Source organism: Lacerta agilis, chromosome 6 (assembly GCF_009819535.1).
Source record: "Lacerta agilis isolate rLacAgi1 chromosome 6, rLacAgi1.pri, whole genome shotgun sequence".
In the NCBI taxonomy this organism is placed as follows: domain Eukaryota; kingdom Metazoa; phylum Chordata; class Lepidosauria; order Squamata; family Lacertidae; genus Lacerta; species Lacerta agilis.
Window position 1 is genome coordinate 55,573,593 of NC_046317.1, and position 71,776 is coordinate 55,645,368.

The 71,776-nt window shown below is 44.3% G+C and overlaps 1 protein-coding gene and 1 long non-coding RNA gene across 4 annotated transcripts; both read left to right on the forward strand.

Annotated features, from left to right (window-relative positions):
* The first annotated feature begins 9,269 nt into the window (after window positions 1-9,269).
* Window positions 9,270-42,162, forward strand: CDK18 (cyclin dependent kinase 18). 3 transcript variants are annotated; one of them, XM_033152827.1, is made up of 15 exons: window positions 9,270-9,452; window positions 21,821-21,918; window positions 24,277-24,402; window positions 26,852-26,908; window positions 27,641-27,755; window positions 28,281-28,375; window positions 29,260-29,322; window positions 30,444-30,567; window positions 31,546-31,666; window positions 32,186-32,283; window positions 33,095-33,200; window positions 33,735-33,777; window positions 36,159-36,249; window positions 36,937-37,014; window positions 41,273-42,162. In XM_033152827.1, exons 1-15 carry the CDS (start codon window positions 9,329-9,331, stop codon window positions 41,305-41,307), a joined length of 1,374 nt encoding a protein of 457 aa, XP_033008718.1. In that variant the 5' UTR covers window positions 9,270-9,328; the 3' UTR covers window positions 41,308-42,162. The 3 variants fall into 3 exon arrangements, with proteins under 3 accessions (XP_033008718.1, XP_033008717.1, XP_033008719.1); XM_033152826.1 differs by having other exon boundaries at window positions 9,273-9,452; window positions 21,821-21,960; XM_033152828.1 differs by lacking the exon at window positions 9,270-9,452 and adding an exon at window positions 21,028-21,154 and having other exon boundaries at window positions 21,821-21,960.
* On the forward strand, window positions 18,370-19,139 carry LOC117048684. Its single transcript, XR_004426866.1, has 2 exons — window positions 18,370-18,912; window positions 19,016-19,139. It is a non-coding gene; the product is annotated as an uncharacterized LOC117048684 (long non-coding RNA).
* Window positions 42,163-71,776: the final 29,614 nt, after the last annotated feature.

Genomic DNA, 71,776 nt, shown 5'->3' on the forward strand with positions numbered 1-71,776 from the left:
GGAAGATATTGAAATAAGAAAAATGAAAGTGGTAAGCTGGGGTTGAAGGAGCTGTGTTTTGTGTGCATGTGTGCACATCTGCATAGCCTGGGAAAGTGTTATGTGGACTGTGAGCACCTGCTTTAAAGGTAAAGGGACCCCTGACCATTAGGTCCAGTCATGTCCGACTCTGGGGTTGTAGCGCTCATCTCACATTACTGGCAGAGGGAGCCGGCGTACAGCTTCCGGGTCATGTGGCCAGCATGACTAAGCCGCTTCTGGTGAACCAGAGCAGCGCATGGAAACACTGTTTACCTTCCCACGGGAGCGGTACCTATTTATCTACTTGCTCTTTGATGTGCCTTCGAACTGCTAGGTGGCAGGAGCAGGGACCGAGCAACGGGAGCTCACCCTGTCGCGGGGATTCGAACCGCCGACCTTCTGATCAGCAAACCCTAGGCTCTGTGCAAAAACTGCTGAGGATTTACTGAACTGTGTGCAAGTTTACCTTGGGAGAAAGGCAGAGAACAGCAGAGAGGGTAGTAAATCATATATATGGCTGAAGGACATGCTAGATATCTAAGCAAAGACTAAAGGTAGCAAAGGGCTTGTGGATTATGATTGAAAATGGATTTGGGAATTGGCTGGGCTATTCTAGGACTGGGATGTTGATGCATGTGGCTGGCATTGGGAGAGTCCTTCAAATAGCCTTAGGACAAGAACTGAAGGGCCAGCTCCAATCTGCCTGACTGCTGTGCCTCAACATATGTGCATGTTAGCTAGCTAGCTATTTGCTAAATCTGACACTGGAGAGCATTGATTTTTCTGCTAGTTTAGGCTGCAGTCAAAACCTCCTCTTCCCAACAGCAACGGCTTTACAGAGAGGTGGGGCACATTCACAGAGAGGACTGGAATGAGGCAGGGGGCAGTAAGATCTCAGTGCCAGCCTGGAGCTGCTACAGGGGTTGGGCCACACCATAATATGAGAGCAGTGAAACTGGCTAGGGATCCAATGGATCTGGCTCATCCCTGTTCTGGTGCCTTCCACTGGCTACCACTGACAGGCACTCAGTGTGTGATGATCCAGCCCACCCACACATTCAGAGGGTGAAAGCAGGAGTACCATTTCCAATGTCCATGGGAAGGAGGGCTGTGCAGGACCTTGGGGGCCCCAGAAACACTCTGGCTTATTCTCTTTCCTTTATTATTTATTTCCTTTTTAACAACATATTATATACAATGTAACACCATGGTCTTGGTGCACTATAAAGTAAGGTTTAAAAGATGCAACGAAGATAGACTTTATTGGTTTCAGCTGTGGAGGGAGTTTGACAGAATTGGGCCCACAGTACTGAGCACATGTCCAAGCCATGGAGAACCACGAACAGTGACTCCCCAGCAAACCTCAGGGATCAGGCAGGGATGTAAGGAATCTGATAGTCCCTTAGGTGTCCTAGAACCAAGTTGTTATGGACCTCGCATGTCAATACAAAGTTAATACAAAAACCTTGAACTTGGCCTTTGCAGCATATGAGCATCCATTGCCCACACACTTTCAAGCTCATCTCCCCAGCCTAAAGGACTCGAGTCATGTTTCTTTCTCCACCCCCAAACCTCCCCTCAAGCATGTAAGCAGCATTGGTCCTGGGTTCTGGATTATGTATATTCTCAACTTTTATATTTTAGTCTAGGTGTAGTTCTTTATTCTAGTATTGCTGTTATTGTTATGTGTGTGTTTGTTTGTTTTTTAAAAAATGTTGTTTTCCCATGCTGCAAGGGCTATGACAGAACCATTTCCACCACAGGTTGCAAGAAGGGAGTATTAAAGAATAATTAAATTGGAAATGGCGGCAGTATAAGGATGAAACTGAAGCAAAGAGATCACTGCAGGAATAAAATTGGATCTAATTTATCCAGGAGACAGAGAAGGAAACAAGTGAAATGTACTCTTAAGAAAAAGCCAAATGAAGTGAATCTTCATACATTTCTGTCAACAGCTCCCTAAGGGTAGGTTCTGTCTAGTTGCATCTACACTGCTGAACAGCTGCAAGAACCAGCAAAGTGAGGGAAGGTAATCACATTGGAAATAAACAGCGTTGCATGCATACCACAGGTGTGTGTGTTTTAGCAGTTGGATTGATAGGGCTAGCCCTTGGGGCTAAAATGGTTTTAGCATTCATACTGTCTTGGAAACAGTCGGGGGACTGTTAACGAACCACATGCTCCAAATCTGTGTGCAGGCACTCTGAAATTTAAAATCTAACAATGCAGTATGAAGCAAGACTAGAAGGAGCCTCTAATAAATGCCAAAGAAGGAAAGAAGATCAGTCATTGCTTCACCCAAGGAGGACTGAGCCTTAGCACACCACAGTATTCTATTTATTTATTTTGCTTGGAAAACCTATCAGAGTAATCTTAGGCAAGTTTCACACATTATGCGCAAAGTCCAGGATTCCGTTTCCCAAAGTGGCTAGAAAGCCTTTAAGTAGGGTGTGGAGACAATAGTTCTCTTGAACCATAGCGTTTATAATTGTACACACTGTTTTCCTGGGTGTTGTTGTTGTTGTTCAGTCGTTCAGTCGTGTCCGACTCTTCGTGACCCCATGGACCAGAGCACGCCAGGCACGCCTATCATTCACTGCCTCCCGCAGTTTGGCCAAACTCATGTTAGTAGCTTCGAGAATACTGTCCAACCATCTCATCCTTTGTCGTCCCCTTCTCCTTGTGCCCTCCATCTTTCCCAACATCAGGGTCTTTTCCAGGGAGTCTTCTCTTCTCATGAGGTGGCCAAAGTACTGGAGCCTCAACTTCAGGATCTGTCCTTCTAGTGAGCACTCAGGGCCGATTTCCTTGAGAATGGATAGGTTTGATCTTCTTGCAGTCCATGGGACTCTCAAGAGTCTCCTCCAGCACCATAATTCAAAAGCATCAACTCTTCGGCGATCAGCCTTCTTGATGGTCCAGCTCTCACTTCCGTACATTACTACTGGGAAAACCATAGCTTTAACTATACGGACCTTTGTTGGCAAGGTGATGTCTTTGCTTTTTAAGATGCTGTCTAGGTTTGTCATTGCTTTTCTCCCAAGAAGCAGGCGTCTTCTAATTTCGTGACTGCTGTCACCATCTGCAGTGATCATGGAACCCAAGAAAGTGAAATCTCTCACTGCCTCCATTTCTTCCCCTTCTATTTGCCAGGAGGTGATGGGACCAGTGGCCATGATCTTAGTTTTTTTGATGTTGAGCTTCAGACCATATTTTGCGCTTTCCTCTTTCACCCTCATTAAAAAGTACTTCAATTCCTCCTCACTTTCTGCCATCAAGGTTGTATCATCAGCATATCTGAGGTTGTTGATATTTTTTCCGGCAATCTTAATTCCGATTTGGGATTCATCCAGCCCAGCCTTTCGCATGATGAATTCTGCATATAAGTTAAATAAGCAGGGAGACAATATACAGCCTTGTCGTACTCCTTTCCCAATTTTGAACCAATCAGTTATTCCATATCCAGTTCTAACTGTAGCTTCTTGTCCCAAATAGAGATTTCTCAGGAGACAGATGAGGTGATCCGGCACTCCCATTTCTTTAAGAACTTTCCATAGTTTGCTGTGGTCGACACAGTCAAATGCTTTTGCGTAGTCAATGAAGCAGAAGTAGATGTTTTTCTGGAACTCTCTAGCTTTCTCCATAATCCAGCGCATGTTTGCAATTTGGTCTCTGGTTCCTCTGCCCCTTCGAAATCCAGCTTGCACTTCTGGGAGTTCTCGGTCCACGTACTGCTTAAGCCTGCCTTGTAGAATTTTAAGCATAACCTTGCTAGAGTGTGAAATGAGTGCAATTGTGTGGTAGTTAGAGCATTCTTTGGCACTGCCCTTCTTTGGGATTGGGATGTAAACTGATCTTCTCCAATCCTCTGGCCACTGCTGAGTTTTCCAAACTTGTTGGCATATTGAGTGTAGCACCTTAACAGCATCATCTTTTAGGATTTTAAATAGTTCAGCTGGAATATCATCACTTCCACTGGCCTTGTTGTTAGCAAGGCTTTCTAAGGCCCATTTGACTTCACTCTCCAGGATGTCTGGCTCAAGGTCAGCAACCACACTACCTGGGGTGCATGAGACCTCTATATCTTTCTGGTATAGTTCCTCTGTGTATTCTTGCCACGTCTTCTTGATGTCTTCTGCTTCTGTTAGGTCCTTTCCACTTTTGTCCTTAATTGTGGTAATCTTTGTACGAAATGTTCCTTTCATATCTCCAATTTTCTTGAACAGATCTCTGGTTTTTCCCATTCTGTTATTTTCCTCTATTTCTTTGCATTGCTCGTTTAGAAAGGCCCTCTTGTCTCTCCTTGCTATTCTTTGGAAATCTGCATTCAATTTGCTGTATCTTTCACTATCTCCCTCGCATTTTGCTTGCCTTCTCTCCCCCGCTATTTTTAAGGCCTCATTGGACAGCCACTTTGCTTTCTTGCATTTCTTTTTCATTGGGATGGTTTTCGTTGCTGCCTCCTGTATAATGTTACGAGCCTCCATCCACAGTTCTTCAGGCACTCTATCCACCAAATCTAAGTCCTTAAACCTGTTTTTCACTTCAACTGTGTATTCATAAGGAATTTGATTTAGATTGTATCTTACTGGCCCAGTGGTTTTTCCTACTTTCTTCAGTTTAAGCTGGAATTTTGCTATTAGAAGCTGATGATCAGAGCCACAGTCAGCTCCAGGTCTTGTTTTTGCTGAGTGTATAGAGCTTCTCCATCTTTGGCTGCAGAGAATATAATCAATCTGATTTCGATGTCGCCCATCTGGTGATGTCCATGTGTAGAGTCGTCTCTTGTGTTGTTGGAAAAGAGTGTTTGTGATGACCAGCTTGTTCTCCTGACAGAACTCTATTAGCCTTTGCCCTGCTTCATTTTGAACTCCAAGGCCAAACTTGCCAGTTGTTCCTTTTATCTCTTGACTCCCTACTTTAGCATTCCAATCTCCTATAATGAGAAGAACATCCTTCTTTGGTGTCATTTCTATAAGGTGTTGTAAGTCTTCATAGAATTGGTCAATTTCAGTTTCTTCAGCACTGGAAGTTGGTGCATAAACTTGGATTACTGTGATGTTAAAAGGACTGCCTTGGATTCGTATCGAGATCAATCTATCATTTTTGAAATTGCATCCCAGTACAGCTTTCGCCACTCTTTTGTTGACTATGAGGGCCACTCCATTTCTTTTACGGGATTCCTGCCCGCAGTAGTAGATATGATAGTCATCTGAACTGAATTCGCCCATTCCCGTCCATTTTAGTTCACTGATGCCTAGGATGTCAATGTTTATTCTTGCCATCTCATTTTTGACCACATCCAGCTTACCAAGGTTCATGGTTCTTACATTCCAGGTTCCTATGCAATACTTTTCTTTACAGCATTGGACTTTCCTTTCGCTTCCAGGCATATCCGCAACTGAGTGTCCTTTCGGCTTTGGCCCAGCCGCTTCATCAGCTTTGGATCTACTTGTACTTGTCCTCCGCTCTTCCCCAGTAGCATGTTGGACGCCTTCCGACCTGAGGGGCTCATCTTCCAGCGTCATATCTTTTATATGCCTGTTGTCTTTGTCCATGGAGTTTTCTTGGCAGGGATACTGGAGTGGGTTGCCAGTTCCTCCTCCAGGTGGATCACGTTTGGTCCAAACTCTCCACTATGACCTGTCCATCTTGGGTGGCCCTGCACGGCATAGCTCATAGCTTCCCTGAGTAATTCAAGCCCCTTCGCCACGACAAGGCAGTGATCCATGAAGGGGGTTTTCCTGGGACATTGCAGCAAAAAGCAGGTAAGAAATATTGTAAATAAATTCCCCCTTTAACTGTAGCCTGTTGCTGTGAAACCTGGAGATTCTACTTAGTTTCTAGTATATGTGAATAGACATTCTCCTTGAATTTGTTTGAAATCTTTCCAAAGCTAGCACGTTCCATAAATCTGTTATGAGCTGTGTGAATAAGTGCTTCCCTTTGCATGTCCTGAATGTACTGCCAACCGGCTTCATTGGGTAAATCCATGTCTGGCTTCCTGCTTTGGATGTATTTATAGAAATGTTTGCTGTTTTGCCCCTGTATTCTTAACGATGGGTTCCTCACATATTGTTCTTCTTGTTATTTTCTTGCTCTATTGTTAAATTGCATTTGTTTTGCCAGAATTTGTTCTTATTTGAGTGACACTTCCACATCTTTAAGGAAGCCTCCTTGCTTTTTATAGCTTCCTTGGTTCTGCTCTTGCTGGCAAGCTGCTCAGCTATCTTTTCTAAAGTATGGTATGCATTTTAGCTCAGCTTCTATTGCTACAGCTTTAAATAATCTCCAAATACCCTGAAGACATTTGGAGTCATAGAATCGTGGAGTTGGAAGGGGTCTCGAGGGTCATCTAGTCAAACACCCTGTAATTGAGGAATCTCAACTAAAGCATCTATGAAGATGGCCATCCAACCTCTGCTTAAAAACCTCCAAGGAAGGAGAGTCATCCACCTTCCAAGGGAGTCCATTCCACTGTCAGTAAACTCTTACCGACAGAAATTTCTTCCCCATGTTATCGTAATCTCCTTTCTTTTAACTTGAAGCCATTGGTATGGGTCCTATGCTCCAGAGCAGGAGAAAACAAGCTTGCTCCATCTTCCATGTGACAGCACTTGAGATGTTTCAAGATGGCTATCATATCTCTTCTCGGTCTCCTCATTTACAGGCTAAGCACACCCAGTTCCTTCAACCGTTCCTCATAAGGCTTGGTTTCCAGACCCATCATCTTGGTCGCCCTATTTTGTACATGTTCCAGCTTGTCAATATCCGTCTCAAATTGTAGTTCCCAGAACTGGACACAGTATTCCAGGTGTGGTCTGACCAATGCAGAATAGAGTGAGACTATTACTTCCCTTGATCTGGACTTCTGTTGATACAGCCTAGACTAGCATTAGCCTTTTTTGCTGCTGCAGCACACTGTTGATTCATTTGAAGCATGTGGTCTACTAAGATCCCCAGGTCCTTTCCACATGTACTACTGGCAAGCCCAATATCCCTCATCTTATCCATCTTTGACCTACTTGGCTTTCCCTTTAACTTATTTGTATATTTTACTTTTTTAGAAGTTTCGTCATTCGAAATTAAATGCATCTGGAAATTGGAAATTTCCCTTTGACATATATACCTAATTTGATAGCCCTGTATTCACAAAGCCCTTGCTTTGCCAACACTTATTTCTTGCACTGGGCACTGCTCAGCATTAAGTCCAGGGTCACTTTCTCTCACACACACTTATTTTATTTATTTATTTATTTATTTATTTATTTATATACTTACAAGCCACACTTTCATAGAAAATACACTGCATCTCCCATCAACCAGATTGGCTGTGCAAGCTGGGGCTGGTGGGAGCTGTAGTCGAAAGCATTTGGAGGGCACCGGGTTGGCAAAGCAAGAACATGTCTAGAAGAGCAGCAATGCTTGGGATGCTAGAAACTGCAGTCTGACTGGCCTTCGTGCCCTGGGTGCATATGTGCTAATTAACAATTGAAATGTTCCTGTGGAAGCAAAGTTAATTAATGGGAGCACAAGATGTACAGTTTCAGTTGCTGTGTTTTGACAATCTCTCTCCTCTGAGAGGCTGCAAATTCCTAACTGCATGTGAGCTGAAATAAAGGAGACCTGAGTCTGCCCCAGCTAAGGCTCTGTTATTCCCTTGGCCCCAGATGCACAGCCCAACCAATGACACATATTTTACATTGAAATCTAAGTCTGAATCTGAGAGGATTCTCTGCTCTGAGAAGAATCCTATTCTTGCCATCTAGCTGCTCCAAACAGCTGATAATCTATAGTGCTTATTAGTTTTGTTGTGGGGTGGGGGTGGGGAACCCCAAGGGGAAAGCAAAGCTAGTTTGAGGCAGCTGCAGGCAGCAACCATCTGCTAATGTTTTTAGAATGAATCATTTCTCAGGTAAAGGCCAATGAAAGGTGGCCTGATCAGAATGCAGGCAGCCTGAGAGGAAGCTGAGTGATGAGCTCATTGTTACTTTTAATAGATTGTGTTTATAATTTGAAGATAATGTCTCTCTAGCTTTCAAGGATGCTTTCACAAAACCACAAAATTGGCCCCAAGTGATCTTGAATCTGAGGCTTCTTGAAGCAGCCATAAACTAGAGACAACGTGACAACTGAGTTTCATTATTGCTGGTCAACTTCAGCTTGAAGTATGTATTTGGAGGCTGATGTTGGGGACATAGATGTATCCAAATTGCATTTGCAATTGCTTCTTTCAGATTAGGAAGCAGCCACTTAGTGTGGTGGCATTTTGTGCGTTTCTAAATCATTATGTAGTAGTTGTTTTCATGGCATTTGTATGCTACCCCATAACAAAGTTCTCTGGGCAGCTTCCAATAAACAAGACTTATTTTCATTTAAATGCAAAATAAGACATAAAACCAAAGCCTTGCATAGATAAAATCACTTCTGGGGTTGTGGCATTCGGGAGCCAAAACGTCCGAGTTCCAGGGCATTTGGGATCCAAGATACGACTGTAGTCCAATCGGGAGATAACTAGAGCATGCACCACTCTGGCGAGACAGTCTGCGGGCAGGTAGGGTCTCAGCCGTCATACCAAATGGAGCTGGTAGACAGATGCCCTGGACAAAGAATTGACCTGTGCAGGGTCAGTATTGGGCTATTATTACCAGGCACCTGCCAAGGCCCACACCTTACTTATCATGGGATCTATTGCTAAGCCACCATGGCCCTGTTCCTCATCCTCCTTGTTGCTGTTGCTCCCTGTTTACCTGTCATCTACCAGCCTGCAAGCCATAGGAAGAACCAGAAGAAGGTGCAGCAGTTTATCCTTGCTCTGTCCTTTTGAGCAGACATAAATCAAAGTCAATGAGCAGTGGTGTGGAGGTGGGTGCTCTGAGAGCATATTTCCCAAGCCCAAGCCCTGCCCACCTAAATCTGGAGCTGGCACTACCAGCCAGGGTCCAATACCAGCTGTTGAAAGCACATACACTTTTCTGTATAATCAGAACTCTGCATTTAAGCACATGGAACTGCTGCTGTTGTGTTACGTTGGACCCTAAAAGTCCATTCCAGGCCTGCTTAAAGTAGATCCATCTCATCAGATGAGAAATAAGCCCTAACCCAAAGTTGGATGAACTGCTCCTGAATGGAACACTGGATATTTTTTTGGAAATATCTGTCATTGCAATGGGGTTTGGATTTCATCCTCTGGTTTGGATTGCAGTGCCCAGGTACACTTCTCTCTAATCTGGCTGAGTTCCTCAATGGACTGTTTTTCCTTCCTTCCCAATCCAGATCCTGTTGTTACCTTGCCACAGAAGATACAATGAACAAGATGAAAACTTTCAAGCGGCGTTTTTCCCTTTCGGTTCCCCGGACAGAAACGATTGAGGAGTCGCTGGCAGAGTTCACCGAGCAGTTTAACCAGCTCAACAACAGAAAGAACGAAGGTAAAAAAAATAACAGGGGTCAGCAGCACTGAATGGCAGCTGAAGTTCGCAGAGGCAATAGGTGTCCATAAAATTGGGGTAATGCATGCTTGGTAGTGATTATAATTCCATTTCATTTAGTTTACATGAATGAATGAATGAATGAATGAATGAATCTCTCTGTTTCTGAGGTACAGAGGTGGGTGTGAATCCTTATATAGGCAATATGGCACTGTCCACACAAAAATAATATTGGCATTAATCCACTATACAGGTAGCAGAGCCTAGGGCTTGCCAATCAGAAGGTCGGTAGTTCGAATCGCTGCGACGGGCGAGCCCTGCTCCTTTCCACCTAGCAGTTCGAAAGCATGTCAAAGTGCAAGTAGATAAATAGGTACCGGTCCGGTGGGAAGGTAAACAGCGTTTCTGTTTCAAAAGCACATCAAAGTGCAAGTAGTTAAATAGGCACCGCCCCGGCAGGAAGGTAAACAGCATTTCTGGTTCGCCAGAAGCGGGTTAGTAATGCTAGCCACATGACCCAGAAGCTGTCTGCGGACAAACGCTGGCTCCCTCGGCCAGTAAAGCGAGATGAGCACTGCAACCCCAGAGTCGTCCGTGACTGGACTTAACGGTCAGGGGTCCCTTTACCTTTCCATCTTCTAGAAACATAAGTTGTACAAAATTGAATGTTGAGAACCATCATGCAGAGGAAGTGAGTTTTCCATTTCATTCCTTTGCATGAATTTATCCAGATTTTTGCAACTGGAAGGAAAGCCACTGCCAGAGTAAAAAAAAAAAATTACTCTACCTTCTAGCAGGTAAATTTTAGAGATTTTACTGTTGTTTACTAAGAGAGGAAGCACAGGTTTTCTAACTTCCTCATAAGGCAATTAGTAATGAGGAAGATCCTCTGTCTCACCCATAGCATTAACAGGGACCCAGACTTTTCCCTCTGTATGCAAATGAGTTTTCAAAATGACAGTACAATAAAACAACAATTTATAGGCCCTCTTACTTGTCTTGTGCCTGGAACCATTAGCAGTAAGAGAGCTCCGGATGATTCGGGGTGTAAAAGTGAAAAACAATGAATACAAACTAAGTCTATACATAGATGGCATTGTGGTGACCTTAACTGATGCGGTCTGTGAAATTAATGGAGCTAGAGGTAGCTGAAAATGGAAAATTAGCTAGTTAAAAATAAAGACAGTGAAACGCAAACAATTGGAATTAATCTGCAGAAGAGACATCTGGTGTCCTCCAGATCACTTGGACTACAACTCCCATGCTGCCTGCAGCTGATGAGAGCCAACATTGCCCTGGTTGGAGCTGATGGGAGTTGTAGTCCAAAACATCTAGAGGGCACCAGGCTGGTGAAAGCAGGGCTAGCCTATCATTTAAACAACAGGCAAAGTAAGGTACTTTGAGACACATTTGAATGGTAGAAAAGAAGAACTATGTACACATAGAAGGAATGTGTTTTGATGTAATATCCCTAACAGGACAATAGCTACAGTTGCATCTGCCATTTTCAATATGGTTTTCTTCTATAAATATGGTTTTATTATCTCAGATTAGCTTATTGTTTCAAGTGCTGCCCACACAGCTGGAGGATAACCACATAAAGAAATAGCAGGAGCTTTCTCTCCAATTTTTATAGGAAAGAATGAGAAACATAAACCAAAGGAAAAAATATCACAATATGCGAAGAAAGGAAAAGGAATGGAAAACTTTGATCTTGAGTTTTGTTATCAGAGCAGTTGTTTACAGACAGTTATGGATTGGATCTTGATGTGTTTATTTATTAGATTGGGTTTTGTTTTGTTTGTTTATTTGTTTCCACATTAGTGCGAAAGGCACCCTACAAAGATAGAAAGATATACAAGACAAAATAATATGTATTTTTAAAAAAGGAGATAAAATCATTCCAAGTACAATAAAAACAGAGTGGCAGATGGTTATGGCCAGTTAAAATCCCCATAAGGCTGAGCACTCATATCATAGGCCAAAAGCCTCCTCTTAAAAAAAGGTCTTTGCCTGACAGCAGAAGGTTAATCAATGCAGGGGCAAGACTAGCTTTCCTGGGAAGGGGATTCCGGGGGGGGGGGGTACTGAAAAGGACCTCTCTTAACCCTCCCAGATGTGCCTCAGGTGTCAATGGGGCTTCCCAGAAGATCTTAAAGCCAGGGTAGACATGTGGAAATCAGTAGTTCTTCAGCTGTCCTGGTCTTAAGCTGTGTGTGTCCTTACAAGTCATAACCAGCACTTTGAATTGTGTCCAAAAACTGACCAGCCGCCAAGAACATAAGAAGAGCATTCTGGTTCAAGCCAGTGGCCCATTTCGTCCTGTTCTTCAAGAGGTGGCCCAAGCCATTTTACTGCCTGAGGCAAAAGACAAGGTGGTGCATTCCCCATTCTGTGCTCAAAATCTCCCTAGAGTGCTAACTGAATCTTACTTCAGCACTGGTCTCAACCCTTGAGGGACTCCACTTTCTATCTCTCTCCATCAGAGAACTGTCCATTTATTCCTGCTCTGCTTTCTGCTATTTATCCAGTTCCTTATCCACATCTGGATCTCTCCACTCATTCCATGACTACTAAGCTTACTCAAGAGTCTTTGGTGAGGTGCCTAGTTGAAAGCTTTTTGAAAGTCCAAGTATGCTATGGCAACCAGATCACTTCTGTTTAAGTCATACAGATACAAGAGACAGGACTTGCCCTTGCAGAAGTCATTCTGGCTCTGCTTCTTCTATATGCTTGGCTACTTGATCTTTAACAATACCCCCCATTTAAGCAGAACAGACATTAAGCTAACCAGCCTGTAATTTCCAATTTAAAAATTGGTGTGTCATTAGCTACTTTTGACATTGTCAAAATTTATGAGCCATATTTGCATAATAGAGAGAAGACAAACTCTAGCTTTGTTCAGAACTGGTCAATTGAATACTATAAAACCAATCACACTCCTCAGTGAATAGAATATATGTTTTTGAATTGTTCTTGTTTGATTATAGTGGAATCTAATTGTTGAGGGGCTAATCTTGCATCTTTTTCAGATTTCTTAAGTTGCATATCTATGCACAGTTACCTGAGAATAAGTCCATTTAACTTAATGGGGCTTACATTTGAGTAGATATGATTGCACTGTTAATATATTGATTTTTAAAATTTTGTATTAAGATGCAGTGCCTATTATTTAAGAACATGGATTGTGTCCTGTTTCCTAGCTAAAACATCCTGCTCAAGTTTATGGTTTAGTCTACAGTAAGCCTGTAATGTGTTCTGGGCATCACTGTTGTTGTTTAGTCGTTTAGTCGTGTCCAACTCTTCGTGACCCCATGGACCAGAGCACACCAGGCACTCCTGTCTTCCACTGCCTCCCGCAGTTTGGTCAGGCTCATGTTGGTAGCTTTGAGAACACTGTCCAACCATCTTGTCCTCTGTTGTCCCCTTCTCCTTGTGCCCTCCATCTTTCCCAACATCAGGTCTTTTCCAGGGAGTCTTCTCTTCTCATGAGGTAGCCAAAGTATTGGAGCCTCAGCTTCAGGATCTGTCCTTCCAGTGAGCACTCAGACCTGATTTCCTTAATAATTGATAGGTTTGATCTTCTTGCAGTCCATGGGACTCTCAGGAGTCTCCTCCAGCACCTTAATTCAAAAGCATCAATTCTTCAATGATCAGCCTTCTTTATGGTCCAGCTCTCACTTCCGTACATTACTACTGGGAAAACCATAGCTTTAACTATACGGACCTTTGTCGGCAAGGTGATGTCTTTGCTTTTTAAGATGCTGTCTAGGTTTGTCATTGCTTTTCTCCCAAGAAGCAGGCGCCTTCTAATTTCGTGACTGCTGTCACCATCTGCAGTGATCATGGAACCCAAGAAAGTAAAATCTCTCACTGCCTCCATTTCTTCCCCTTCTATTTGCCAGGAGGTGATGGGACCAGTGGCCATGATCTTAGTTGTTTTTTTTTATTGTATATAGTCAAAACCCATTGGGTTCAATGGAAAGTGGGATTGCCAACATCATTTCCCACAGAATCCTATCCCTTTTCATATATATATATATATATATATATATATATATATATATATATATATATATATATTTGCCACAACGTAAAACTGAATGTGTACAAGTTAAATGTGGGCTTATTGTATTTGCAAACAACAAGAGAAGAGGGGGGTTTGGCTAAACTTGGACTATATACAGCATTACAAGGTAGTAGCTTTGGACTCTATGCAAGGAGCTTAGTGCCAAATGATTTCACTTCCAGGTACCAGCACCATATTTCTGTTACTTTGGATTTTTTTTAAAAAAAAAAACTTTTATTGTAATTTTGAGCCTTTGTCAGCTGTCTTGGAAACTTATTGAAGGGCAGCATATAAATCCATAAAACAACCTAATAATTTCAGTCATATGATTTCACTGCTGTCACGGACCAAGGACAATGGCCCTTGAATCTTCCCTTTCTCACCAAACCTAGAATCCCCCCCCTCTCTCTCACACACACACACACACACGGAATAATAAAGCTCACATAGGAAAACTTACCGGTAGGTTGACAATCAGAAAAGCAAACAATAACCTAACTGTGCACAAGGAGTTCCAGGCAGTGCCACCTTTGGACTTGGCATAGTCTGATGGTACAAAGCTGGGAAGGATATTTTTCAAAGTCCCCAGCAGCCCAAGAGGCACCTTATGCTCCTCCACCTATACTGACCTCCTGTTGTGCCAGTCCCATTTGGAAAAAAAATGGGGTGTCATTTCCCTACCTCTGACTTACAGCTATTGGAGACCACTGAGGTCCTTCTAAGAACAACAGCAGAGTTGCAATTGGACTAGCATAGGATTACAGTTCATTCTATTTCTCTTCTCTACAAAATCTCAGAGCGAATGTGGAGCAAGTCAGGAAGATTCTCTAGGCTCTATGTCTATACAATGGATACAGTAATTGTTTTCTCTTCCTCTTCCTCCCACTCCACACAAGAGCTGTAAAGGTAAATTCAATAAATTTTGTGCATACAGACAGACTAGCAAATGCTACAGACAGAAGCAGATTGAGGGGGGTGTCTGATTTTTCATTGATAGGCTGATTGGGGTGTAAGAAATAAAAAATTTCGTGGAAAGAATAGGCCATATAAAACAGATTTTTGTGGAGCTTGGCCCTTAGGACTGAGCAGAAATGTTAACGCTTAGCAAAGTAATTAAAAGTTTGCAATTCAAGTAGAGCAAAGAGAGATTCTGGCCTCTTTCCCCAGGAGATCAAAGCTTGTTTTTGGCAGAGGCGATGTTTAAATATATTTATAAAAGGATCGAGACTTGTCAAAGGCAGCGGCAGTGTCTGCAGTTTCTCTTTTAATTTGCTTTGATATTGTATGCACCCTCATTATGCTCTGACTGTCGAATCCTGCTGTAATCCTCATAAAAAAAAAGTGGAACAGAATCAAACAGGTCTCTGCAGTGTTCACACAGAGTCTGCCTACATCTCTAATAAATACCTTGGCCAAGGCAGTTACAGGGCTGCAGCCCACTAGGATTCCTGCTATGGAACTCTGCTTGCTTGGCACAGTCTTTCACTTCCCTGCTGACTGAGTGGGATCATTAGCTTTTTTTCATGGGGAAAATACTCTAGTCCCTTTCTCTTTTTCACCTACTCCATCGGACAACCTGAATTCTGCACAGTGTCCAAAATGTGGCTGTATGACAGCTTATTATTATTATTATTGTGGTGTTATTATAATTGCTTCTTCTTATTTTCATCACATTTTCTCCTGCCTAATAATCACTTAAATTAGATTTGCCATTTTGATTGATAGCTACCAGCGTACTAGCTAGTGAATCTTCCACGCGCAGACCTGTTGGGAGCTCGGCAAAGCATGAGACTCTTAATCTCAGGGTTGTGGGTTCGAGCCCCATGTTGGGCAAAAGATTCCTGCATTGTAGGGGGTTGGACTAGATGACCCTTGTGGTCCCTTCCAACTCTACAGTTTGGAATAACAGAGTTGGAAGAGATGTTGAAGATCATGCAGTCCAACCGATGTAAGCTCTACAGTGCAATCTGGAGTCAGATATTGTTCCATTGTGTATTGTATTGCACTCATGATGCTTGTTTTCAGGGCCACCTAAGCATCGTATTTTTAGCTAGGTAGTTTTACAGGGCAGTCTTCTACAAAACATTGTGTGAGGTTGGCATGACACACACCTCATGTTTTGCAAGCCTTTACTCCTATTTGATGTGTTAATTCTGAGTTTATTTCTTTATTCATGTGAATGCCTGTATTTCATTAAACATCCCTACAATAGATTTGCACTAGGGCAGAAATGAAGTGGCTCTCCCAAATTTTCTCCCAGTCATAGATGGCAAATCTATAAGGTCCATATCAGAAACCATTTCGGGGAAGCATTTTGGGCTATACCGAACCAGTATTCAGGAAAGGGTTCACTTATCAATGATGGCCAGGAAATATTGATGCTTTGAAGAAGTTCCATCTGCAGTTTTTCATCCCTGCAATGAGTTGCTCAATAAAGGCTGCCGTTTTGATCCATGCAGTGCAGGGGCGTCGCTGGGGAGGGGCGGTGGGGGCGGGACGCCCCCAGTGACAGGGTGAGCAGCGGCGGGTGGGGGTGTCAAGCGGCCCCTCCCGCCACTCCCACGCGGCGCCGCTCCCTCCGTCACCCCCGGAGCAGCAGCACATGGATGGGGTGCTTCTGCCGCTTTTTTTCGGCGGGGGGGGCGACCCGCGAGGGGGGTTGTCACCCCCTCCTCGCTGGTCACCCCCCCCCCGCCGAAAAAAACCGCGGGAGGGCGGGCGGGGAAAGCCTGGAAAGGAAGCAGAGCAGGCGTGTTTAAGCGCCGCTCTGCTTCTTTTTCCGCTTTCCGCCGCTTTTTTTCGGCGGGGGGGGGCCGACCAGCGAGGTGGGGGTCACCCTTGTCACTCCCTCCTCGCTGGTCACCCCCCCCCCCGCCGAAAAAACCGCGGGGGGGGGCGGGGAAAGCCTGGAAAGGAAGCAGAGCAGGCGCGTTTAAGCGCCGCTCTGCTTCTTTTTCCGCTTTCCGCCGCTTTTTTTCGGCGGGGGGGGGCGACCAGCGAGGTGGGGGTCACCCTTGTCACTCCCTCCTCGCTGGTCACCACCCCCCCGCCGAAAAAACCGCGGGGGGGGGGGCGGGGAAAGCCTGGAAAGGAAGCAGAGCAGGCGCGTTTAAGCGCCGCTCTGCTTCTTTTTCCGCTTTCCGCCGCTTTTTTTCGGCGGGGGGGGGCGACCAGCGAGGTGGGGGTCACCCTTGTCACTCCCTCCTCGCTGGTCACCACCCCCCCCGCCGAAAAAAAGCCTCGGAAAGGGGGAAATCCCCCCTTTCTGTATACACGTGCGTCGTGACGTCATGATGACGTCACGGCGCGCGCGTCGTGCCCCTCCCCCAGGGGGTGCCTCTGCGCTGCCGCCGCCCCCAGCAGCGCAGAGGCTAGCGACGCCACTGATGCAGTGTATACAAGTTCATTGGTTAGTGAGCAAATTGTACAACTGTCCAAGTAGACTGAAATGAACGCAGTGAAATCAATGTTTGCCATGTAGGGTAGTTCTCAGCTGGTGAGACTGTCAGCTGTAACCCAGCAGTAAGTGGGGAAGGGTGCGAGGGAACATGCCTTGGGCAGCTCAACATTGTATTTTAGTTTGCTTAGAAGTCCACCTGCTGATATTTGGCCTTTTCATGCTCATAGACTGCATTTTCTGTGATGAATAAAGCACACAGAGCAGATGCAGCTGGAAGGGGGTTTAGGTACATAAGAGATTTCCAGTTTGGACTAGTGATCAATTCTGCTTTTCTGTTCCTGGCAGTGATCCCATCCCTATCCATTTCATCTATCCTTCTGATTATTTTATCATTTCAAGAATGGTGAGAAATGTTCCCATTGCCCTACCCCCCCCCCCTGCTTTGTGGCAAAATGACCAGGGCAAGTGCACATCTTTCAGAGCAATGAGCACACGGGAGGCCTAGATTAATTTTCATGGTAACGTCATACTTTGAAATGTTTGGTAGTGAAACAGCAGTTAGTATTGACTGTAATGTTTCTCAAAGCAGCCTTGGCATATGCCCCAGAAGCTAGCAAACTCACAGTCGAGTCTACCCCTACCACCAAAATATATGTCTGTTAAGTAACTTCATTATATAGTTTCCATCCTTTGCTGTAGACACAGCACTTTATCCTAGCCTTTTATGATTAAGTCTTTTATGAAACCACCACTATTGCCTGATGTGCACTCCTGGGTTTGTTTTCAAGTGTTTCATTGGCTTTTAATATGGCATGATTATAATGGTTGTAACATGCCTCGGGACCTTGTGGTGAAGGCTAAGTAAGAAATCCCTTAAATAAATAAATACTCTCCTGCCTTTTACCACTGCCTCTCCTGCTTCTTTTGAGAGTTTAAAAAATCTGGTTCTTTTCGAAGGAATGGAAGAAGCAGCACAATCTCAACAGGTTCCTGCTTTTCTTCTGTCTCTTTTTGAGAAGCATGGCTTTGGTGTATGCAGTCATGTTTCAGGCAATTGAATCGAATTGCCATGCCACTTCAACACACCTTTTTCCCTGTTGGCAGCATTTCGGCAGCATCTTTGTTAGCTTGCTTTTATAGTAATAGTCAGCATTTAATTTTGCACTAGAATGCTTTTTCATCTATATATAAAAACATTATTTGCACAATAGCTTTTAAACAAGAAGAGTTTTAACACAAATTTTATAAAATGATTAAAAAAAACAAACTAAAATGGGGTGCTTTGTCATAGAAGTGTAGAGTTGGAAAAGACCACAAGGATCATCTATTCTGATTCCCTGCCATGCAGGAATCACAGCTAAAGAATCCTTACGTGATGGCTTAGATGCATGATTACTTTCGTGCTCAACAGAACTTCAGCTGTCAGGGAAGAGGCTAAGCTTTCTTATGCCCACTAGTGTGGACGGAATATAGCAGGATGCATATGCAAAAGTCCACATGCAGCTCCATATGCAGCTTACATGGAGGGAGAACTAAAGAGCAGAAATTGGAAGGAGCCATTTAGCAGTGTCACTTGGCAGATCAGAAACAAGAGGATGACTTGCATCTTTCTGCCATGCTGGCTCCTAACTGTGTTTGAAATCTGACTTAGGTTAAAATTATGTAGGTAATTTCTTTTTCCTTTTTTTCCCATGACCATTTTTTCAGCATGGACAACGTTGCCTATCTCCGCAAAGAGCTTATGTAATCAGTTCGCACTGCCAAATTCAGTCTTGTTTGATTGTGTTTCATGCATGGTGCTTCTGCATCCATTCTGTATCCTTTGTCAAAAGAGCCCAGTTTCTGCCATATGGAAGGGCGAAGGAAATGGGCAGGAAGCAGAGCTGAGTTCTCATTAAATGCTACGTCTCTGTCCAGAAAGCTGATAATTAGCAAACAGTTCATTTATTTGCATGCCTATCCTAGAAATAATGCCTCTGCAAATTCACAGGGTTTTATTTCATGGGTTTCTGCGTGACCTGCACTGAACCTGTGAACCGCTGTCCTGGGCCTTTGAGCTCCAGAGCCTCCAAGCAACCCGTCATTCATCACAAGCCCTATCAAGCTTAAGTGTGGAGCATAGAACCACAAGCCAGAGAGAAGTAGCTTTCCACAAAGGACTTCTGAACCTTCTTTGTTCATATTTCATTTTCCATTTGTGACTCAACAACACTTCAGAGCTGTGCTCTCAGGAGAAGAGGTCATTTAAATGTTTTACAGCACAATCCTATGCATGCCTACTCAGAAATAAGTCCTATTGAGTTAAATGGGGCTTACGGGTTACAGGGTTGTAGTCTTAAAGGGTCGTTTCTCAAAACAGCAGAACCAGTTGAAAGCTTAAGAGTAGGCACTATATATATAATATTTTCCCCACCTATATGCCAAGAGACTGAAAGTGGTGTATGTGGTTCTCCCACTCCCTATTTTGTCCTCACGAAGCCGATTATTATTATTATTATTATTATTATTATTATTATTATTATTCCCCACCCATTTGGCTGGGTTTCCCCAGCCACTCTGGGTGGCTTACAGCATATATAAAAATTGTAAAACATCAGACATTTAAAAATTCCTGATACAGGGCTGCCTTCAGGTGTCTTCTAAAAGTCAGATAGTTGTTTATTTCCTTGACATCTGATGGGAGGGTGTTCCACAGGCCGGGTGCCACAACCAAGAAGGCTGTCTGCCTGGTTCCCTGTAATCTCACTTCTCGCAGTGAGGGGACCGCCAGAAGGCTCTCGGTGCTGGACCTCAGTGTCCGGGCTGAACGATGGGGGTGGAGACGCTCCTTCAGGTATACTTGGCCAAGACCTTTTAGGGAATTAAAAGTCAGCACCAAAACTTTGAATGTTGCTCGGAAATGTACTGGGAGCCAATGTAGGTCTTTCATGACCAGTGTTATATGGTCTCGGCAGCCACTCCCAGTCACCAGTCTAGTTGCCATATTCTCAATTAATTGTAGTTTCCATTCAAAGGCAGCCCCACGTAGAGTGCATTGCAGTAGTCCAAGTAGGAGATAACCAGAGCATGCACCACTTTGGCGAGAGAGTCCACGGGCAGGTAGGGTCTCAGCCAGCATACCAGGTGGAGCCCTAGACACAGAATTGGCCTGCACCTCCATGGACAGCTGTGAGTCCAAAATGACTCCCAGGCTGTGCACCTGGTACTTCAGGAGCACAGTTACACCATTCGGGAACAGGGAGTCCCCCGCATCTGCTCGCCCCTTGTCCCCCCAAAACAGTACTAATGTCTTGTCAGGATTCAGCCTCAATCCATTAGCCACCATCCATCCTCCAACTGCCTCCAGACACTCACACAGGACATTCACTGCCTTCATTGATGTATGTATGTTAGGCTGAGAGATGGTGACTAGTGCATAGCTGAGTGGGTCCTAGTCCAACACTCCAACCACTACACGACACTGCATTCTCCCCAAAGGGCTCTTTTCACAGCTGCCATATTTTGCTGTGGCTGCCAAACTAGAATTAGGGACTTTTGGTATGACAAATGTCACTCTCAACAGCCTGGGCAAAAACAAACAAACAAACCTGGAAAAAACACAAGCATTATCTAGACCAGTTCCCTCATGCACAGCAGATTGCGACCATAATCTTCTGGGGAGAAGGCTTGTGACAATCCTTCCTGTTTGGCGCAGCACATTAAAATAAATTTGGGCCTTCACACCATCATTGCTACTGGCTAGTGTGCTCTACATGGGAGGATTAGTGGAAGTTTTAGGACACTTTCAATGAGCCTGGGTCCTTAAGTAAGCACCTGGATAGAACACACACACCCCACTTATGGGGGATGGAGCGGTTCTGAAACTGGGACACTGGTGTGCCACTCCTTCAAAGTGTACCCCTGAATGGTTATGGCATTTCTAGGTCACCCAGAAAAATGAAATGGGGTGTGCCTATAGCCTAAGATGCACTAATCAGTAGGAAAATTGGAGAATTGAACACTTTGGCACTTAGCACTCAAAATGTGAGGCATGATGTTTACTTCATAATAGTTGCCAACATTCCAGCATGAAACAGAATGTTGGGCTGTGTGGATTCCATCCTGGCCTCTTTTAGTCTTGGATTGGGTAGGGGGAACTCCATGTAGCACAGCAACCAGAAACAGATCTGTGCTTTCGGAATAGCAGCTTAATTTACTAGTATGCCATACACAAAAAATTATAAAATAAAATTGGTAAGAGCTGCGTTAACAAGCTACAAACATGGGGGATTTTTTTATAAAATATTTCAGGCTTCTCTGCCACTCAAAGCCTTTTGAGTCCCTCTTTCAGCTATGTCTCAGGGCCGCTTCACTCCTATGGTTTCTTATATGGGCATTATTTTTTGCTTTGGGAGACCATATGTGCAGTCACCTCTGATGAGTATAGAATATGGATGTCTGTTTGCTGAAACAACATATGATAGGAAATGGCAATTGGTTGTAGCTTCATGTGTGTGCTCATCGAAATGGAAGCAGCAGGTGGAGACTTCTGGCAAGTTTGGGGTTGTCCTTTCTTACGGCTGCCATTTGGGAACTACGGTAATAAAAGTGTGAGGTCATGCAAATGACCAAGTCTCTGTGAGCTGCAGTATCCAGATGCAAGGTAGTGCTTAACTAGTTAAATCCATCTTCCAGGTTAAGTTTTTTCCAGCTGTAAATTTCTTGAATAATGTATGGTGTTAAGTCAAAAGTATAGTTAAGTGTCCTAAGTGCTCAGGATAGAACTGATTAAAAGGATTAGAGCAAAAAGGTCACTTGGTTTGCCTTCATTCCTCTCAACAGTGACTCCAAACTGTCCAAAGTGTTGACAGTCTGTGGAATCATCTGGTCAATTGCTATCTGCTCTTCTATTCTCATCAGATATGGCACAAGGGCGCCTGCATCCGAGTCATCTGAACAGGGACATCCAGACGCAGCCCAGCTCCACTTCGCCTTTGGAAGGCCCATCCCCAACCGCTGTGCGTTACCGAAATGGCAACCAGCGTCGGTTTTCAATGGAGGTGATATGCAGTTGCAGAGTGCAGGGAATCAGTATGGAATGTTAGAAATTAGACCTGTGTACAAATGGCCTCTTGAAATTCTCCACCCTATTTGTGGGCACAGAAACTGAGTGGGTGGGGTGCCATTTCACACAATTTCTCCAGAGGGAAAAGAAATTCTCCAGCAGTTTCCCGGGCATGGCACTCACCATTAGCAATGACAAGTAGCATAGACTCTTTCCTCTTTTTTTGTCGTAGTGGCAGCCTGGCCATCATTCTACATCCCCCACAATGCCAGTGTTCCAGGACATTGTGGAGCTGAGATGGCAGCTGCCACAAAAAATAATAATATGGGGGGAGGGGTTAACTATGCAAAGTGGCCTTCTTTTTCTAGGAGGCTGAGAAAAAGAAAAAGAATTCTTCAAATGCTTTCTGAATTGTCATCAGGTGTATTCTCAGAAAAAAATGGAGAAATTTTGGCTCTAGCTCTAATAGATATGATGTTTATGGACCCCTTTTAAATGCAACAGGATGCTGACTGTTTGAGAATCAGAGTCAACCAAGAATCTGTCTTTGAGAATGAGTGATCTGTTCATATCAGAAAAGAACTAGTGTTGCAATTGAAATTTATTCTAATGTACTTATACCCCAATTTTCAGCTCCCAAAAGATTTGGGCGATACACAAATCTAATATCTAACAACAGCAACATCAACACTGGAACAAAATTGATGGCCCCTTCCCACATCTTTGTGTTCTTCCCCAGATTAGTGTATTCAGTTAGTCTTCAAGATGTGTGTGCTTTACTTAGTGTAGGGATTCTTCTTACGAAACTTTGAAATAGTTTTGAAATGGCTGCATGAGTGCCTGTTCAAGGATGTTCCCGTAAAGTGGTCAGCGTTGGCAAAGTACATTATGTGACCTTGGGGAACTTGGAGTTACTTTTCCAGGGAACATGTCTGTGCTAGTAGAGGCTAGTGACTTTTTCAATTTGCAAGCTACAATTCTTTCTCTTCCCCCCCCCCCCGCGCACCAGAATTTGAATTCCATTTGTACACAAAAGAGTGCCTTTAAAGCATATGCAAAATGCCATGGTCTGCCTACTGAGAAGCAACAACTATTTTTCCTACACCCATAGATGGGGGAATTGCTTCTTTGTAAGAGGACATGAGCATTAGCTCCAGACAAAGTTGAAACCCAGTATTTAGAGATTACCGTATTTTTCGCTCCATAGGACGCACTGGACCATAGGGCGCACCTCATTTTTAGAGGAGGAAACCCAGGAAAAAAACATTTTTCTGGTTTTCCTCCTCTAAAAGCCCTGTTTGTTTGTTGTTGTTTTTTTTGAGGATCAGCTAAAAGTTTTGCAGGTTTTTTTCGAAGGGAAAAGCCCTGGCTTTTTTGAGGATCAGCTGAAAGTTTTGCAGCTGTTTTTGCAAAGGCAAAAGGCCTTTTTTTTAGGATCAGCTAAAGGCTTTGCAGCTTTTTTGCAAAGGGAAAAGCCCTGGTTTGTTTGTTTTTTGGTTTGTTTTTAGGATCAGCTAAAGGTTTTGCAAAGGGGGAAAAGCAAAGCTCCTTTTGCAAAGGGGGAAAAACAAAGAGGAAAAGCCCCATTTTTATGGGGTTTAACTCACATTTCTGAAAAATCTTAAGGAAAAGGAGCCATTTCTACTGTTTCCAGACAGATAATCTAATCAGCCAGTCACATGTCCTGGGGAAACAAACAACCTCCCTCTGCAGCACATTCAACAAAGGAGGGCGGGGCTGAAAGGGAGCCGGGACTCTTATCTCTCTCCCGATCTATTTCTGATCAGCTGCTGAGCGGGTCCTTTCAACACTCCCTTTTCTCTTTGTAAAATAAAAAGCACAATCTGCTTTTGGCTCCTGGGCAATTCAGCTCCAGGGACCACCATTCGCTCCATAAGACGCACAGGTATTTCCCCTTACTTTTTAGGAGGAAAAAAGTGCGTCTTATGGAGCAAAAAATACGGTAAGTCACACCACATGGCATAAATGCTTGCATTCGTGCATTTTTAAGAGAACACACATACCACTTGCTCAAAACTAAAGCCTGGCTCTCCTGCCTCATCTTCACTACCAGTTTGAGGCTAGAGAGTGGTTTGAAGAAGTGAAACAGATAAACAGGGCAATGTAGTTGCCTTTAATTGTATTTCTCCCACCCTTCAAATGCTAGCGCTGCAACTGTTCTATGCTTCCAAATGAGCAGAAGATGAAAGGGGATGTTGTGGGACATACAACATTAGGGCTGCGACCACCAGAAGTCTTTTGGATGGCTAGGAGGCCTTGGGAACTACTTCTGTGCTGCTCTTCTCCACAGGACGTCAGCAAGCGCCTCTCTCTGCCCATGGATATTCGCCTTCCCCCAGAGTTCCTCCAGAAACTAGAGATGGAAAGTCCAGAGATTTCAAAGCCTCTTAGCAGGATGTCTCGACGGGCTTCTCTGGTGAGTCCCACTCTTTGACAGGGGTTCAGAACATGCAAGTTCATGCAACGCAGCAGAACTTTGCCCTCGTGCACTTGCACATATGAAAAAGCTCAAGTGTGATGGGCCTAAACCAGGGCAAACACCTACTGGTACTTCAGTACTGAAACTGCACTGGAAATGTGTGCTGTTCAGTTATTCCAGTTTCTCTGGGCAACTAAAGCCAGAAAATAGCTCTTTATTCTCCCCCCCCCCCAAGAAGTGGTGGGGTTGGAACTCAGAACTCTAAGGCAGAAAAAAGAACGAAACCTTATATCTCAGGATTTCCCATTTACCTGTGCAGTGTTGTTTGTCTCTTGAATAAAATATATGCAGCTGAAGCGAGTGTCCCATAAATATCAATAACCTCATAAATTAACAATGTGTGCTGCTTTGAAACTCACAAATGTGGGGCTGTTACTTTTGTGGAACATCAGATCACGTTAAAGCCTCCTTTGCTTTGTCTGCAGCCTTATTATCATTTTCACACACAGACAGAAGTATTCCTGCTTAAAATATGGAAAATGTTTGGGGTTTTTTGCCCTCCGCCTCACTCCACCTCTGGCCAGTCCTGCCTGGGTTATGGCTATGCAGGTTGCAACCTGTTTTCAGAGTGTGTGTGCGGTTGACCCTTTAGATCCAGTAGGAACCATAGTTGTAAGATTCATTTTAAACCAGCAACTGATCAGGCCAAGAAGCTTGTTGAGCTGGAGGCAGAAAAGCAGGCAGAGGGACGCTTTCTGTGTGGGGATCATGTAACATCTTTGAGGTATCTAAAGTGCATTGCAACCCAGTCCCATTGCATTACTTGGAGGTGCGTAGGAGTGCCAGACTAGAGAAGTATGTCAGAAGTGCATTGTGTTGAAATACTGGTAGCTGATTCCAGGAAAAGGGACAAGCTTTAAGCACACACTTTAAAAACGTGCTTACCACCCTGTTTCTTTAGCAAAAGCAGCTCCCCTGAATTGCTTTCTTTCTCTGCTTTCCACACTCACAGCCGCTGCGTGTTTTAAGTTGCAGTGTGATCGATCGTGATCTGAATCCCATGGCTAGAATATTGTTCACGTTCCCTGCCCCCAGTATTTAGGCGCTGAGCTTGAAGAAAACACCTGAAATACTGAGCGAGAACTGTTGGTTAATTCATGATCCTAAATTGCTTCAGATGCAGCCCATTCACAAGTTTTCCCTATTGAGCTGAAAATGAAATATTTATTGAATCCCATGGGTCCTTTTCTGCAAAGGTGGATGTCTCTTTACCACCACCTAGTGCTGAATAATATCATGCTTAAAAGGCAATACATGACCTAAGCAGCATTAATACTTGCTTTGAAAATCCTCTTATCACCACAGAAGGTTTAATCCTGTTACTCCATCATGTTTACAAATGGTACGTACATTCAAACGCCATGTTCGCACAGTAAAATACAGGCAAAATATGCAACATTTAACAAGAGGCATTGTTGGCCCTATTGATATTCATCAGGAATAGAGTTCAAGGGATGTGAACAACTTTTGGCTGCTTATTCAGGGCCATATGAGATGGAAGAGGTTGGGGGGATTGACCTGGTTTTCCTGACCCCGGGTCAACGTTGAGCCAGGATCGAAAGGCATTACACAAGGGAATCTTGTATAATGGGAAGGGAAGACCCAATTAGGCAGCTTAAACAGCTCTCTGAACAGAACAATCTGGCAGACTGATGGGGAAGTGTGAGAAATGAAAGCAATTGGAAGTTTTCCTTGCTGCAACACACCCCAAGTGAAGAAAGCGATTTCACTGAATATATTATGCACCAGCACTATGGGGAAAGAAGCAAGAATCCTTCAATTTCTTCAGACACCCAGCCCTCTTCAGCCCTGGACAAAAGGGTGTAGAGGGGATGGAGGGTGACCCTGCCTGCAATGTCTCCAGTGTGCCCACTCCACTCTAATCACTGTGCTGAAGGGAGGTTGTGAGCACATTTTGCCTGAATGTGTTTAGGTGTCTCCTCATGATCAGGTTATCAGGATTCCTAATCACAAGGAGGCTTGTAAACCTGTTCAGGCAAACATACATACAAGCCCCCTTCAGAAATTTGCACTAATCAAGCAAGGGTTGGAAGTGTAGGGGGAGACACCTGGAAATGTTGAGGGCAAGGCCATGGTGCATTCCCTGCCCCCATCCCTCTCCACACTCTTGTCCTTGCGTGTCCAGGAGTAACAACTGAGGAGGACTGTTCCCAGTGACTGGCCGATGATTTCACTTTTGCAAAAAGTAGCTCACACAAGGTGTTTAACTGTGAGTTCAAGGACCTGCCTTGATTTTTTTTGTCCTCTTCCTCTCCACTAAATGTATTGCAGTCAAGAACTGCTTTGCAGAATGTGATCATCAGTAAGTTTTCTAAGGAAGAGAATGTGGTCTTTTGTATTGACACTTCTTCCTTTTTCATGACAGTCAGACATTGGGTTTGGAAAGATGGAAACATATGTTAAACTGGAGAAGCTAGGGGAGGTAAGAGTAAGCTCTATCATCATTCTACTCCCGTGTTGTGTCTTTGTGGTAGATTTTTAACTGTCATCATCCACTTTGGGAGCCAGTCTTGATATGTTAAGGGCTTTATAGATTTAAAATGGGGCGGGGGGACCTGTGGCCCTCCAGGTGGACTTTGACTCCCATCGTCCCTGAACCTTGACCTTCCTTGCTGAGGCTGATGGGAGTTGGAGTCCAATAATATCTGGAGAGACATCATTTTCCTTGCCTGCATTAAAACTTGTTCCTTGAGTTGTGAACAGAATTTTTCAAAAGTCTTGCAAGGGATCATCAGCATAAGGAAGCAATTTTGCTTCTGTTCAGTGTCCTATAGTACAGACTAGGATGTGCTTCCCAAATTGAATGCTTCCTCCATGCTGAAATAAACTTCTTCTTTTTTAAAAACTAATTTCAGGTCATTTTATGCAGATTATTAAGCATATATTTACCAGCAAATGCTTCTCAAAGAATCATGACAAGAAATAAATCTAGTTTGTCAACCCAAAAGAGACGAAGTTTTAAATCAGATGAAGCCCATCTGAAGATATTGTTTGGAAGAAGACTGCAAAGGTGTCATTTTTAATCCGAATTAAGCAGGGCTACTACAGAGATCTAATCCACTTCAGCAGAACCAGAATAATGCTGTTTTATGTAGGGAGTAATGAGTGGGGTTTGTTAGTGAGCTGCTTACTTTTCTTGGCTTCTTCCTCTCAGGGTACCTATGCCACTGTCTTTAAAGGGCGCAGCAAGCTCACCAAGAACCTGGTTGCCCTGAAGGAGATCCGATTAGAGCACGAGGAAGGGGCCCCCTGCACAGCTATACGGGAAGGTGAGGAGCGGGGTTCATGTTCCAAAATGTAAACATACGGAGAAACATCAGGCAATGCTATTTCCACACACACAGTTGCCTTGCTTATACACAAACATGATAAGGAATGGAAACATCCGATCATGTGACCCTGCAATAGTAGCAATGGAAATACTGGCAGTGGGGGCTACATGCCAGTGGGGGGCTAAGCCAGATGCCAGAGTGGGTGAGGTAACAAATGTAAATTTTACCTTGTACAATAGGGTACTTTCTACCCACACTCAGAGACCCCCGCCCTCCATCCAGGCAAGCAAGAAACATTATCAGAGTTCAAGGACACATTCCAGGCAGACAGACACACTCACTGAGGGTGAGAAACAGGGCTGGTGTGGTGTCTGACTAGGGAGTTGTGGCCTGGGGGGGGGAGTCTTGAGGGCCACAGAGAGAGGCCTAGTGGTCTGCCTTCAGTCCCCAGGCCTGAGATTTTAGTGCATGGCGTACACCCCATCCACACACCCTTGTGACTAAAGTCTCTCTGCCTTGCAGTTTCCTTGCTGAAGAACCTCAAGCATGCGAACATTGTGACCCTCCATGATATCATTCACACGAAATGCTCCCTAACTCTTGTCTTTGAGTTTCTGGTGAGTCAGGACCTTCTGTCTTATGGAGAGGCTGGCTGGTCCAGGCTTGTCTGCAGCGCAGGTGTTATTTGGGCAGTAAGGGAAGGGCTGTAGTTCAGTTTTAGAGCATCTGGTTCACATGCAGAAGATCACAGGTTCAATCTCTGGCATCTCCAGGTAGGGCCAGGTATGTCCTTAACCTGAAACCCTGCAGAGCTGCTGCCAGTCAGCACAGACAGTACTGAGATAGATTGACCAAAAGTAAAGGCAGCCTCCTATGTTCAGGGTCAGTGGTAAGTCTGAAGGTCCCCCCCCCCCGCTTAATCGCAGCATCTGTGCAGAAAATGTGGCCTCCATGTAACACACTGTAAAAAATAATAATCATGTTCTCCGACCACAATTGCTTACCAGTATTCCAGGTGGAAAACCATGCACATCCCATTGGGTTTGGTGGGGCTGCCCCCAGCTAGGTGTGAAGAGGATTTTCCCTAAATAGCAATAGAGAAGTGTGTGTGTTTTCTCAGAACAAAATGTGGTTTGAGTTCATGGAACCTGGAAATTCTCCACAACATATGTTCCAGTTAAGGGACAAAATACTTGGACTGCATCTGACCTAGCTATGTTGGTTAGGATAGTGACTTTGAATCTCTTGCTGTAGCAATCTACTAGTATGCATTCATATAATAAAACAGATACATCTGGAAAGGTTGTGTAGTTTTGATCTGTGTATTGAGCTTCAATGAGCCAGAGGAGACAGTTTGCTGCAAGCGTACACACTCCTTCGGAACTGCTGGGAAATACTATTTGACTTGCATTTTTGTTGTTGCCAAAGACATGTTTGGTCACTTCAGGGGCCTTAGTCTTCAAGGCAACTTGGGCCTCTCAGGACATGCTTGTTTTTGCAGGACAGTGACCTGAAGCAGTACCTGGATAACTGTGGGAATCTGATGAGCATGCACAATGTGAAGGTGAGTGAATAGGGTGGATGGGTGCAGGGCTTCCTCTTCTGTAAAATGATTGGTAGGCTTTCAAGTCAGGGCAGGGGTGGGAATCCACTTGTGGCCAGAGAGCCAGATCCCAAAGTGGCCAACCCCTCATGGGCCCCATTGGCAAGTGGGCAGGGTTTCCCACCCTTCAGTCACATGGTGACCTATGTCAGGCACAGAAAAGGAACAATTGAGGGTACATAGTTGAGGATGTGTTTCTGCTTGTTCCTCTGTAGTCACAGCTTTACCTGATGGCAGGTGAGTGGCAGGTGTGTGTGACTTGCCCAGAATGGCCTTGTGGACTAGAGCGGACTCGGGCGGCCTAATAATAATAATAATAATAATAATAATAATTTATACCCCGCCCATCTGGCTGGGCTTCCCCAGCCACTGTGGGTGGCTTCCAACAGAATGTTAAAATACAATAATCTATTAAACATTAAAAGATTCCCTAAACAGGGCTGCTTTCAGATGTCTTCTAAAATTCTGGTAATTGTTTTTCTCTTTGACATCTGGTGGGAGGGTGTTCCACAGGGTGGGTGCTACTACCGAGAAGGCCCTCTGCCTGTGTGCTGGTCCCGTGGGTCACCTGAGAGGTGAGGTCCAAGTGCAGTCCATGGTCAGAGGTGCAACGTGAAGGCAGTCCGTAGTATCCAAAGCTGGATGCAGGGCAGGGAGGCAGGCAAGCAAGGAACCAGGGCAGGGCAGGAGCTCAGGCAGGAAAGCAGGACAGGTTTGAAGCAGGAACACCGGCAGGTACTGGTCAGCAACGATGTTGCTCCTGCAACCTGGAGCAGAGTCTGCCTTTAAAGTACAGTGGTACCTCAGGTTACAAATGCTTCTGGTTACAGACACTTCAGGTTACAAACTCTGCTAACCCAGAAATAGTACCTCAGGTTGAGAACTTTGCCCCAGGATGAGAACAGAAATCGTGCGGCGGTGGCATGGCGGCAGCGGGACGCCCCATTAGCTAAAGTGGTACCTCAGGTTAAGAATGGTTTCAGGTTAAGAACGGACCTCTGGAATGAACTAAGTTCGTAACCCAAGGTACCACTGTATCTCTAACTGCTTTCTCTCCCCACTTCTTTCCCTGCGGTTCCAAGATCTTCATGTTCCAGCTGCTGCGTGGTTTGTCCTACTGCCACCAGCTTAAGATCCTACACAGAGATCTCAAACCACAGAATCTGCTCATTAATGGGAAAGGGGAACTGAAACTCGCAGATTTTGGTAAGTTAGGAGGTAAGCTGGGGAAATGCCAGCACAAATTTAAGCTTGGTTTTGAATAGGAGGGTGCTATGTCAGGGAGAAGAAGGACCAACTTGTGGCCTGCCAGATGTTTTTGGACTGCAGCATCCATCTGCCCCAGCCAGCATGGCCAATGGTCTTGGGAGGAAGGGGGCTGTGATTTGGCAACCTCTGGAGGACACCAAGTTCCCTATCCCTGGCTTAGGTGCTCCTACGTTTTCAGATTGTAAGGAAATTATATTGGGAGACTTCTACCACTACTGCCCCCTACCCCACTTCTAATTTATGTGCAACAAGGCTTAAACAGAGTGCAGCTGTTTGCAAAACACAGACTTTCAATTATTTGTTCATGTGGTGCTTTATACATTATGTCTTAGAGACCATATGAAACTTCCCCCCCCACAAGCATCTTTAGGCTTCAATCCTATACACAGTCACCTCAGAGTAAGCTCAGCTCAACTCATTGAGACCCACTTTTTATTAGACTTGTCTAGGATTGTGCTACTGGCAACTTGTTTTCCAAATATTCTGATCCTTCATGCTTTGCACCTCTGTGCAGCTCTCAACAGCGCTTGTGGAATATATGACCAACATTAGCAAAGCATTACAATCTGTGATGCTCCATGAATCCTGTTGGGCTGCTGGGTTTACTTTCCAAATCCAAGGAACAATTTCCATTATTGCTCTTATAGGTTATACAATTATGCAATGCCTGCTCAGTGAAGCAATCACGAAATTGATTTTTCCTAGCTTGGCCCATTGTATTTTTCTCTTGATTCTTTAATAAAATACTCCCAGCCACTCTCTAGGGCCACTGTTGGAGTCATGGTAGATAGTGTGGTACCTGCTGAAGCCCACACCTTTTCTGGGGACTCACTGTCCCTCACACATACTGTCAGGATGAAACTGGTAGTCGCAAACCACAGGATTGCATCTCACTGACTTCCCTTCCACCCTCAGGTCTAGCCAGAGCTAAATCTGTCCCAACAAAAACATATTCCAATGAAGTGGTCACGTTGTGGTATCGGCCTCCTGATGTTCTACTAGGATCCACAGAATACTCCACTCCCATTGACATGTGGTGAGCCAAGGGGTCTGTGTTTGGGAAAGGGTGGGTACAATAATTCTCTCCATTGTGACTTTTTTCTCCCGGTTTGCCTTCTCCATATTGCTTCCAGAGCCTTTTCAGTGTTTAACACTATTCAGGAGGAACGTAGGACCTGGTACTTCACAGATGTTTGGCTGGATGCCATCACTCATTCCTGACCATTGGCCATGCTTGGCTGGGTCTGATGGGAGTTGGGCTCCAGATCATTTAAAGAGCTATAGGTTCCCCATCCCAGCTACAGACAGTTTCATGTGGCTTGTTCCTTCATGTTCCTGAAGTCCTTCTTTTCTCTACTGATTAGTTTAGTAGGAAAGATGATGGGGGGAAAGAAACAATTCCTGCCTCTCATATTGTCTTCTACAAAACATCTTGGTGGTCCTCCTGCTTTTTCTGCAGAGACTGAAGCAATAAGAGGAAGACTTGGCAGAGAATAGGATGTTCTGAAGGACCTGTTTGCTTCATGTTCTTGTATCTCTTTTTGGTCTGTGGTAGGGGTGTGGGTTGCATACACTATGAAATGGTCACAGGACGCCCCATGTTCCCAGGATCAACCGTGAAAGAAGAGCTGCATTTAATATTCAGGACATTGGGTGAGTCCTTTGTAATTCTCTATTTCTTGATGTGGACTGGGGAGGAGGGTGGAATGAATAGAAGAGTACAGAAAAAAACAGTAGCCTTTAACAGCTACGTGTGAACTAGCAGGGTTATTTGGCTGGTGATAGAATGCACGGCCCCAAAAACAAATCTCTGTCAATGATGTTTTCATAATTTAAATATGCATCCAAGTTTTTTATTTTGTTTTGTTCAGATTTTGTTTAAGAGCCAAGTGTGGTGTAGTGGTCAGAGTGCTGGACTAGGACCAGGGAGACCTTGGTTCAAATTCCCACTCAGCCATGAAGCTCAAGTCACTGGATGACCTTGGTCAAATCACCTGACCAACCTCACAAGGTTGTCCTGGTGATAAAATGGGGAGGGGGAGAAGTATGTGAAACACCTTTAGCTCCTAGGAAAGGTGGGATATAAATGCCCAAAGTCCCAAGTTTCTTACCCAGCATTTTCAGTTTAAAAGAGTCTGAGACAGCAGGGCTGGAGAAGCCCAGTCAGATTACACAACAGTGGGCTAAATAAGCTCAATGACTCAGCATCAGGTATCCTCCTGTGTTCTTAACAGCCCAACACTCCATTTGGTTATTGAGTCTTTTAACAGCAAGTGTGTTTCTCGGCGTTCCTCTGCAGTGAAAAGGGCTTTGTGTCTGTGGGTGGATGGATTTCCCTCCCTCTGTGTTCAGCTAAGGTTGAGATTTTCATGATTCTAAATTCTAAGTGCCAGATACTGGATTCCATTTTGTGCAACGCTCCGTGTGGATACAGTAAATGTGCAACTAAGCCTATTTCCTGCAGGAACCCCTACAGAAGAATCTTGGCCGGGCATCACATCCAATGAAGAATTCAAGGCATATAATTTCACACAGTATCGAGCCCAGCCATTGATAAACCATGCACCAAGGTAGGACAATGGCCTTAAAAGGCAGGGCAGGCTTCTTAATGGGCTTCTGCTGCTGGAAAATACATGGGGAAGGAAAGCACCAGTTCTTGTTTTTCACTGGATAAACATGCGCACAAAACAAGCAAGGGTGACTGAAGAATCTCTGTTAATTGTGTGCAATAGTATATCAATAATCTGCATCGCAATCAACATATGATCAACAGTTCTTCTTTTCCTCAATATACACCATCCCCATCTCCTTTATTTTAGGGAAGTAGGGAGGTCCATGAAATCTTTGCCTGCATCCTCCTTTGTTTTGGTCTTTCTGGGGCTGCCACTAGGTGGCATCAGCATTCTGCAAGCAGCATCCATGTCCATCTTGTTGAGTTGCCTCTTCCCCAGGAAAGAACTTAAATTGCCACCTGTGGACTAGTATTTTCTAGACATTCCACAGCTTTTCTTCATATGTTCTGGTGTACACATGTCCGAAGTGTACTGCCCTTGACAATAGCCAATTGCCTGTAGAGTATCCCAAGCTCCTTTCTTCTCTTGCAGACTGGACACAGAAGGAATCGACCTTTTGATGAGTCTCCTCCTGGTAGGTGGCTTCAGTTGCTGAGCCAGATACCAAAGATTCCATGCTTCATCCAACATATACTTTGCTGCTGCAGCTGCTTATTGTCCAGGATGGTGGTGATGGCTAAGTACCAATTTTAGTGGTTCTCCCACTTAAGGCTTAACAGGGAGTATCTAGGTGCACAGGGCAGAACCTCCCAATGACAGCTGCAAATATTCTACTGAGGGAATTGTTTCAAGCGTCCATCTTCTACGAGTCTTGATATTTCTGACAAAGGCATCTTTGTGCCTGCTTCTTTTCAAGAGTATAAAAGGTTACATGGGGGTGGTTTTTTAAAAGCTTTAAGATACAGATTACAGTATGTCCCCTTTCTTACCTCATACAGACAATGTCTTGGAATGCCGTAGATAAATGAATGAAGTGTCACATCAAAGTGTAGATCTCCTGGCCAGTGTAAATAATAATATTTTTGATGATTTGTGAGAGAGATGTATTTACTTATTTGTTTGTTTACATGGCCATCTGTCATTGATGCTTTAGCTGAGATTCCTGCATTGCAGGGGGTTGGACTAGATGACCCTCATTGACCCTTCCAGCTCTATCATTCTTTGATTCTATTATTGCGTCTCATTTTGCATTTAAAACCCAAATGAAAATCCATATATAGTTACATGTCTTATCACAAAATACAGTGTGTTTTCTCTCAATGTACACATTGCTAAATGTATTGTGTCCTAAATTGGTGTGCATTTTGTGGTGCATTTTTTGGGCAGGGAATCATATTCCAAAATTTGAGCAGAATCATACTCACACGCTCAAATGAGCTCCTGGGCCCATGATGTAAATGCTCATACTTGCTTGTACATGGACACTTATGTCTAATCATATTTTGATCCATGTATTGTCCTTAGCTTAAAATGAGGCTGATTGGCTTTAAAATGCTGATAGAACTAAATTCTCCTCTCCCTCCAGGTGAGAAACAAACCCAATTGGTAAGCAAAAGCCAAGGAAATACTATAGCCATTGCCAGGACGGTTCATAGCACTGAGACCTGGGAATAAATGGGCAGCCCAGACCTCATTGAGTTAAAAAAATATTTCTCTACTTGCACTTTGACGTGCTTTCAAACTGCTAGGTTGGCAGGAGCAGGGACCGAGCAATGGGAGCTCACCCCGTCGCGGGGATTTGAACCGCCGGCCTTCTGATCGGCAAGCCCTAGGCTCTGTGGTTTGCCACTTCACAGACACAGAAATGACCAAAGTGGAAATTAGTATGTAAGCCAGTCCTCAGAAGAGGATTTGCTCAAGGAAATGCAAGATGTCTGGTCATAATGGGGAACTGAGACAATGGTTCCTCCGTTCTTGACCTGAACTTTGATCTTTCCAAGCTTCCGTAATCGAAATCAATGGAACCCCAGAGCATTGTTGATTGTTCTGGTGGCTTGGCCCTCCCTCTCCTGCCAAGATTCTTTTGCTCCTGTTCAAGCTTTCCTAGGAGAGACATTGTTTTGCTCTGCAGCAGCTGCTTGACCTATCCTAGCTGAGCCAAAACTAAAGTACAAAACGTCGAGTTCCTCAGGTACAATTGTATTTATCTTGGTCAGTGAGATATGAAGTGGCAGGGAATATTTCACTCAGGTTTGGCCTTGAAAGCCAAGGAAGCTTTCTCCTCCCCTGCTCAACTTCGATTACTGGCCTTGCTTTCCTGTATGTGCATATTTCAAAGGAGAAGCCTGCATCATCGCCTATTCATTCCATAATCATTTAGACCATTAAAGTTCAGTCATTCTTTCCAGGTGCATTATAGCTACACACGATGATAATGCAAACTCTACAATGAAGATCCAATTTATCCTTCAAGGAGCTTACGATTGTAATCTTCTACACCCTAACCTGGGAATAAGCCCCACTGAACGCAATGGGTCTTGCTTCTGAGTCCGCATGCATATGTCTGTGCTTTAAAGGAATGTTGTGTAGCATCAGAACAACCCTCCAAAGCAGGGTAGGCTGAAAGAGGTGGACTTGTCCAAGATCACCCAATGCTTCTCACTTGCTTCACTATGCTGTCTCTGTGTACAGGCAGGAAAGTATAACTGCCACATAACAAGAAATGCCACATATTATCCAGAAAGATAGAATGTGGCTGCATGCAGCCTGGGCAGCAAAAAGAAAACATGCATGGCACAGTTGCACAGGGGATTGAGTATTTTGCTGAATCAGTTGACCTCCATGAGCCACATAACACCCATACTGAGCTGCACAGGAATGTAGGAGGGTTCAGGCATCAGGCATGCCTGCATACATACACACTCAAATAAGCACCTGGGCACATGAGATAAATGCCCATACTTGCATGCATATGGACACTTATGTGTAAACCTTTCTGCCTCTCTCTTTTGCTAGTATGAAGCCAAAAGACGCATTTCTGCAGAATCTGCCCTGCGGCACCCTTACTTTACGGCACTCGGTGAACAAGTGCACCTCCTTCCTGAGAGTAAGTGTGTGACCAGTGCTGCATGGAGCAGCTTTATTCTTCTCCCCTGCTTTGACTGTGCAGGTGACTCACTAAATCTAGTTCAAGGAGCACAGCCTATTTCCTTATTGGTGGCTTAAAAGAAAGGGGATGGGGAGTTTGAGTGCAAGGAGAGAGATAATTCCCAGAAAAGGAACTGCTGCCGGGATGAACTACCGCTGGCAGATTTGGTAAAACCAAATACACTATTCTCTTTACACAGACAACACTACTTGGAAAGATTAGAAGCAGTTCTAAGAGAGTCATACAGCATCAAGGACTTTACTGGAAACCCAAGGCTTATGCTGAGACCTTTATTCCCTTCCCGCCACCCACACACACTGGTATACCAGACAGACATTTCATATCTCTCCTGCAATCATTGTTTTCTGTAATATAAAAATGGAGCTGGTGGCTGCTCTCCTGTAAACACTTACCTGAGAGCAATTCCTATTAAACTTAGTGGTCCATGCTTCTAAGTAAATCTGCATAGGATCAGAATGGCAAGTGAACTGTGAGCAATACAGTCCATATCCTCTGCCCTTCATCTTCAACTAGGGGACCTCTTCCTGTCTCTATGCTTCTGTCTCAGTTCTCCACAGAAATTGTAATTTTGAGGTAATTCTCATCCCCTCTGTCCTTGTCTCCTCACCCACCCTTTTCCTCCAGCTGCCTCCATCTTTTCTCTGAAAGAAATACAACTTCAAAAGGACCCTGGCTATCGAGGCTCAAGCTTCCAGCATTCTGGTAGGTACCTGATGCCTTTTTGGTCTTATTTTGCTGCCACCTAGTTATAGCCATTGCAACCCAAAGTCCGTCTTGTAAGTTCCCTGGTGTAGGTACCAAATGGAAAGTAGTGTCCATCAAATCTTTTGCCCTGCTAATAGTAGGATCCCAGTAGGTCAAACTTCCTTCCCACTTGTTCTTATGACATTCCCTGGACCAAAGATCTGACAGTGCTTCTTTACAATAGACAGTCCCACTCATATGTACACCTTGAATGGGAAGCTTTTAATGAGCCTAGGGCTTGCTGATCAGAAGGTTGGCGGTTGAAATCCCCGCAATGGGGTGAGCTCCCGTTGCTCAGTCCCAGCTCCTGCCCACCTAGCAGTTTGAAAGCACGTCAAAAGTGCAAGTAGATAAATAGGTACCGCTATGGCGGAAAGGTAAACAGCATTTCCGTGCGCTGTTCTGGTTCGCCAGAAGTGGCTTAGTCATGCTGGCCACATGACCCGGAAGCTGTACGCCGGCTCCCTCGGCCAGTAATGCAAGATGAGCGCCGCAACCCCAGAGTGAGACACGACTGGACCTAATGGTCAGGGATCCCTTTACCTTTACCCTGTATCTTGCTGTGTGCACATGCCCAATTCCCAAGTCCGTTTGTTCTGAATGTAGCCTTAGTTATGGTGACAAAGTTGATCTATAAGCATTATTCAGGTTCCTGGGCTCTATTGGCTGGCTGTCCCTTTTTAAGGCTGTTTGAAATACATATTTTAACCATTATTATTATTACTACTACTAAGGGACGTGAGTGGTGCTGTGATCCAAACCACTGAGCCTAGGGCTTGCCGATCGGAAGGTCAGCGGTTCAAATCCCTGCGACGGGATGAGCTCCCGTTGCTCGGTCCCTGCTCCTGCCAACCTAGCAGTTCGAAAGCACGTCAAGGTGCAAGTAAATAGGTACTGCTCCGGTGGGAAGGTAAACGGCGTTTCCGTGCGCTGCTCTGGTTCTCCAGAAGCGGCTTAGTCATGCTGGCCACATGACCCGGAAGCTGTCTGCGGACAAACGCCAGCTCCCTCAGCCAATAAAGCGAGATGAGCGCCGCAACCCTAGAGTTGTCTGCAACTGGACCTAATGGTCAGGAGTCCCTTTACCTTTATTATTATTATTATTATTATTATTACTACTACTACTACTACTACTACATCACACCTTTCCTACAAGGTGCTCAAGGTGCTGGTGTACATGGTTCCTGCCCTCCCTCTCTTATTTTATCCTCACAACAAGACATGAAGCCAGTGATCCTGTATTTGCAGTATTAGCTAGCGTGCGGCACAGTATGGCCTAACTGCTTCTGAGCAATAAACTTCAATAAACCTTACAAAGTCCAGAGCCACTCTCTGGCACATGTTGTGACTGTTGTGATAATTTAAATCATTATAAACCTTTAGAGACTGAGCAGCTTTCTCTCTCATGCACTCTCGGTCTTATCCAAATATCCATCTTCACACGGCATCCTTCCTCATGTGCAATTCAGCATGAGGCCCACACTTGAGGGTTCTGTGAGAACAAAAGAATTGCCCAAATCAAAGAGGAAAGTCAGAAGTTTCAAATTTGGGTATTGGGATACATGGTGCAAATGTAGAATTTTTTCACATTTATTTGATTTATGGGATCGTGACTTCAGATTTTGCCTCACCTTGGCATACAAGCTGTCAGCTCCCCCCCCCCCAAATCCTTTTCCCATGCTAGAGATTGTTAGGAAAAAAATGTTAATCAAATACTGTGTGCATTTCTGGTCACTGTGTCTCTAAAAGGATATTGTGGAACTAGAAAAGGAACAGAAAGGGTCCGCCACTCCCTTATGAAGAAAGGTTACAGTACCGTATTTTCCGGCGTATAAGACGACCCCCAACTTTTCCAGTTAAAATATAGAGTTTCAGATATACTCGACTGCCGATTCTCCACCCGGCGTATAAAACGACCCCCGACTTTTGAGAAGATTTTCCTGGATTAAAAAGTAGTCTTATACGCCAGAATATACAGTATTTGGGGCTTTTTAGTGTAGAAAAAGTCAAGTATGTTTTATAAAGTTTTATAAAATTTTGCATGGTTTGCATAAAGTGGATAGAGAGACATGTTTCTCTCCCTCTCATAATACTTGGAGATTATGGTCATCCAACTGAGTTGAATGGTGGGAGATTCAGGAAAGTAAAAAGGAAATACTTTTATGCATGGGGTTTGCAGCAGCCACAAGGTAAGACTTTCAATGGTTACGTGTCATGGCGGCTGTATGCTTCCCCCAGGACCTACCGTATATACCCGAGTATAAGCCGACCCGAATATAAACCGAGGCACCTAATTTTCCTACAGAAACCTGGGAAAGCTTATTGACTCAAGTATAAGCCGGTTCACCTTTGCCGCTGTGGAGGAGGAGGAGGAACAAGCAGCCCGAAAGCAGCCCATTGGGCTGCTCCTTCCTCTTCCTCCTTTGCCGAGTTTGCATTTATGCAAGCAGTTCAGGAATGGAACAAGCTGCCTGGGGAGAGTAAAGAACCGCCATTCTTGTACACTTCTTAAGGAATGGTTGACTGGGGAGAGTGCGTGGCGGCACGAGCGGAGAGAAAGGGCTTCTTTCTCGCTGCCCCCACCGGCCGCCTCACTCGAGTATAAGCCGAGGGCAGCTTTTTCAGCACAAAAAATGTACTGAAAAACTAGGCTTATACTCAAGTATATACAGTAGATGGCTGGCTCTGAATGCCAGATGCTGGGGGAAATAGTGAGATAAATGTCTTGCTTGTGGGCTTCCCAAAGGCTTACAGTCCGTCACTGTGGAAAACAGGGTGCTGGACTAGATAAGCCTTTGCTCTTCCTGTGCTCTTAAGTTCCTCGGGATTTAAAAGGGCACCTTGATCTGCCCTTCCCCACTGGAACTATGTATCCCTAAAGAGATGAAGCTGCCTTATACTAAATCAGAGCATTGATCCATCTAGCTCGACTGCTTAAATTTGTAGAATTGGCACTACTGCAGGTGCCACATAATACTCGTTCTGCATTTGTAAGAACTCAATCATTTAGTGCAGGCATAGGCAAACTCGGCCCTCCAGATGTTTTGAGACTGCAATTCCCATCATCCCTGACCACTGGTCCTGTTAGCTAGGGATGATGGGAGATGTAGTCCCAAAACATCTGGAGGGCCAAGTTTGCCTATGCCTGGTTTAGTAGCAACAAAAACACTTTGGAACCCCCTGCCTATTGATATCAAGCAGGCACCTTCACTGTATTCTTTTCAGCGCCTGCTAAATATATTCTTGTTTAGACAAGGCTTCCCAGATGCTTAGAAATGCTGGAGTGACTTTTAATCTGTTTTAGTATATTTTAATTGTTGTATGTTTTAAAGAACGGCTGCAATTTTTTCTTGATTTCATTGCTTTTCTCTGTTTGTAAACCGCTTTGAGGGTTGTTGTTTTTTACAATCAAGCGATGCATAAATTTTAAGAAATAAATGAATGAATAGCTCGGCATTGCCTACACTGGCTGGCAGCAGCTCTCCAAGTTTTCAGACAGGATTTTCTCCCAGTTCCGCCTGAAGATGCCAGGGATTGAACCTGGGATCTCCAGCATGCAAAGTCCTGTGGAACTATAGCTCCAAGCCATGTGGGAAATCTGTGGCAGAGAAGAAATTGCATTCTGAATTCCACCTTAGCCACTTACAGCGACACTCAGTATCTTGAGCATGAATCCTCCTCTAAAACTGGAGAAATGTAATGAACAAGGCAACCTGTAGGAATCATCACATCCCTGTGATGATGTGGCTCTATGAACAATGAAGCTCTTGATTGCTGAAGTGTCACAGATGGTCCATTATGCTCTCTAGACCATACCCCACGGGCAAAAGCTCAGGGGACAAAAGATTCCCTGCGAAGGTAGCCTGTGTGTTTGAACTGGTAGTTCTGGTGTATGGTTTGGAAATTGCACTTACATCACTTTCTGTGCAAAGGGATCAAGCTACATTATGTTATAATTATCCCTCAAAATGTGAGTCAATGGACAATTGGAGATAAAACTGGGCCTGGGAGGCTGGTTCAGTGACCGAACCCCAAGATTGTGCCAGAGATCCCTGTGCAGAGGCTTTGTCCTTGCGTGCCTCAGTTCCCCGTACGTTGCCGTCCTGTTCTGTGGAGGAAAACTCCTTTCGAAATACCCTTTGCTGTGTAATCTTCCAAGGAACAGGCTTTGACCGATCGTTCTCAGACCTTTTTAACATTTCTCATTTCCCCCCAGCTCGAGGAAAGAACAGGAGGCAGAGCATATTTTAAACCTGGTTTAACTCATTCATTGCATCACTGGGGAGATCAAAGCACTGAGAGGGGAGAGGACCACACAGATCCCATGGAGGCCACGCTCAGAATGATGAAGGCCGGTATCAACACAACCAAAGCTGCCCTGCATTACAAAGCTGCTGCATGACTGCTTTCCAGGATTCCACAACTTTCAGCAGTCCCCCACCCACAACACCCCAAAAAGACCTGGTGCCTGGCCCAGCCCCCATCCATCACACAGCAATTGGCATAATCCTACTCTCTGGATGAGGATCAAGCAATTAACTGCCCCAAGCGCGCTTGCTGCTGCTTTAGAGGGAAGCAAACATGGAGGCAGCAAGCCAGGGCCAAGATCTCGCAGCAGAATCAACACCTGCTTTGCTTCTTAGATGACGTGTCATGATGAATGTGCAGAATTCCATTCTTTGTTTCTCTCTCCCCCCCCCCCCATCACCAGGCGACTCCTAGGACAACATGATGAGTATGATGTTAACAGCAGGAAAGCCCTTTGATCCACTTTTATGCAGAGTTCTCTGGCTTTGAACTGAAAAGGAAACCTGTTTTCTTTTGAGTTGCCTCTGCTCTCTTTATCGGGGAATGAATCTCAATTCCAAATGGTACAAACATTTAAGAGAGAGGATGGGAGTGGGGAGGCCTTTTGCTGGATTTTCTTTGCCCTCTCGCTCCCTGCCCCATTCTGTTTCCTAGTGTTTGTTTTCTGAACTGAAGCTGCTATACAAGGAAATCATGATTTCTTAGATTTCTACCCAGTGTTTCTGAGAATCTCTCTGTAGCTCGTCCTGAGAATCATTCATCAGAAACCTAAATAAATAGGTGCACTTTCACTACAAAGGAGATCCAGGTTCCCAATAATTCAGGAATTGCAGAAACAGCAGAGTCCCTATAAAATGTGTCATTGCAAAATGTGAAAGAACTCAAGCCATCCTTCCATTTGCTATTCCAAGTTTCTTTTGTGGATTCTGCCTTTGTGAACAGAGTTCAAAGATGTTCTGTCCCTTTACTTTTTTGCCCATGTCACCAGGGAAAGAAACCTAATTTAATAATCAGTAAATGTTTTCAAAGACCCTGGAGACACATGACACAAACTGAAATTCATGCATGTTTACTCAGAAGTATATCCTGATATATTAGTAGGGCTTGCTTCCAGGTAAGTGTGCAAAGGCCTGCAGCCATATGAAACCAGTGAAATCTATAGGACCTAAGTGTGCTCTTAGGTTCCAGGGCAGGCAGTTTGTTTTTGATGCTTCAGCAGCAGTTGCTATTCAGGCAAGTCAGACAAGGCTCTTTGGGGAACATGTCTCCAAAAGGGCAGGCCAGTTCTGAAAATGTCTTGATTGTGAATGTTAAAAAACAGAATCTGAACTTCTGTCACTTTTCCTTTATTGGTCTATTTTTATTCCAACCGTCAGCTAGCCACCAGCGGGGTGTGTGTGGACAGAAATGTCATGAGAAAATAGCACGTTCTTATAATCAGATATGGTTTCTTGCCTGCCTGTTCTGAGGTCTTATCCTGATTATAAGATTCAATCGGTACAGCCTCATGAGAGAAATAACCCCTCAGGGTTGCCAGTCACTAAAGGGGGACATTTGGTTGAGTGATATTTCTGAATACTGGCAGAACCATACAGGCATCTGTATGGTGCAGTAAACCAAGCACACAGCTGGACTTACCAAGAAGCAGATTCCATAAGGAGCACCAAGTGAACTGCCTCCTCTCTCTTTATCTCTCTGTGATTTTTCTTTTTTCAAATAAACTCCTGGCCAGGCAGGGTTTAGGAGAGAGAGAGATGGTGGCATAGCTTCCCTTTAAGTTGAAAACTTAGGTAAATAAGCTAGCATTGTAGTTTCCCTTCTTGAGGCAAGGTGTTTGGGACCAGGAAAGATTTTACTGCAAATATTGCATGTATTTCTATCCAAGGCAAATAATTGGGTGTCTAATACAAATCAGAGCCTAGTGCTTGCCAATCAGAAGGTTGGCAGTTCAAATCCCCATGATGGGGTGAGCTCCTGTTGCTCGGTCCCAGCTCCTGCCCACCTAGCAGTTCAAAAGCACGTCAAAAGTGCAAGTAGATAAATAGGTAAACTCCAGCGGGAAGGTAAACGGCGTTTACGTGTGCTGCTCTGGTTCGCCAGAAGCGGCTTAGTCATGCTGGCCACATGACCCAGAAGCTGTACGCCAGCTCCCTCAGCCAGTAAAGCGAGATGAGCGCCACAACCCCAGAGTCGGACACGACTGGACCTAATGGTCAGGGGTACCTTTACCTTTAATACAAATCAATATGTGAAATTCAGCCTCTTCCCTCCTGCTGCTTTTTACCCAGCAATGCTGCAGGGACAGTGGAATCTACAACTGACAGAATTCCTCTTCTGGGCATGACTGGGTCTGGACTCAAGATGGAGCGATCCTTCGACATCTTGAGCCCTTCAGACTTCCCTTGCCTGTCCACACCTTCCTGATAATAATGCACAACCCTTCCTGCTGCGCTCTGTGTGATGTTTTACCCCAGACTTCCTTTTCTCATCCTATCTTCATGCTGTGTCACCTGGAGCTCTTGTTTCCTCAAGCCACTGCTGTTTGACCCACTTCCTGCTTTCATCCATTTGCTTTAACCATCCTTTCTCTTGGCCTACCTATGCAGCAGCATTCCTCATAACATAGCTCCCTGATAGTAGCCACCTTGGGGTTCTTGCAAGAAGCTGCTTGGTTTCCTGTGTCTTTTCCTCAGGCCTCCTTAATCCCTTCAAGTTCCTGTTTCTCAGTTCACAGGCTACTTTGCGCCCTTCCTTTAGCCACCTTGCCTCTGGATCCTCTGTTGTTTAAGCTTTCCTACCTCCTGGGGCTTTGCACTGCCCTGCAAAGTTGTTCCTATCTCTATAGCTTCCGTGCAGCCTTAATCTTCAGCCAGACAGAGGTTGAACAGAAAATATTCTGACAACTTAAGTTTCCTGAACCTGCAGGTAAACACATTTTACATTGACCCACCATTTCAGCCAAACTGTTTGGAACAAATAGGGCCTCTCAAAATAAGATGGTCCCTGCATATTCAGAGGATGCTTATGTGTGCCAAAGTATTTTCATCTGTAGATTAAGAAGTAAATAAATGTTTAGAAGAAGTTTGACAGCCTGTCAAGGAGCTATGCACATGGACCTCCAAGATCTATGGACTGCAAAGGGCAGTTGAGCCAGGTAACGTTGAGTGTGTCAGTTGAAGTGGGAGAAGAAAAATGGGCAGGAGGATTTGCCTGCTTGAGTTTCTTAAGAATATTATTAGGGTGGGGGGAGGCTAGGGTTAACTGGATGCATCCCATAAGTTTAAAAAAAAAAAACAACACTCCTCAACATGCTGTATTTTTCTTTCTCACTTTCTCACACTCAGATTCAGGGCTGGCAGCCAGCCTCAAAACTCCATCCTTAAAACTCTGTCTTTAAAGTTTTCAGGAAGATGGCACCTTCTCTGCCACTCTACCAACCCTGAACAGTACTACAGTGGTCCTGTTCCAACCTAGAACGGGTCCTTTCCCGACCACAATGTTTTGTTACAGGTGCCTTGTAGATTTTGCAAGAGTAAACTAACTGTAGGCAGGAAATGTGCATTTCAGCATGCAGACTGTGCTCTTAGAGGTACAGATTTCCATTTTTTAGTCAGGTCCTGCTGTTGCTTCCACAGGAAAACATCGTGTGAGGCCCACTCATTTTGGTGGTGCTTCTTTATTAGTACCTCAGAGGTCGGATTATATATCAGGCCTTACGACTACATATACATTTACATTTCAGAACTCTCTACATGCTTCTGTTTCCAAGTCTCAGCCTTCAGTCTTGTACTTGCTTATGTGAGAGTAAGCCCCATTGAACTCAGTGGGATTCATTTCTGATGTGTAGGATTGCCCTATTAGTATGGTGCAGGAAAAAGCAACACACTTCTCTAATCAATGGAAATAAATAACCAAGCACAGCTCACCAGCTTTTCTCTTCACCATATGCAAATGAAGCAAAGTTTGAATGTTTTGTGAAGTTGGGTTATTAGACTAATAACTATTAAACATATGTCCCAATAAACACTCTGTTGAGCTGAGCTTAAAATGATATTGTTTACCTCATTCCATGCTGAGATTGGGTGCTTCAAATAATTGACTGCATGCAAATGCTTAATAGTTACTTAGTATGGACTGAGCTTTGCTGGCTATAGTTGCTCAATTGACAGTCCTATTTATGAGTTAACAGCTCAACTGCCTGCTTGATCCTTAGATGAAATTGCTCCCACAAGACACCGACTAAGCAAAGCATTTAATCGTATGCTAATGCTCAGCACCTAGGTTGCCTTATGGAGATCAATATCAGGCTTGTGCCTAAGTACCTTGGTAGCTTGCTGTAATAAATCTTTTCCAAGGTAATAGGATGATAACACACATATCTGCTTTAAAATAATGGGTTGGGGGGCATATGCCCCTTTGTGTAAAACTTTTGGTTTTTCTCTTGCCCTTGCATACTAAAGCTTGATTCCTGTAATTCACTTGCACGGCAATCCTCAGCAGGCTTACAATGAAGTCCCAATGAGTTCAGTTTTGCTTCATCCCTATTGGGTTTGTATTTAGGATTGCACCATGTGAACAGATCTTTTGGCACAGTGGGCCTTACTTCTGAGTAAACCATCTTAAGTCCAAATTTTTGCAGATTCTAGCACCGCTTCAACACTTCATTAATATTCTCCCTTGGTGTTTGAAAGTCTCATTCAGGAATCTGGCAGGATTTTCTGCCTCCCCTCAGGTGGTGGTTCAACATGGAGTTCTGAGCACCTGAAGCAAAATAAACTCTATATAAATTCAAAGCCTGCGGATGTCATGCTGGAGGAGGGGAGGCATCAACATAACCATACTATCAGAAGCTCTAACAAAGGGTTCCAGACCTAAACAGATATACATACCTGTGAAAAAGCATCGGCTTTAATACAACGCTTCCCTAGAAAGAGATAAGAGCAGTGTAACATACATCTATCCTTTTGGGGCTGATGAGGGGGGATAACAAAATTAATGTAGTGCAGTGTATATTGGGGCCAAAGTCAAATTATTACAGTGTTCCTCAACCATAGAATTGTAGAGTTGGAAGGATCATCTAGTTCAGGCTTCCTCAACCTCAGCCCTCCAGATGTTTTTGGCCTACAACTCCCATGATCCCTAGCTAGCAGGACCAGTGGTCAGGGATGATGGGAATTGTAGTCTCAAAACATCTGGAGGGCCGAGGTTGAGGAAGCCTGATCTAGTTCAACTCCCTGCCATGCAGGGATCTCAACTAAAGCATCCATGACAGATGGCCATCCAACCTCTGCTTAAAAACCTCCAATGAAGAAATGTCCACAACCTCCCAAGAGAGTCTGTTCCACTGTCAAACAACCCTTGCTGTCAGAAAGTTCTTCCTAATGTTTAGTCGGAATCTCCTTTCTTGTAACTGGCAAAGGAGTGGCAGTCAGTGCCACCGTGATGAAATCAATACATCCCTCTTGACTTCTTTGAGTGTCTTCATCTACACATCTTCTAATGGCTTTGAACAAAATCCCAGAGCTTGCTTAATTGAGACTATGAAAGCGACTTTCATCTTGACCCAGCAATTTCATTGCACATGTACACCAGCAACTTTCTAGTGCTGTTCCATAATTCTTATTCACTTCAGTGGTATTTTCCTGTGAAAAGAATCCCAATGTCCTCAGTTTAAATGCCCACAGAACCTCAGCAGAACTTGTGCCTAGAACTTAATGCAATTTCATTGCAGCTGATGCATGTAACCTCCTCCTGCAAAACCTGACCTAAGGGATACTATAACTGTGTCTGCAAAGTCCTTGAACAGCAGGGAAAGGTTATCCTGGCATTTATATGCAATGATGCAAAAAGCTCCTGCTGAACTTCCTCTTGCCAGTCTGCTGTTAAAGATCCAGGAGTTTTGCTGGGGGGGGGGGGCGGATGCTGGCAATCCTACATAAAACTTGAAGGTACTGTATGTAGTTTTTCTGCAAGAGTGCTAACGTGTGTCACGATTCAGCAGAGGGAGTAATACACAACTCTCTTGTTTCTACTGACCAAAAAAAGAGAGAAAAGAAACAATACACTGTAAAACATGTAGAAGTTAAAATCACATACTTTAAAAGTTCAATATTCACAACTAACAAATAATCCATTTAAACTACATAGTGATTCATAGCTACAGACATTAAATCCTATTCAGAATGTTCTTCTTCAATCAACAATAAATAAATAAAAGATCTCTTATCTTTAAGCATCCTAGATGTTGGTGCTGACCTTTAAAGCCCTAAACGGCCTCGGTCCAGTATACCTGAAGGAGCGTCTCCACCCCCATTGTTCAACCCGGACACTGAGGTTCAGTGCCAAGGGCCTTCTGGCGGTTTCCTCACTGTGAGAAGCAAAGTTACAGGGAACCAGGCAGAGGGTCTTCTCGGTAGTGGCGCCCACCCTGTGGAATGCCCTCCCATCAGATGTCAAAGAGAAAAAACAACTATTTGGCGTTTAGAAGACATCTGAAGGCAGCCCTGTTTAGGGAAGTTTTTAATTACTGATGTTTTAATGTATTTTTTATTTTGTTGGAAGCAGCCCAGAGTGTCTGGGGAAACCCAGCAAGATGGGCAGGGTATAAATATATTATTATTATTATTATTATTATTATTATTATTATTATTATTATTATTATTATTATTGCTGTTTTGCACATTCACATGCCCAACTTTTCTATTCAAATTTTGCTTCAGCCTCACTCTCTGCAATTCTTACATGGCCAAAACTTTGAGTGACCATGGATTTGGGGCAGCCAATCTAATAAATTTTGCTACTTGTGGGAGAGCAGCAGAAAAGGTGTTCCTCCTCCCTGGCTGTAAAAATACAACAAAAAGTAAATTTAAAAACCTGACAATTTTCTGCTCTTTCATGACACCCCAAATCTGCTACCTAAGGCAGCTGCCTCACTCTGCTCAACACCAGCGTTGGCCTCAGGAGAACTGGACAATGGTGGCTAACAAGTGATTGAATATATCAGCAGGTTTTGTTTGGTGCAAGACCTGTAAAGGGAAGCAGGAGAATGTGCCTGCATTGTGTAGCATGGAATGTGGCCATTCTGTAACTCCACCGAGTACATGGCATGCTGTAATAAAGAACCAGTACAATCTAAATCTTGCCATTCCCATTAACATAAATCCTTCACCTCTTGGCTCTGTTAGTACAGAGCAGTCCAGGGTCTGAAATGCAAGGAAATGTCTGAGCAAAAGACCAGAGCTGAAAAGTGGTTTCCTATCGCTATTAGGGAGAGCGGAATTAGGAACCTTCTCTGAAGCTGAAAGCCTGTTCCTGTAACTTGTTCCTCTGCCTAGTATTGAATAATTTAGCCAGGTTTCCCCCACAGCTCCTTCCTGAAGAATTTCTCATTGTCAGGACGCTGTTATTTATTAGGTCATGTCTGGCTATCGGTGTGAGTTTGAGATAACCCCTTTTGTTCCAGTGCTTTTCAATGGCTCTTTACTCCTATTCAACTAAGTGATAATTGTGTGCAAATATTTGGCTCTAGGCTGTGTGAGGCTTGATTTATAATCCCACTTTGCTTGCCCACTCATGTGGCTTGGGCAGACTCAGTCGGTGGCTGTGTTTCTTTGTGTGCAGACGCACACACTGCCTGTATGACTTTTCCTTTCCCCTTGTGTCTGAGTAAGCACTTGCAAGTCAGTAAGTCTGCGTAGGTATCATTCTAGCAGTAATAACACTGGGGTGTTCCCTTTTGTAAAGTCACCTAGTCCCTCTGATTGTTTATATGCACTATCTGTTCTCTTCATTGGAGATGGCCAAACTGTTATTAGAGTGCAGTGGTAACTTAAGTGGCTGCCCTAATTATTTTGAGACATTTGACTCCTCTGTATACCCTACCTGTGTCCACTGCAAAAGAATCCAGCTACTTGGGCAACTTGTGGTTCTTCAGGTGTTGTTGATCTCCAACTTCCACCAGCCCCAGGCAGCATGGCCAATGGTCAGAGGTGATGGCACTTGTAGACCAGCAATGACTGGAGGGTCAAATCAGCCCCAGCCCTGAGCTGCAGTCCTATACATTCTCTCTCTCTCTCTCTCTCTCTCTCTCTCTCTCTCTCTCTCTCTCTCTCTCTCTCTCTCTCTCTCTCCCCCCCTCTATATTTCTTGTACTCATGCCAATTTTTCCTTTCCTTTCTTTATCCTGAAGAATTCAGTTTCTAATAACTATATTGCTTCAACAAAAAACCGTAATCTGAGGGAGCTCGATGGGACCCATTTTCCAACACAGAGCTTTGCCTTCTCCACCTTCAGCCTGAAATCTTGTACTCATACCTGGGAGTAAGACCTGTTGCACTCAAAGGGGCTTCTGAGTTGACATGCATGGGATTACGTGGCCAACTACCTTGCCTTCTCAGATCTTGGCGAAAACTTGAAGTGGGGAAAAAGACATTATTAATGCATAATAGAAAATTTTGATTATGTTATTATCACATTTAAATCCTCCAGGGGACTCAAAGTCACATGCATAGCTTCCCTCTCTGCAGAGAGCTAGTGCATTGTAACAGTTAGAGTGTTGAACTATGACATGGGAAACCAGGGTTCAAATCTCCAATCTGTCAACTATTCTGCCTCTCGTGGGGTTGTTTTGAGGATGAATTTGTTTTGTTTATTACATTTATATTTCACCTTTTCTCTGAAGAGCTCAAGGTGGAGGTACATACTTCTCCTCTCCCCTTTTATCCCCACAACACCCTTGCAAGGTAGGCTAGGCTGAGAGTAAGTGACTGGCCCAAGGTCACCTAGTGAGCTTCATGGCTGTGACTGAGAGGGGATTTGAACTCAGTTCTCTTGAGTCCTAGTCCAACAATTTAACCATTACGCCATGCTGACTCTCTCCCTTTCCTCCAGCATATACTGGGAAACTGTCGCATATTTTCTCCTCCCCATCACTTCATTTCATCCCCCTCCGTCCCTCAATCCCTCCCTCCCTCTCATGCATTGCTTTCACTTACAAAACAAAACAAGACTTGGTTACAACATGACCTTGAGGTGTGCTTTTTTATTTTAAAAAAAATTGTTTACTTATTTAATTTAACACAGATGTGAAGGCAGTACAGGCCAGCAGGCAAATATCATGTGTTTCCAGCAGGTGCTAAGATCAGCTGATGGCAGGTTAGAAGCACAGGGCCCTGCAATGTCATATTTTGAAGGTCCCCTTTGAAAACGCTTTCACTGTCCAACTCAGGCTCTCTGGTGCCTGCCTCAAGTCTCTTTCTGAGCCCCACCCTGTGGTCCTGCTTTCATAATTGCTGAGACCTGGGATGGGTTCACTTTTGGTCCTTTTCCTGCCCTTGTCTGGTTATGGGTATGAATCCACGTGGCCCATTTACACTACATACTTGGTTTAAGTACAAAATCAGTGCATCGTACTTCGTGAGTGATCTTTTTCCTGATGAGGCCAGGATGTGAAACAGATGAGGCTTTGGAAACCAATAGCCACAGGCTGATGCCTGATCCATACTACTATGGCTGTGCCTGTATCTACCTTAGTTCCTGTGTTGTAGAGTAATATGTGGAATGTGCCCAGATGCTCCCTTTCTTGTCTCTTGCTTACTGGTGCCCTGCAGCAAAGAGGCCCAAATGTAGCCCTGAGGTAAGAAACGCCTCCTTTGGTTTCTGCCTCACCCTCCACATTCAGTAGAGGAGGAAAGTTGTGTATTCAAGACGGCACAATATATCCTACTGTGAACATTCTCTCGTGCGATTAATACTGAAAATACAGATAATATATTTAAGTGTATTGTTATTGTACAAACAAAAGACATGTTTAAAGGGGAGATGATTGTGTAAGATTTATTCCAAGTGAAGCAATGATGTTTTTAATGGAGAGTTTTGGAATAAATGGAAAAGTTACCAATATAAAAACTGTATTCATTTATCAGCGCAGTGTCTGAGTGTTTTATAAAGAATGGGTGTGGATGTGTTTTGTATTGCAGACGTGACATGGATTATTGTGAATGTTGGTCATTTTCTCACAGAGGCTTGTACTGCAAATATATCATAAATGCTACAGACGCTGGAAATAAACTTTGCTGAGTACCAGGTTGTTCTGATCAGAGATTTTATTTTGGAAAATAGAAAGATGAAATGCCAATCTCCGTGTTGTTGTTTTTTCCTTTAACCTGCAAAGGCTGGCTGTTCCAAATCCCTCCCACATGGTGTGGATAGAATCATTTTTAAAAGGAAGGTGCATTTTATGATAATTGAACAGTTGCACAGGTTAAATTAAATTGACAGTTTAATGTATTTCTTTATGGTAATTATATGCCACATTTCAGGACAAAGCCTTCCTGAAGTGGCTTATAGAAAGGTACAAAGAGACGTGCCTGATACACATTGATGACATCTGTATCGTCTGGACTCATGGAAGGGAGGCATTTGAGCAGTTCCACAAGGATTTCAAGAAGCTTTACTGCAATATTGACCTACGCCTAGAACAGCCCATGTAAGAGATTCACATAATGAGCATGAAAACCACTACCTTGTAGAGGAAGCTATGCTACACATCCTTACATGCTTCCAGCTCCCACCACAAAACCCACTGTCTCCAGCCAAGCCATACAATGCAACCACATTTGTTCAGATTCATCAGCCTGTGACTCACAATGTAAGAATTCCTCAAAGTACAATACTTGCCCAGTAAATGGGAGGAAACCACAGATCAACAAAGTAGGATTTGTACCCAGGAACCATCAACTGCAGCACAGACAGACTTAGAGAAGAAAACAAAAGAATACCATATGTCATGGTTTGCAACTAAAACCACTTAAACATATTAGTGATCTGCAACTTCTCTTGACCAATGACACTTCACACAGGCCTTGGGTGGTAGGGCTATACTTGTGTGCTCTTTCTCTCTCTCTCACTCTCTACTCAGCAGCAACAACAGACCACATAACAACAATGCAGACACAGGGACCAGCCCCTCTGGCATGCCCAGATGCCAACACTGTCCCTGTATCTGCTCTGGCAATATTATTACAAGAACTAATGCCATCCACAACATTGAGCTCATTCACCTGCTTCTCTTCTGATTTGATATCTGCCAGCAGTGCCTTTCTGCAGTCCATGTAGGAAAAACAGGCTAGTCCAGGGGTGGGGAACCTCCAGCCCACAGGTATAATTAGGCCCAGCAGGCCATTTTGGCACAAGCCATGCCCACCTGCCATTCACCTGGTGTCAAGTGGCAGGCAAAAAGGTTGGCTGGTCTGGGTCAACAGGGTGCACCATGCAGGGCTCTTTGCAAGGGGCAAAATGCTTTGAAGTCCCACAATTGGCACCTTCAAAGCATTATGCAAGGCTCTGTTGCTCAAAGTTCCAGGTCACTTTATGTCATTGTGATGTCAAGTGCTGGACCTGTCAAAATTTGCCACTGGGCAGATCAAGTTCCTCACACTTGCTCTACACAAAAGAATGACAACTAAAACAAAACAACCGAAGTAGCAATTTTCGAAAGCTAGAGGGAGAATATTTCAACCTCCCAGGGGACTCTGTGACATTAGAGTGACCATCCTAAGGCAAAGGAGTTTCAATGGAAAACTATCACTTGTGGTCTGAAGCAAGAAACAGGGAATTTTAGCACATTAAACATGTTAACTGACTTACCAAGACTAGGATGTCTTTGTTATCAACACCTGCTTTGTGAATTACCAGTTAACTGTGTTATTATCATACTCTGCATTTTTCTGCAATTCACTTCCTTCTAATCCCACTGTTCAAATTCCCCGCCCTAAAAAAAACACAACCCCACCAGGTATACTTGCAATTTAGGAGGACACTTCAGGCATGGACTGTAGTCCACTGAAGTTTATGCTGTTTGTGAGTCTTTAAAGTGCAACAGGACTTGCATGCTTACCCCCCTGGGCGTATCCAGGAATTTTGTTTGGGGGGGGCAACCAAAGTTGTTGAACTGCTTCTGTCAGGAGGGCAGGCTTCCGCTAGGGTGGGGGTGGACCGCAAATAATTGAGTAATTTCAATGCTTTTCAATAATATTTGTAGATATTGAATATTTGTGAATATCCCCCCCCCCCGGCTAAACTATGGCTACCCCTATAAAAGTAGTTACATCCTAATTAGCCTCATAGGCAGAAGAGAATAACTGAGCGTCATACACAGAGCAGGAACATTGTACTGTTTACAACTTGCAGTGCTTCTAATCCTGCCCCCTTCCCTTTGCACATTGGCATGTGTGATCCAGAAAACGTGCACATCCCTTTAACATTTTTTGTTCACTTCCAGCCTCTTTGGTTCTCTCCCTTTCCCCCAAATGTCTCTGGACCCCTCCTGCTCCTAGGGCTGCCTGTTGAAGACTTACCCTGCAGATAGGAGAGAAGGATTGCCAAGTGAATTGAGGGGAATACAGAGAAAGGCAGAGAAGGTCCCAGTTAATTCAAAATGTTTAACAGCTCTCTGGCTTGCAGCACAGCAGTAAGAATGTGCTTTGACTGATAGCCCCTTAAAAATCTAAGCACTGTTCCGAAGTTAAGAAAAAAAGAAATCTTGCCCACAGGCTCACAATCTAATAAAAAGAACCCCTATATATATTTGGGGAAAGTTCGCTACCACTTACGTCGCGACATCCCTGCTGATGAACGCCAATACAATTTTATAGATGCTGTGTGCCATCAACAGAGAAGAAACCAGTTTATTGGGCTTGCACTCACTCCATCATCTGTTGGTGTCATTATGCCTGCTATCCAAATACAGAAATGGGAACTAGCAACAGCTGTACTTGGCAATATGTTTCTCCTCTGGGACACTGCACACTACTGTGCAACAAGCCAATCACAAACTGGGCCCATCTGTTGGGAGATGCAGCTCAGCTTAGAAGAAGACTTGAAGCCCAGGAGAGAGCAATAGGTGAAATACGAGCGCTGCATGTTATAATGCAATGGTTGGAGTTGCCACCAGAACTAATTAAAACAAAGTGTACAGTTTTCTCAAAAGCACCATAGTGTTTCATGTTTACAGCGCTCTCATTGAATCTGCTGCATGAAGTGCACTAGTATTTTTGACATCAAACCAACAAGTATTAATGGATGCAAGTGGCTGAGATGGCTCAGTACTGTGTGAACCCCACACAAGGGGGACCCCGGCTGCATGCAATGCAACCCTAAGCATGTCAATTCATCAATGAGATTGATGGATTGGATCCAGACTAAGCAAAGTCCCTTGGGGGGGGGACAAGGAGAAAAGTTGACCACAGCTAACTTTAAAATCCCATTGATTTCAATGGGAACAAAATAGCATAGTCTGGATCCAACCCAATGAAACTAACTCCCAGTATGATTGCAGCCTTAGGCCCATCACTTTACCTGGTTTTAGAAGGCAAATCAGATTACCAGAGTCAGAAAAGTGTTTTAAAATGGACATGAGTTTCTACAACTGCTTTGAAGAGCACTCCTGCCTCCTTGTGAAGTCATACATTTCAAGGTGGGAAAGACTGATGCTCAGTGGCCGAGCAAGTGCTTTTCATGCAGCAGGTCTCAGGTTCAATATGGTGTGTGTGCATTGTTGGCATCCATCTGTCTCGAGAGACAATGGAGTGCGCCTCCAGGGGTGAAATCAAACTTTGTGTTAGGAGCCATGGATGAGAGCTGAGTGCAGGGTAGGGACCAAAGGTGGACAAAGTATCCCAGAAGGACTACAACATGTCCTCCACCAGAGGTACTACTCTTCCCCTAACACTCTATACACCCTCTGTGTGTGTGGATGGATGATAGATAGATTACTAGGCTAGATATGGGATATAATACATCTTCATATGTCCTTCCTTTAGGATATATTATGCAATTCAAATTCAGATCCTGCTTACACTTTAACAGAATTTCAGCCATACCCCCTTGTTTCTCCTGTCTACCTGCTTCCCACATATAGTCCGGTCAATATACAAAATGACCCGGGCAAAATTGCAACATAAACACTATTTTCCATGTTCAACAGCTTGTGGTCAGTGCCAGACCATTGGTTGTGAAAATGTGTTTTTGATTGAACATTGTTCTGATATAGAAGATGATATGGATGACTGATGTCTGCTTTCGTTATTTGTAATACATAATAAAAGTTCTGGTTCAAGTGCCTTATTGTGACCTTGTTTCAATGTACCATTGCTTTCACTTTGTTGTTTTTAGCAAACATTTAAATACAGAAATTATGTAGCCTAATAACTAGATCAATGACAACTTTGTATTATTTTCCCTGACATTTGGTAACAACAATTAAAAAACATAGGATATACACAATCAAGTTTAGAAAACTAATCGACATACAATAAAATAGATACAGCAGGTCGGCCATTTTGAAATCCCGATTTCTCAGTGTTCCTGTCAGTTAATTTTGTCTAATTTTTTATATGTTATTCTACACCCAATTCTCATAAAAATGCCATTAATAGCGTTTATGTTGCAATTTTGCCCAGGTTCCAGCGTTTTTTTCTGTAGTTTGCCCGGACTAATAGCCAAGTACCTTGCTCTCTCTGAAAGTAATAATTTGATACCTTGGCTGCCATGTTTACACTGAAAGGCTCTATGACAAAGGTTGCAGCAGACTGCAAGCTACCAACATTTCCAGGCTGGGTTTAACATGTAATGTGAACTTCCATTGAATGTTGGGAGGAATGTTGGTGTCTTGCCAGCTGTGCTCATGTTCAAACAAGGATGCAGCCTGGGAACAGGTATGAGTCATACATACGAATGAAGTGTGGATGACAATTGTTCACCAAACAGGTTTGCCATTCCTTTAATATTGCTTCAGACTTGGCACTCTGGCATGCCATGGAGTCCCATGGAGAATGAAAGGGAGCAGAGATGTTACCAAGTCCAAAGGCAGGGGTGATCTAGGCTTAGAGGTGTCGAGGGCAGTCTCCCATACACCCAGTCAACTTACTGGATGAGTCACACACTTGTGTTCATCATGCAGCTGTCATAGGATAGCAGTCGGAGATTCACTAGATAAGAGCTCTCTTATCTTGTGAATATATTTTATCCTATCAATGGGAGGCATGCTTATTGCTGCCATGTTGGTCAATCATATCCAGCAGCCTGTTGTGACCGCTCTTGTCTGAACCACCGATTTACAAAGCTTCAGCTTCTAACGGCAGCCAAAAACACCAACGATCCTTATAGCTGCTGCCTTGTCAGGATTGAAGGGAGTTTTATGTTGCTCAGCTGAGTTTTTAACTTAACCTCATTTCTAGCCGATGAGTCATTTCAAAGTGTGCAAAATAAGCTGTCTGTTCTCCCAGCTCTGTCGCATCACTTGGAAAATGGATGTGCTGCATAGGACTTAATGGGGAATGGGGGCAGTCAGGACAGGGTAGGATAGGAAAGACTCTCTACTAAGTTCCGGCTTTGCAGCAAGATAACCTTCTACCTCCCCAAACTGTCCAAGGTAGACACACACACACTTTATTTCAGCAGTGAGGGAATGCCCCCTTCACTGCTGAAAGGATGCAGGGTGGAAATCAGCTTCTGATCATGTGACCACAGACCTGCAGCCTTCAAGGCTAATTCTAACCAGATTGGTTAGAATTGGTTAGTTTAAAAAAAAAAAAGACCAAATGACCAGTCACTAGGTTGTAGAGGGGATAGTAACCCCCCTGTCTCTTCACCAAAAGGATGGGAGGTAAATGGACTCTCTTTGTTACTCAAAGGGATCTGGGGAGATTTCTCTAGATCAGGGATGGAAAACACATGGTCCTCCAGGTGTTGTTGGATTTTAACTCCCTTCACCCATGATGTCCATTGGCCATGCTAGGTGGGATTGAGGGGAGCTGGAGCCCAAATACATCTGAAGAGCCACAGGTTCCCCATCCTGTAGTAAATGAAAATGTTACTGCTCTTCATAAAAAACACACACCTAGAGGTGCTGGTGTTAAAAATGTCCTGACCCGAAACCCTCGATCTGCCAGGTGATGAACCAAGAAAATACAACCAGTTGCTGGCTCCTTCTTAATGTGTTCAGCTTTTTACAATCAGCAGGATTTAAAAGCAGAGCTTCTTTCAAATAACCTATGTGGTGGTGCAGGCACTTCCAAAGATGAACCATGTGCCCCCTCCATTACATTTGAGTCAATCCTTTGGCGCAGGCGATTTGCAGGTGAGCCTCAGCTCTTTGGTCCTTTGGTGGTGTGTTCACCTCTGACGAGAAGCCATCCTCTAAACAAAAAAAAATCCTCTCGCTGTGCCATCCAAATCCCCCAGCTCTTTCGCTCTTTCACAGCTGACTCACTGAAAAGAACTACCTGGTTTGTGGTGTGTGGCTTTTGTAAGCGTTGTTGCTGCCTCACACCCTTAGCAAGTTCCTGCTTTCTCTTTGCGTTGGCCTTGTGTGCAAGCATACAAACACACACCGAGTGTGACCTAGAAAATGCTTATTAATTATCCACAGGGTGGAGATAGCAGGGAAATGAGGCAGGCAGTTGCTCAGAGTTGTTTGTGTGAAATAGTTACGTAATATCTCCCTCTTGACTCCGCAGAAGTTCCAGAGACCATTAACTAAATTCTCTGCTATGAGAGAGGGAGGGAGGGAGGAATTTGTCCAGTGCCATAGGTTTGTGGTAGAGATGGGGACAAGCGTTTGAAGCTGACATGCTCAACTATACAAGCACCCCTGCTTGATTGATTGCAAATGGACTATTGTGCCTTCCTTGAACAGGTCCCCTGCCTTGATTCTGCTTATACCTTATCTCTGGCTAAGTGGTCCAGACTGCTTTTTGCAGCCCAAGACCAAAGCTATTTTCAGTGGCACAACTAGCACTGGACCTTGGGGCCAAAGTCCAGAGCCTCATAGTTCAGGGAGCCCCAAAAGGACATCCATAGAGTGCCTATGGCAGTGGCAAACAGGATTCACATCACCAGCTGGACTGGCCTAGGAATGTCAGGGCCCATTAGGTATGATGCTTGTCACTGCAGCATCATTTTTTTAATTTATTTTTTAGAAAAGATATATAGCCAGGAGGACAACCAAGTTGGCATCTACAGGGTTTCAGGTGCTCGTTTTATTACTTCTACATTATATAAATACTACCCTTTTCTGCAACAAAATGGAGCTTATTCCCTAGTAAATGTGTGCATCAGGGCAGCAGAAGCAGACTCCATTTTAATTCTGTAGTCATGATGGTGCTGTGATTTTAAGTGGGTTTAAAATGCTCAGAATATATACACTTGTTTAATTGGAAGCTGGCAACTGTGTTTGTTTGTTTGTTTGTTTGTTTTGCTCTAGCATATCAGGAACTAGAAGCAGTTGTAAAGCATGGAACAGCAGAGAAAGGTATTCTTGAGTATGCGCTTCTCATCTGCATCAATACATGTGGCTATCTAAAGGGTCCAGGGTCTAAAATTACCTAGCTGCATCACTGGAAGCCATGAGCATCCATGATCTTGGGTTGCGAAGCTTGCAGCTCCAAAAATGGCTGCAGGGGGATGAAAAGCAATCCACTACTGAAGATCTTCTTGGCCCAAGCAGGAGGCTGAATTGAGCCCTACTCCAGCCATGGTTGGAGCTGCAGCATTTTTAACTCTACCCATTCAAGTCAATTGAGACATGAAGCTTAAATTACCTAAATTTATTTTAATAGGCAGAGTTAATAGGCAGAGAGTGATTTTATTTTATTTTTTAAATAGTCAAATTTGCCCATGTTTGTGCATCCCTACTTTGTGGAGACCGTTACTAGATGATCAGATATTCTGCTACAAGTCCTTTACTACATTTATGCCATACCTTTTGACTCCAGGTGGGTCCACAAATAAATTTACAACAACTAAAAATAATAAGGAAGTACAGCGTTGTTAAAGCAAGTAAAAACAATGAAACCCAAGAGTCTGGCAAAAGCAGCAGCAGCAGCTAACATAAATCCATAGCTCAATCGATCCTGAAAGCTCTCTAAAACTAAATTGCCATAATCAGATGCCCAAAACTTACCAAAGAAGGAGCAAGGTAAGCTATCCTGTGGAACAAGTTTCATAAGCTTGGTGTCACAGGCAAAAAGGACCAGTTTTGCATGCCCATCCTTTGCACCACCATCAGAGAAGAAACAAAGAACAAGAGCATTTGTATAATGTAGTGGTATAAAGTTGTACCTTGGTTCTCAAACTGAATGCGTTCCGGGAGTCCATTCAACTCCTGGAACTGTTCAAAAACCAAGGCGTGGCTTTTGATTGGGTGCAGGAGCATCCTGCAGCCAATCGGAAGTCACAGAAGCCACACCAGACATTCAGCTTCTGAAAATTGTTCGAAAACCAGAACACTCACTTCCAGGTTTCAGTCGTTCAGAAGCCGAAATGTACAAGTTCCAAGGCGTTCGGCAACCAAGGTACAACTGTATAATGATTTTTGGTGCTGTGGGTTAAACCACAGAGCCTAAGGCTTGCTGATCAGAAGGTCGGCAGTTTGAATCCCCATGATGGGGTGAGCTCCTGTTGCTCGGTCCCAGCTCCTGCCCACCTAGCAGTTCAAAAGCACGTCAAAAGTGCAAGTAGATAAATAGGTACCGCTCCGGTGGGAAGGTAAACGGCATTTCCGTGCACTGCTCTGGTTCTCCAGAAGCGGCTTTGACATGCTGGCCACATGACCCGGAAGCTGTACACCGGCTCCCTCGGTCAGTAATGCGAGATGAGCGCCGCAACCCAATTCAGACACGACTGGACCTAATGGTCAGGGGTCCCTTTACCTTTACCTAACTAACTAAATAAGAAAACCATAGGCACATAAGAAGAGGTGTGCTGGATCAGACCAAGGGCCTATCTGGTGTAGCATCAACCAGATGATACTACCTTGAGTTGGGATGGGAAACCTCCTGGAAGCCAGTGAGGTTGTTTTGAAATTGAAGATAGATGTTACATGTAGTTTGTCCCTAGCAGCCAGGGCCAGCTTCAGTTTTAGGGCATAAGAAAAATAAATGTTGTCAACATTGATCAATACGTGAGCTGAGGAAATAACAGCAAGGCACTTTTTCAAAGGAGGGGTGGATGCCCACCACCCTTTGCTGCCATTAAGTGACACCTCTGTTGTCAGACATCCAGGCTGTGTGGTGCTCCATCTTCATGGATGGTTTCTACTACCTCAGAATGTGTGTGGAAATTTGTTTGTTTAAAAAACCACCCCTGCATCAGATTAAACTATTGAACTCTCTCCCACAGGAGACAGTAAAGGTAAAGGGACCCCTGACCATTAGGTCCAGTCGCAGATGACTCAGGGGTTGCGGTGCTCATCTCGCTTTACTGGCCAAGGGAGCTGGCATACAGCTGGGTCATGTGGCCAGCATGACTAAGCCGCTTCTGGCAAACCAGAGCAGGGCACGGAAATGCCATTTACCTTCCCACCAAAGTGGTACCTATTTATCTACCGTACTTGCACTTTGATGTGCTTTCGAACTGCTAGGTTGGCAGAAGCAGGGATCGAGCAGCAGGAGCTCACCCCATCGCAGGGATTCAAACCGCCGACCTTCTGATCGGCAAGCCCTAGGCTCTGTGATTTAACCCACAGCACCACCCATGTCCCACAGGAGGCAGTGATGGCCATCAAATTAAAAAGGTAAAGGGACCCCTGACCATTAGGTCCAGTCGTGTCCGACTCTGGGGTTGCGGCACTCATCTCGCATTACTGGCTGAGGGAGCCGGCGTACAGCTTCCGGGTCATGTGGCCAGCATGACAAAGCCGCTTCTGGAGAACCAGAGCAGCGCACAGAAATGCCGTTTACCTTCCCGCCGGAGTAGTACCTATTCATCTACTTGCACTTTGACATGCTTTCGAACTGCTAGGTGGGCAGAAGCTGGGACCGAGCAACGGGAGCTCACCCCACCGTGGGGATTCAAACTGCCGACCTTCTGATCAGCAAGCCCTAGGCTCTGTGGTTTAACCCACAGCGCCACCCACATCCCGGCCATCAAATTAGATGTCTTTAAAAGAGTATTGGATAAATTCATGGAGGATAAGTCTATCAGTGGCTACTAGCCCCAATGGATATGCCTTGGGGGCAGTAACACTTCTGAATGCCAGTTGCTGGAAACCACAGGAGGGAGAGAGCTCTAGTTGTGCTTGGGTCCTACATGATGGTTTCCCACAGACACTGTGAGAATAGGATTCCCAACTAGATGGCCCATTGGCCTGATCTTATTATATTCTTATATAATTCTCTCTGCATAAGAAAGCTTAGCACCTCAGGTTAGATCCTGAGATATAAGTACCTCAGAACACATACTATGACTGTGCAGCAGTGATTCAGGGAGAGGGCTGCTTCTTTGGTCAAGGTTGCATAAGAAGTCTGAGGAAAACAGAAACCCAAATTCAACTTTTCCCAGGCAACACCCTTACTCTCAGGCCAATACTGCTCCTTAGCTGTTGAAGTAGAACACCTCACAGTCAACTGTAAAGGTTTTTGAGGCCGAGGCATTTTTATTTGGCCAACCAACTAGGCCTTTGAATCCAAGGTTCAGGATCTGGAACAAATCCTGACTTTCTAGACAGAGTGTGCTCAGAGTGCATTTCAAGTACAGGGAGTTTCCATTTCCACACCAACTTGTTAAGTGAGTTGAAAGGCTTTGATTTTGAAGTTCACACCCCTAAGTAGGAAAAGCAGAAGCTTAGGCATCTATTGTGTAAATAGTCCCATTGTATAAAGATATCCGTCTGCTGCCTCAACTAGGAAAAACTGATTTATTTTTGTGGCTATACTGGACTAGATGGAGCAAGAAGACTTCCCCTTCAGCAATGCATTCCCCCTGGCTGGAAACCTCTTGAATGCTCAAAGGAAGCACCAAATTAATAATTTTCAGCAGAGTGGTTCCCCCCACCCCACCCCAAAATGTCTTGCCTTGAACACTCAGAAATGTAGGTGTTCTTGTCACCGAGGAAATGTACCTATCACAAAACAAGGAGTAATAACTTCCCACTACTCCAGTCAGAGCTGTTATTTTCCCTTTTGCTGCCTCTAAGCATTTAGAAGTACCTCAGATTCTCAAATAAAAACAAAATATACATTTATCAGTAAGGTACAGTACACAGAGCAGGGAGCAGTTAAATGTGAGTGGGTGTGCTATAAATATGGGGAACACAGTACAGATTCAGAAGAAAACAGGGATCATAATCAAAATTCATATACAGTGGTACCTCGGGTTAAGAACTTAATTTGTTCTGGAGGTCTGTTCTTAACCTGAAACTGTTCTTAACCTGAAGCCCCACTTTAGCTAATGGGGCCTCCCGCTGCCACTGCGCCGCCAGAGCACGATTTCTGTTCTTATCCTGAAGCAGAGTTCTTAACCTGAAGTGTTATTTCTGGGTTAGCGGAGTCTGTAACCTGAAGCGTCTGTAACCTGAAGCGTATGTAACCCGAGGTACCACTGTAATGGGGATTCTGCTCTATAATAAATATGTAGCTGCTACCTGTGAAGTCTGAACATGTTATCAGATAATATCTCCGAAGTTTCCCTGCTCCAAAATTCCTCTTCTGTCTTCCAAGATGAGCTATCCTCAATGGTGGAGAATTCTTATTCTGTTGCATTGCAAGGTCCTAATTCGTTTTCTTTTTAAAGCTACCATTTCCTTTCTCCTTTAGAAAATGGTCTGGTGAGAGAGGTAGCAACAGAAACCACACCATAATCACATTATGCTGAATGCAAGCATCTGGCTTCCTGCTGAGAGCACTATTAAAATGCAGTCATTGAAAGTCACGTCCCATTACATTAAACAGGCTCTGGCTTGCGCCAGCTGTAAAAAAGGCAACCATCTTGCAATAATGAGAGACGTTTAATAAGAAAGAGAGACCTTTGTGCTCTTGCAAAAGAAAGGCTCATGTTCTGGGTAGTGGAAGGTGTAACTGCAATACTCACCTGAATGTCTCAGACAATTCAGCTGGACAGGGTCCAACCCAGGTCCTGGTGGCTGCCTGTGAAATGGGTGGTTTTTAGCATTTAACATGGGAGAGGAGGAGGAGGAGAAAGCTGATCCCTACCTACCTGTCCTATTCTCTATCTACCATCTCCATGTCCAGCACTTACAGAATAAGGCAGTGGCCCTGTGAAAGAGCAGACTGCTCCTCAGAGCCCATTTGGAGGGTTCAAGTCAGCCTTTAGAAAGCTTCAGCATACTGCTGAGGCAACAGCTCCCTCTGAGTGAATGCTGGGCTTCTGTGAGCTCTCCGGGGTGCTGATAAGGTATTTTATCCTCTGCCTGGCCCTGTCTGAGCTGTGGTAGCATCTAATCTTACTGGGATTGCCTTGGGATGTTACCTCTGTTCTATGAGTAAATGCCCTGCTCCCCTTGCCAGGGAGAAGGCAGGGCACCACGGTGCTTTCCCTCCCCAAACCACTTTTTCGTTCTCATTTTCTGTCAGCTGGGATTATATCTGCCAGAGCAGAAAATGGCTTAAATGTAGGTTTGGGGGAGAAGTACTGGTGTACCTCTGCTGATTCATGGGGTTCAGGAGCAGACCTGACCCTTCATATCTAGTTTAGCCCCAGTGGTGCTAATCTCAAACCCACTGAAGTATGTAGCAGCTTAGATTATCTCGATTCTGTGAACAGAGAACCAGGCACAGTAAGGTTCCATTAGCTAGTCAATGTTGTTTTAAACATCAATAAGAGTTTCAGCAGTTAGAGATAGTCCTTTTCAATGCCTTAGTCCAGTCCTGGCATCAGCTCCTGACATCCTACAGCTGCTGCCAGGGCCCCAGTAGGGTCCACCTGCAATGACATCTTGTCCTAGGCTTTGTATGTTATGCCTGTGAGCTTCATGATGCCCCAGAGTGACACTATGTTGGGACACTGTGGGAAATGTAAATGGCAGCTTCCAGCCTCCCTCGGACAATGTTGTTGCTGCCACCACTACTGCCATGTAAGCCTGAGGGGACTAACCAATGTAAGAGGGGCCCTGCCAGAGGACATGTACTCCTGAAGTCCCTCAGACCTGGAGCTGAACCTGACTTAGCTACCCTGGTCACCAAAAGTAGCATTTCCCTACTTTTTTGCTTATCAGTGGTGCAGCGGTTGTACTTATTCTGTTAATCAACCTGGAGTAAATGGATAAGATCTGATGAATGTGTCTTCTGGGTTTCCAGTCACTTGACATTAAATTGCCAAAAAGGCCTGAGTGACATGGCAATCTATAATTTTCAAAAGTGAAACATGATATCATTGATACCCCACCTAAAATTTGCATGCTGTTCAGTCCTTCAAGGACTTCAATGTCACCGAGGCTACTGAAATAGCAAGGGTGCACCATATTATTGTTTGTCAGTTGCAGCCTTATACAGTGGTACCTCAGGTTACAAACACCTCAGGTTACAAACACTTCGGGTTACAGACTCTGCTAACCCGGAAGTAGTACCTCAGATTAAGAACTTTACCTCAGGATGAGAACAGAAATCGTGCGCCAGCAGCACAGCGGCAGCAGGAGGTCCCATTAGCTAAAGTGGTACCTCAGGTTAAGAACGGTTTCAGGTTAAGAACGGACCTCCAGAACAAATTAAATTCATAACCAGGGGTACCACTGTACATCATTAAATAGATTTGCACCATAAGCATACTGACGGAGAAAAGCTGCTTTCGGGGGGAACTGAAATGTTCTTCCCCACCCCTCTCCATTCCAAATGTTCATCTTTTTCATGCCCGTTTGCAGCCTAATCTGCTACTATTTTGCCACAATTCCCACTTGCCCCTTGGTTAGGGAACCTACCCTATCAGGATGATGCAAGAAATGTGGTGGCATCGTAGTGTGAAGTAGCCAATCCTCTCTGGCTCTGTGATGCTGTCAATGGGGGCAAATGAAGCCTGTTGAGAATAGGGTCAAAGAATGAGGTGGCACAGAGAACTCCAGGGAATCAGAACCATCCCTTGCCTTTATTCTAAAGCAGCTTCATAGAGAAATGCATCTGCATCTGCAGCCTTTTGAAACACACTCAAAGGGTTTAAAGGGTGACAGGATGATCAGTACATTAACTAATAATACTTTGATCAACTTAGCTTCATTCTTAAAAAATTGCTGTTAAAACAACAAGGCTAAATAATAAGCACTGAAGTAACTCTGCTCAAAGCATGCGTATAAAGAACGATACACATTGCAAGTAGATACAGGAATAGGAATGTTTGGTATCTGTTTCCATTCTTTAAGCTGCCTGCAATGGTAGCACAAGCAAAAGGTTCCAAGTTCAATCCCTGATGTCTCTAGGTAAGACTGGAAAAGGCTCCTCTCTGAAACCCTGGAGAGCAACTACAGTCAGTGTAGACCAGTCTTCTCCAGCCTGACACTCTCCAGATGTTTTGAACTACAGAGGCCGTGCTGACAGGGTCTGATGGGGAGCTGTAGTTCAAAGCAGCTAAAGTAACGTTACCAGATGTCCCAATTTCCTGGGGACAGTCCCCGGATTTACAAATCAGTCCCCATAGAAAATCCATTGAAGTTGAAAAGTATCCTGGTAATCTTAATCTAACGGCACCAGCTGGGGGAAAGCTTGTGTAGACAATGCTGAGGTCTGGCTCGGTATAAGGCAACTTCCTATGCGCCTATCTGCAAACTGCATCTAGTAGTAATTCTCACTATTGGCTTAGATTGATCAAATACCACTTGCTGATTGGTGGTGAGAAAAATTCATAAAACTTTTGGCTGAATCCTGTACTCTGCTTGGAATATCTCAGCAACATTTCAGCTTGAGACTGCCCTGCTGTCTCTTTCCCTATGGCTTTGCTTGGTTAAGTCCATTGAACCTTCTACCGCTTTGCCTTTAAAGGTAAACTTCTGTCTATCCCTATTTTGAATCTGGCCTTCATCCTCCCTGGGAGAAAACAAGCCGGAGATAGTTTTGTTACCTGGAGATGAGAGGGTACTTGGAAGGTTGAATGTTGCGGATGTATTCTCTGTGGACAGATTGTTCTTAATTAGGCCAGATGGTGTATGACAAAGCACATTTTCATGTTTGCACTCGTTTTCATGCAGTTTATCTGTTCTGTGCAGCAAAGCATGTTAGTGACTTAGGGATATGGTGCGAAAAGAGCTGGACAAGGGCGGCTCTCAAACATTTGGACTTCAACCTGTGATGGGATATATAAAAACCAATATAAAATCAGCAGACACATTGGATCACTTACAAAGAGCCTCACCCATCAAGTCCTGGTTCCCCCAGTTGCCAGCCAAGTGCCTCTGGGAAGCCCACAAGCGGTTGTCCCTCCTGCAACTGGTATTCAGTGAACACTTAGCCATCCTTCAAAGTGGGCTTCCCTTGCTTTTTAGAAGCCTGATTTTCCTAGGAACCTCCAGAACTCATTCAGGGCAACAGGAATAGCAAGTGGAAGTGGAGCTAGCTAACATGCTTGTCCCCATGCACACACACACACACACACACACACACACCCTTGCAGATTTACTAAATGAAATGAAGAACAACTCTAGAGGGCCACACCTCTCTTCTGAAATGATAATGTCCCATGAGGCAATTGAAAGGCATCAAGGTCATGGGTGAACAGCAAAAAAAAAGGGGGGGGAGGTATTTTGACTGTGTCATTAACGTATAAAGGACTTGCCCAAGGCTGTCTTTCTGCTCCAGCCATTATTCCTCTAGCAACTTGGTAGATGACTTATGATCCAATGGTATTGAGATATTTCCTCAGTTCAGCCTCTGAGTGGTAGGTTCAAAGCTGTTTATCAACTTGACCTGTTTACCTCCTTTGTTCCGCTTGCTAATCAATGATATAAAATATTTTACAACGAGGCCTGACCTACAATTTAAGAAGCCAACATACTCTCCTACCTCCCACTGCACCCTATTAGTTGCAGAGCCTGTCATAAGCATAAGAATGTTTTGTAACATGCACACCACTTCTAGAGCATGAGTCAAAACCAGCCGCACACTCTTCACCCGGCTAGCGCATTAACTTAAACGCAACGATCCTTCCTTTAATGATGGTTTCCTTTGAAATTACTGTTTTGCACCAATGACACGTTCTTGCCACTCCTCTTAATTAGCACTAATATAAATGAGATCTATCTAAATGTTTTGATTTTTAAATTTATTCACTTGCTTCATTTATCTAACATCTTTCTGCCAACGCACTCCCAAAGTTGTTTGCCGTTTAATACCACAGCTTACAGTCTATGAGGCATGCTACTAGAGGGAAAGGGGGTCAAGAAAATAAGCAAATTAAAGTCACCAACTAATTCACAATGTTGTATTGTGGAGTTGCCTAAGCAGAACTACTGGAGGCAGTTCTGGGGGGGGAGAAGCTAATGTCAGCTGGTCCTGGCTGAGCCAGTGGAGGAAGGCTTGTTGCCTTATCTCTCACTCTGATGCATCTGGAGGAATGACCACTGAGAGACAATTGAATAACAGAATCAAAGAACTGTAAAGTTGGAAGGGACTTCGAGGGTCATCTAGTCCAACCCCCTGCAATTCAGGAATCTCAACTAGATCATACATGACAGATGGCCATTCTACCTCTGCTTAAAAGCTTCCAAGGAAGGAGAGTCCACCACCTCTTGTGGGAGTCCATTCCACTGTCGAACAGCTCTTACCGGCAAAAAGCTTTTTCTCAGATCTTATGTTTAGTCGAATTCTCTTTTGAACTATTTTTTTAAAGGGTTTTCTTGTTTTACAAAGGCATATGCAATGTCTCTCTCGTATTTTCCTTTGAACTAAATTGAACTAAAACAGACCAAACAGATAAAGATCCTTTCACATTCCAGATGCTGCTGAACTACAATTCCCATCAGCCCCAGCAAGCATGGCCAGTGACCAAGGATGATGGGAGCTGTAGTTCAGCAACATCTGGAGGGCCAAAAGTTTCCTACACACAAAATGGCTTTCTAGTTTGATTTTCTGAAACCTCCCATTCCCTACTCAATTTCCACTATGCATTTTGGGAATGCATACTAACTTTTTGCAATAGAGAATGTTTTTTAAGACATATTTTAAAGATAACTGATACATAGTTTTTATTTGGCTGCATTATGTTTGCCTACTTATGCGTTTGTTACATTTTATATGAGTCATGCTAGGATACCCTCCTGGTACTAGAAAGTGTCCTTCAATTTTTAGTATAAACCAGGGTGGGAAACCTGTTGATTTTGTTGAGCTACAACTCCCTTAATCTCTTGACCATTGGTCATGCTGGCTGTGGCTGATAGGAGTTGCGGTCCAACATCTGAAAGGCCAAATTCCCTGCTCTTGGCATAAACATGGACACCACAAGGAACTGCAAGATTAATGCTATGTTTGCACAAGCCTCCAGATAACTATTGCCAGGCATGCTGCCCTTGAGACAGAGGGGGATAGCTAGCTGGAAGTGTGTTTGTATACGTGTTTTTGTCAATTTGTGTGATTTTGAGGAGACATATGTTCAGCTGTAGCACCCAAACTATCTCAATGCTGAAGGAGTTCGAGCCTGTTTTGCTACTAGCCTTGTTGCAAGGGTGCATTTATATTGATGGTTTTAGCTTCTTCTAACATAATGCACTGCAAGAAGATGAAACCTATCCATTCTGAAGGAAATCAGCCCTGAGTGCTCACTGGAAGAACAGATCCTGAAGCTGATGCTCCAATACTTTGGCCACCTCATGAGAAGAGAAGACTCCCTGGGAAAGACCCTGATGTTGGGAAAGATGGAGGGCACAAGGAGAAGGGGACGACAGAGGATGAGATGGTTAGACAGTGTTCTCGAAGCTACCAACATGAGTCTGACCAAACTGCGGGAGGCAGCGGAGGACAGGAGTGCCTGGCGTGCTCTGGTCCATGGGGTCACAAAAAGTCGGACATGACTAAATGACTAAACAACAACAACATAATTTGAAGGTGCAATGCACAAAGTGCTGGAGAGGCTGAGCACAGTGATCTACTTCCAAAAATTGGACAACCATCATATATACTAATATTTATGGGAATGTTATGCATCTTTAGGAAAGGGCTGTGGTTTGGTGGTTAAGCATTTGCTCTGCAGCCAGATTCAATCCCTGGCATCTCCAGATAGGCTTGAGAAAGACTCCCTGCCTGAATCCCTGGAGGTAACTGAACCGTTTCTCAGATCTGGGAACCTCTCACCCACAGATCCTCTCTCCATGTGGAGAAGTATTTCTAGCCTGCGTTAGCCTGCATTCAGTCATACTGAAGTATGTTCTCTAGATTATATAATCTGGATTCTGGGACACACTAAAAAAAACTGTGATGTGGGGGTGTTGGCAGCAAAACCGCCTCCCACACATTGCTTGGATGCCTGGCAAAGGAACAGGCTGAGGTAGGTACTGTTTAGATAAGATGAGCTTTAAAACAACAATTGCGTTGCACAAATTGGCACCTTCAACCTATCCAAACACACATTCCAGAAGTGGGCAATGACATTACGTGCCTCCCCAGAGCACTCAGGCACAGGAAGAGGAAAGAAACCGCAAGACACTCCAGCATGCACTTGAATCAGCTGAGCACGTCTGTGTATTGCTTTGCCTTGGAAAAGAGAGAGAGGAAGCAAAGCGAGAGCGTTCTAAAAATTGCCAGTTAGCGTCTCAAATGCAGCAGGTGAAATATTTATAAACTCATCCTCCTCCAGAGGGAGTTTTCTGCGTAAGCAAAAGCATCAACCACTCCAACCCAGCCCCAGATTTGACAGTCATAGTAGTTACATATATCCCTTAAGCAAACAAATGAAAAAGCAATGGAGAATCTACAAAAGAAAAAAACTATTTTTTCTGCCTATATCGCAAGTGTGCTAATTACAGTATTAGTATTCAGAGGTTGCCGTGTGTATGTGTGTGTGTGCTTTCTGCCTCCTTTCTGCACTTTGTGGTACAGAAAGGCACAATATTGCATATTATCATTTCAAGGAAGTCAAGCAGAGCTGAGGTTTCTTAGTGGTGCTGGATCCCAAAAAGTCCCTGCAAGGAAGGCACATGGCCTGCTGTATAAATACCCTTGCCCCAGAACATTATGTAGCACCGGAGGTGAAACATAATGTTCATGGCTGTCTTTTTTGTTACTCTTTACATGAAGTACAGTATTGCATATCAGACTCATCATCAGGTGAGCCCATTTATATCTTATTGATATTTTCTGATATAACACTCAGCTAACAGACTGGGTGGAAAGGCCCAAGATTAAGGGAAGTCAGAATCCCCAAGCATGATCAATAAAGGGTTCAACTGAACTCAGATGAAAGACTGGTCTTTGACTAAGTGCAGCTTCTGCAGGCTTAGGGCCAAACTAGACCTAATGAGTGCAAGTATCAGTCTGCTGCCCCTTTGGGTTTGTTATGTACACAGCAGCATACCCTCCAACATTTCTCCAAAATAATAATAATAATAATAATAATAATAATAATAATAATAATAGCAGCATTAATTTTATTATGTATACCCCACTCATCTGACTGGGTTGCTCCAGTCACTAGGGGCAACTTCCAACATAATAAAACATTAAATAAACTTCCCTATATAGGGCTGCCTTCAGATGTCTTCTGAATTTGTATACAGTAGTTACTTATCTCCTTGGCTCAGGGTCACATAACTCCATACCCTCCGACATTTCTCTGATGAAAATAGGGAAGTCCTAAGGAAAAGTGGGACATTCCAGGATAAAATTAGAAATCAGGAGGGCTTGGGACACTTGGAGGGTCTGCAGCAGACTTGGGGAAACCTCTGTATTCTCAGAATTGCGAGTTTAGGAGTCAGCTGCTGGGGGCAGAGGGATCTTCACCACCACCCCAATATAGTGTGCATGCACAATGCCATGTGGTTATGTGGGGCGGGGCTTACCAGCCCCCCCTCCCCAATATTTTATTCAAGTTGGCACCCCTGTTTGCGGGGGTGGGAGGAGAGAGGAAATATAACAATTTTTCTGCCCTGGTCTCCACAACCATCTCCTCTCCTAAGCTTCTATGTGCATTTCAAGGGACGTTTCCACGACCTTTACCCACGTGCTCCACTTGAGTCTCCCCCTGTGAAGCGAATGGCAAATAAGCTACTCGTGTCGGTAGCGCTGGCCGCTGGCTTCAACAAGGGAATGGTGATGGTGTGGATGAGAGACTGAGGTCACCTCCGAGTCTCACTTACGGGTGGGGGGGGGCGGGGAGAGAGAATAAAGGAGGGAAAAGAAACCAGCGCAGCACAAAAGAGTTGTTTCAGACGTTACAATTTACTTCCGTCCCGTGTACGAAAAATTATCGTCGCGTGTAATTACTGCGGGTATTTTCACGTGCGTGCAAACCAGATAAAGGCAGGTAGCTGGGCTCGGCCACGCCAGCTCTCTAGCAGGCGTGCCGCGTTTCCGAAGTGATGGAGACGCGTGTGCAATTATCACACCTGGCGATGTGCTGCCGCGCAGGTGTTTTCGGTTGTAGGGAAACCACTTTGGGTTGCTTCCTCGGCTGGAAGGTTCTGCTAGCGCTGCAAAGCTCGCGGCGC

Excerpts from the sequence above, each read along its gene's own strand:
- CDK18 (XM_033152826.1), top strand. The coding sequence starts at position 9,329 with ATGAACAAGATGAAAACTTTCAAGCGGCGTTTTTCCCTTTCGGTTCCC. Across the intron at positions 30,568-31,545 it reads ACTGAAACTCGCAGATTTTG|GTCTAGCCAGAGCTAAATCT; the intron begins GTAAGTTAGGAG and ends TTCCACCCTCAG. Across the intron at positions 36,250-36,936 it reads AGTGCACCTCCTTCCTGAGA|CTGCCTCCATCTTTTCTCTG; the intron begins GTAAGTGTGTGA and ends CTTTTCCTCCAG.